The 72,089-nt window shown below is 44.9% G+C and overlaps 1 protein-coding gene across 3 annotated transcripts; it reads left to right on the forward strand.

The window, feature by feature from the left end:
• Nucleotides 1-22,349: 22,349 nt before the first annotated feature.
• Nucleotides 22,350-41,802, forward strand: LOC123435549 (non-lysosomal glucosylceramidase-like). Of its 3 annotated transcripts, XM_045115578.1 has the most exons (19): nt 22,350-22,490; nt 22,589-22,775; nt 23,313-23,423; nt 23,529-23,585; nt 23,916-23,992; nt 24,089-24,188; nt 24,808-24,881; nt 34,045-34,145; nt 35,661-35,764; nt 36,063-36,116; nt 36,211-36,266; nt 36,351-36,389; nt 36,725-36,866; nt 37,044-37,228; nt 37,601-37,668; nt 37,864-37,936; nt 39,355-39,416; nt 39,972-41,091; nt 41,343-41,802. In XM_045115578.1, exons 2-19 carry the CDS (start codon nt 22,677-22,679, stop codon nt 41,569-41,571), a joined length of 2,751 nt encoding a protein of 916 aa, XP_044971513.1. In that variant the 5' UTR covers nt 22,350-22,490; nt 22,589-22,676; the 3' UTR covers nt 41,572-41,802. The 3 variants fall into 3 exon arrangements, with proteins under 3 accessions (XP_044971513.1, XP_044971514.1, XP_044971515.1); XM_045115579.1 differs by lacking the exons at nt 22,350-22,490; nt 22,589-22,775 and having other exon boundaries at nt 23,313-23,451; XM_045115580.1 differs by lacking the exons at nt 22,350-22,490; nt 22,589-22,775; nt 23,313-23,423; nt 23,529-23,585 and having other exon boundaries at nt 23,927-23,994.
• Nucleotides 41,803-72,089: the final 30,287 nt, after the last annotated feature.

The following is a 72,089-nucleotide window of genomic DNA, read 5'->3' on the forward strand; positions in this document are numbered from 1 at the left end:
AGTTCTTGACTGTGTTGTAAGGTGTCAATTTGAGTGAGACTCAAAGCCCGACCACGACAGAAGAAAGAGTAAGGACGAAGGTTGTCCCCTATGCCTTAGCCGTAGGCTCTATAGTATGCCATGATGTGTACCACACCTGATGTGTGCCTTGCCATGAGTTTGTCAAGGGGTACAAGAGTGATCTGGGAATGTATCACCGGACAGTGGTCAAAATTATCCTTTGTAACTAGAGGACTAAGTAAATGTTTCTCGATTGTGGAGGTGATAAGAGAGTTTGTCGTAAAGGGTTACGTTGATGCAAGCTTTGACACCAATCCGGATGACTATGAGCAGCAGACCAGATTCGTAGAATGGAGCAGTCCTTTGGAATAAGTTCAAGATGGAGCGTGGTAGCAGCGTCTACAATATGACATAGAGATTTGTAAAGCACACACGGATCTGAAAGGTTCAAACCCGTTGACTAAAAACTCTCTCACAAGCAAAACATGATAAACCCCATAACTCATTAGGTGTGAATCACATAGTGATGTGAACTAGATCATTGACTCTAGTACAAGTGGGAGACTGTTGGAAATATGCCCTAGAGGCAATAATAAATTAGTTATTATTATATTTCCTTGTTAGTGATACTCATCAATTATCCATGCTATAATTGTATTGATTGGAAACTCAAATGCATGTGTTGATACATAGACAACACACTATCCCTAGTGAGCCTCTAAGGACTAGCTCGTTGATCAAAGATGGTCAAGATTTCCACCATAGACATGAGTTGTCATTTGATAACAGGATCACATCATTAGGGGAATGATGTGATGGACAAGACCCAAACTATGAATGTAGCATGTGATCGTGTCAGTTTATTGCTACTGTTTTCTGCATGGCAAGTATCTGTTTCTATGACCATAAGATCATGCAACTCCCGGGCACTGGAGTAATGCCTTGTGTGTATCAAACGTCACAACATAACTGGGTAACTATAAAGGTGCTCTACAGGTATCTCTGAAGGCGTCTATTGGGTTAGCGTGAATCGAGACTGGGATTTGTCACTCCGTATGATAGAGAGGTATCTTTGGGCCCACTCGGTAATACAACATCACAATGAGCTTGCAAGCAATGTGACTAAGGAGTTAGTCACGGGATCCTGTATTACGGAACGAGTAAAGAGACTTGCCATTAACGGAACTGAGCTAGGTATGGAGATACCGATGATCGAATCTCGGGCAAGTAACATACTGATGGACAAAGGGAACAATATACGGGATTGATTGAATCCTTGACATTGTGGTTCGACCGATCTTCGTAGAATATGTAGGAACCAATATGGGCATCCATGTCCCGCTATTGGTTATTGATCGTAGAGGTGTCCCGGTCATGTCTGCATAGTTCTCGAACCCGCAGGGTCTGCACACTTAACGTTCGGTGACGCTAGAGTAGTATTGGGATATGTAAGTTGGTGACCGAATGTTGTTCAGAGTCCCGGATGAGATCCCGTACGTCACGAGGAGCTATGGAATGGTCCAGAGGTAAATATTTATATATGGGAAGTCATATTTTGGCTACCGAAAAAGTTTCGGGTTTTATCGGTATTATACCGGGAAGCTTCTGGAATGTTCCGGAAGGTTCCAAAGGGTTCCAGAGGAGTGTGGAAGGGTACCTTCAGCCCCTAGTACGTGCATGGGCTGTAAGGGGACGTCCAAGCCTTGTTGGGTCAGCCCCCAAGGGCCCATGCGGTTGGGAGGGAAGAGTCCCTAAAGGGGAAGGCACCTTGGGGAGGGAGGAAACATCCCTAGGACCACCTCCCCTCCCTGGAGGAGGGGCTAGGGATACGACCCAACCTTCCCCCTTGTCTCCTATATATAGTGGGGAGAGGGAAGGGCTGAACACACCAATTCCCATGCCCCGGAGGCAGCCCTACCTCTCCCATAACTCTGTTTCCTCCTCAGATCGGTTCCGGCAACGCTTGACGAAGCCCTACTGGCACTGCTCCACCATCATCTCCACCATGCCGTCGTGTTGGTTAAGATCCAATCTACTTATCCTTCCTATCTCGCTGGATCAAGAAGGAGGAGACGTCATCGAGTCGTACGTGTGTTGAACGCGGAGGTGTCGTCCGTTCGGCACTAGATCGGGATGGGTCGTGATTGGATCGCGAGACAGATCGTGATGAGAACGCGGGACAGATCGTGATTGGACTGCAAAGACGTTTGACTACATCAACCGTGTTATATACGCTTCTGCTTAGCAATCTACAAGGGTATGTAGATGCACTCCCCCTCTCGTAAATGTTAGTCTCCATAGATTGATCTTGGTGAGCGTAGGAAACTTTTTTGTTTCCCATGCGACGTTCCCCAACATGAGTCCCTAATCTTGGTCATATGCATTGCGTGTATGTTTAGCGTACGGTCAAAATCGGGGGCGTCGCAGTGCTGCGAAAATGCAGGGAAAAACATAAAACAAATAAAAAGGGGTAATATAGGCACTTTGCCGTTTGCCAGCCGACGACAAAGGCCTTTGTCGTTTGCCGGTTGATGGCAAAGGTGCCACGTGGCGGCTACCTATGCACGAGGGCTCACCCATCTGGTCACTTTGTCGTCAGCTAGCCACAAGCAGACGACAAAGGGCAGGGGTAGGCAGACGACAAAGGCTTGGCACGTAGACGACAAAGGCTTGGCAGGAGTGACGTGTAGCCGCGGGGCTGCTGACGTCAAAGGGTAGACAACAAAGGCTAACTCTAGTTTGTCGTCTCTGTGCGGATGATAAAAGTCCGCCGTTAGCCACCCAATGGGGCTAACCACCATACGTCGTCGTCTATATCCTTTGTCGTCAACTTAGCTACTAAGGCTGATGGCTGATACGTCTCCGTCGTATCTACTTTTCCGAACTCTTTTGCCCTTGTTTTGGACTCTAATTTGCATGATTTGAATGGAACTAACCCGGACTAACGCTGTTTTCAGCAGAATTGCCATGGTCTTGCTTTTGCGCAGAAATAGAAGTTCTCGGAATGACCTGAAAATTTACGGAGAATTTTTCTGGAATTTATGAAAAATACTGGCGCAAGAATCAGCGGAGGAAGTGGACTCGTGAGCCCGCAAGCCCACTGCTACTGCAACAAAAGACCTTCCAACGGCGCCAGAAACGTGCTACAACACCAGGAATCCTTCTGCTACGGCTACGCCTTAAGGGACTTCCTAGGCAAATATGCAAAGGATTTCCCCCATGGCCTTGGAGCCTTGCGTTGGTGTTCCCTCGAAGCGGAAAGGGTGATGTAGCGCAGCGGTGGTAAGTATTTGCCTCAGTTTGAGAACCAAGGTATCGATCCAGTGAAGGAGTATCTCAAGTGCCCGCACAAACACAAAAAGCTTGCTCCCAACACTATGAAGGGGTTGTCAATCCCTTATAGATTGTTCGCCAAGTGAGAACTGAAAGCAACAAAGTAACAAAGTAAAGTAAAAGCGAAAGTGGAAACGATAGATGTGAATAGACCCGGGGGCCGTAGTGTTTACTAGTGGCTTCTCTCATGAAAGCAAGTAGACGATGGGTGAACAAATTACTGTCGAGCAATTGATAGAACCGTGCAAAGTCATGACGTCATCTATGGCAATGATTATATCTATAGGCATCACGTTCAAAACAAGTAGACCAATACTTTCTGCATCTACTACTATTACTCCACACGTCGACCGCTATCCAGCATGCATCTAGTGTATTAAGTCCAAAAGAACAGAGTAACGCCTTAAGCAAGATGACATGATGTAGATGGACAATCTCATATCAACGACAAAGCCCATCTTGTTACCCTTGATGGCAACTACACGATGTGTGCCTTGCTGTCCCTACTGTCACTGGGAAAGGTCACCACATGGTAAGAACCCAAAACCAAGCACTTCTCCCATTGCAAGAATCATAGATCTAGTTGGCCAAACAAAACCCAAGACTCGGAGAGACTTACAAGGATATCAAATCATGCATATAAGAAATCAGCAAAGACTCAAATATATATCATAGATAATCTGACACAAATCCACAATTCATCGGATCTCGACAAACACACCGCCAAAGAGGATTACATCGGATAGATCTCCATGAAGATCATGGAGAACTTTGTATTGAAGATCCAAGAGAGAGAAGAAGCCATCTAGCTACTAACTACGGACCCGTAGGTATGAAGTGAACTACTCACGAGTCATTGGAGGGGCAATGATGTTGATGTAGAAGCCCTCCAACTCCAAAGTCCTCTCCGACAGGGCACCGGGAAGGATCTCCAGATGAGATCTCGCGGAAACGGAAGCTTGCGGCGGCGGAAAAGTATTTTTGTGGATCCCTTTATTTTTTCCTGTATTTTAGGGAATATATAGGCGAAGGAGCTAGGTCAGGGGGGCGCCAGGGAGGCCACAAGCTTGTTGGCCGCCGCCCCTTGGTGGTGGATAGGGGTAGCCCTCCTGGCTTGGCCCTCAAGCCCCCTGATCTTCTTCCGTTCGGGAAAAAAAATTATTTCGGGGATTTTATTCCGTTTGGACTCCGTTCCAAAATCAGATCTGGAAAGAGCCAAAAACATAGAAAAAACAGGAACCGGCACTTGGCACTGAACTAATAAGTTAGTCCCAAAAAAGATATAAAAGGTACATAAAACATCCAAAGATGACAAGATAACAACATGAAACCATAAAAAATTATAGATACGTTTGAGACGTATCAAGCATCCCCAAGCTTAACTCCTGCTCGTCCTCGAGTAGGGAAGTGATAAAGAATGAATTTTTGATGCTTTCATGCTACCTAGCATAGATGTCCTTTGTAACTCCTCTTATGTGACGTGAATGTTCACATCCATTAGATTCAAAACAATAGTTTGCTATTGACGTGGAAACAATAATAATTCAAGCAAACTAGCAAGGTAATCATGAACTTTCAAAATAACAAGGCCAAAAGAAAGTTATCCCTACAAAAGCATATAGTCTGGCTATGCTCTATCATCATTGCACAACGAATTTAAATCATGCACAACCACGGTATTGGCCAAGTAATTGTTTCACACCTTTACTTTCTCAAACCTTTTCAACTGTCACGCAATACATGAGCGTGAGCCATGGTTTTAGCACTATAAGTGGTGTGGAGTGTGGTGGAGGTTGCAAGACAAAATAAGGAGAAGATGATCACATTAACTAGGCATATCAATGAGCCGTGGAGATGCTCATCAATAGATATCAATGTGAATGAGTAGGGATTGCCATACAAATGATGCACTAGAGCTAAGAGTGTGTGAAAGCTCTTAAAGAAAACTAGTGGGTGTGCATCCAACTTGCTTGCTCACGAAGACCTAAGGCAATTTTGAGGAAGCCTATCATTAGAATATACAAGCCAAGTTATACAATGAAAATTTCCCGCTAGCTATATGGTGGTGACAAAACGAGAGACTCTCAATCATGAAGATCATGGTGCTTAATATGCACAAGTGTGGAAATGTGGTAGCATTGTCCCTTCTCTCTTTTTCTCTTTTTTTTGGGTGGGCTCTTTGGCCTCTTTTTTTATTTTTATTTTTATTTTGGTGGGCATATTTGGCCTCTTTTATTTCCTCACATGGGACAATGCTCCATCAATGATGATCATCACAATTTCAACTCAAAACTTAGAGCAACGATGACTCTATATGGAATGCCTCCGGTAGTGTACCGTGACAATGATCTAACATGGCATAGACATTAATGGAAACATCATGCTAGCTATCTTACGATCATGCAATGGCAATGTAGACGTGGTAGCACATGTCATGGTGGTAGTTGCATGGCAATATATCTCGGAATGACAAAAGCCATAGTAGGTAGGTACGGTGGCTGTTTTGAGGGAGGCTAATGGTGGGTTTTGTGCACCGGCGAAAGTTGCACGGCACTAAGAAGATAGTGATGGTGGAAGGTGAAAGTGCATCTAAACCATGGACTCATCCTTAGTCATGAAGAACTCATATACTTGTAGCAAATGTTTTATTAGTAATCGAAACAAAGCATTCAACGCATACTCCTAGGGGAAGGGTTGGTAGGTATAAACCATCGCGTGATCGCGACCGCCACGCAAAGGATGACAATCAAAAGACTAATCATGCTCAGACTTCATCACATAGCGGTTCACCATACGTGCACGCTATGGGAATCACTAACTTCAACACAAGTATTTCTAGATCCACAACACGTTACTAGCATAACTTCAATATTACCAAAACCACAACTCAAAACTAATTGAGATGAATCAAACTTCTCTAACTATTCAATGCACATGAAGGTGGAAGTTTTCGTATCCCTTTGGATAACTACCCCTTTTGAGACTACTTTCAAAGCATAGATCAACTACCAAGCCACGGACCGCTGCGCTCTAAAATATATAAGTGAAGCACATAGAGCAGAAGTATCTAGCTCAAAAGATATAAGTGAAGCACATGTGAGCTGAATTGTCTACCAAAGGATATAAGTGAAGCTCGACAAAATCACGGTGAGTGCATGTCCCTCTATCTAGGTGTGAATCAAGGATGATTGTGACACAACAAAAATAAAAGACTCCTACGATATAAGACGCTCCAAGCAAAAACACATAACATGTGGTGAATAAAAATATAGCCCCAAGTAACGTTACCGGTGGATTGAAGACGAAAGAGGGGATGCATTCCCGGGGCATCCCCAAGCTTAGGCTTTTACGGCATCCTTGAATCAACTTGGGGTGCCTTGGGAATCCCCAAGCTTGAGCTCTTGCCACTATTTATCTTTTTGTGCATAAGAACTTCACCCAAAACTTGAAAACTTCACAACACGAAACTTAAACAGAAACTCGTGATAACATTAGTATAAGAAAGCAAACCACCACTTCCTTAGGTACTGTAGCAAACTTAAATTCTACTTATGTTAATGTTGGGTTACTGTATTTTCAATCTCCCATGGCTAATACCCCCCGATACTATCCATAATTTCATCAAAATAAGCAACCAACACAACAAAAACAGAATCTGTTAACAGCAGACCAGTCTGTAGCAATCTGTATACTTTGTATACTTCTGGTACTTACAAAATTCTTAAAATTTACGATAGTCTGAAGAATTTGCGTAGAAATCAGCAGCAAAAATAATCAACTCAAAAGCTCGTACAGAAAAAAAATGAAAATTCTTTCGTGAGCAGAAAGTTTCTGTCTTTTCTAGCATGACCAAACGATCATCCCCAAGACTAATCATAACGGTTTCACTTGGCACAAACGCAAAAGAAACACAAAAACACAATCATAACAGAATTATGAAAGTGTGGAAAACACAAAACAGAAAGAAAAAGGATAGATTCATTGGGTTGCCTCCCAACAAGCGCTATTGTTTAACGCCCTTAGCTAGGCATTGATAAATCAACGATGCTCACACAAAAGACAAGAATTGAAGCACAACGAGAGCATCATAAAGCATGTGAAAATCACATCTAAGTCTAACATACTTCCTATGCATAGGCATTTTATAGGAGAACAAATTGGCAAGACAACCAATAGTTACCAAATGCAATGAAGAAGAAAGAGATAATAGCAATCTCAACATAACGAGAGGTAATTTGGTAACATGAAAGTTTCTACCACAATATTTTCCTCTCTCATAGCAATTACATGTCGGATCATATTCAAATTCAACAATATAGCTATCCCATAGGATATTCTTTTCATGATCCACGTGCATCCAAAGTTGACGCTCTTCAGAAATAGTGGGATTATCATCAACTAAAGTCATGACTTCTCCAAACCCACTTTCAATATTATTGCAAATATCATATTCATCATGAGGTTTGAACAAATTTTCAAGATCATAAGAAAGATCATCACCCCAATCATGATTATTGCAACAAGTAGTGGACATAACAAAACTAGCATCCCCAAGCTTAGGGTTTTGCATATTTTTAGAATGATTGTCACTAATAGAATTTATATTGAAACCATTGCAACCATGCTTTTCATCCAAGGAGCCCTCATGAATCACTTTATAAATTTCTTCATCACGATTTTCAGATTCACGCATCTCAAGCAAAACTCCATAGAGAAAGTCAAGTGCACTCAACTCACTAGCAATTGGTTCCACATAAGTGGATCTCTTAAAGAGATTAGCAAGTGGGTGAGGATCCATATCACTAGATTTTCAGCAAGCGAAGATGCAAGCATATTGAAGGCACATGGCACACAAGCGAACAGAAAGCAAGTGAAAGGAAAGGGCGAAAAAGAACGGCAAAAAGGCAAAAGGCAAAAGAAAACGGCAAAGGAAAAAGGCAAATGAAAACGGCAAATGTTAAGTGGGGGAGAGGAAAACGAGAGGCAACTGGCAAAAAAGGTAAATGCAAGAGATGAGTTTGTGACACCTACTTGGATAGGTCTTGATCTCTCCTTCCCCGGCAACGGCGCCAGAAATACTTCTGCTACTGCAACAAAAGACCTTCCAACGGCGCCAGAAACGTGCTATGGCACCAAGAATCCTTCTGCTACGGCTACGCCTTAAGGGACTTCCTAGGCAAATATGCAAAGGATTTCCCCCGTGGCCTTGGAGCCTTGCGTTGGTGTTCCCTCGAAGCGGAAAGGGTGATGTAGCGCAGCGGTGGTAAGTATTTCCCTCAGTTTGAGAACCAAGGTATCGATCCAGTGAAGGAGTATCTCAAGTGCCTGCACAAACACAAAAAAGCTTGCTCCCAACGCTATGAAGGGGTTGTCAATCCCTTATAGATTGTTTGCCAAGTGAGAACTGAAAGCAACAAAGTAACAAAGCAAAGTAAACGCGAAAGTGGAAAGATAGGTGTGAATAGACCCGGGGGCCGTAGTGTTCATCTTGTTACCCTTGATGGCAACTACACGATGTGTGCCTTGCTGCCCCTACTGTCACTGGAAAAGGTCACCACACGGTAAGAACCCAAAACCAAGCACTTCTCCCATTGCAAGAATCATAGATCTAGTTGGCCAAACAAAACCCAAGACTCGGAGAGACTTACAAGGATATCAAATCATGCATATAAGAAATCAGCAAAGACTCAAATATATATCATAGATAATCTGATCACAAATCCACAATTCATCGGATCTCGACAAACACACCGCCAAAGAGGATTACATCGGATAGATCTCCATGAAGATCATGGAGAACTTTGTATTGAAGATCCAAGAGAGAAAGAAGCCATCTAGCTACTAACTACGGACCCCGTAGGTATGAAGTGAACTACTCACGAGTCATTGGAGGGGCGATGATGTTGATGTGGAAGCCCTCCAACTCCAAAGTCCCCTCTGGCAGGGCACCGAGAAGGGTCTCCAGATGAGATCTCGCGGAAACGGAAGCTTGCGGCGGCGGAAAAGTATTTTTGTGGATCCCTTTATTTTTTTCTGTATTTTAGGGAATATATAGGCGAAGGAGCTAGGTCAGGGGCGCCAGGGAGGGCACAAGCCTGCTGGCCGCCGCCCCTGGTGGCGGATAGGGGGCTTGTGGGCCCCCTGTAGCCCTCCTGGCTTGGCCCTCAAGCCCCCTCATCTTCTTCCGTTCGGGAAAAATTTATTTCAGGGATTTTATTCCGTTTGGACTCCGTTCCAAAATCAGATCTGAAAAGAGCCAAAAACACACAAAAAACAGGAACTAGCACTTGGCATTGAATTAATAAGTTAGTCCCAAAAAAGATATAAAAGGTACATAAAACATCCAAAGATGACAAGATAACAACATGAAACCATCAAAAAATATAGATACGTTTGAGACGTATCATCCACCAGGCGCGGGCCCCCCTGGCCGCGCCTGGCACGCTTATGGAGCCCACAACGCTCCACCGCCTCCAAATCCAGCTCTATTTAGTCTGTATCGCCCGGAAAAAAATCAAGGAGAAGAGTTCATCACGTTTTACAATACGGAGGCACCGCCACCTCCTGTTCTTCATCTGGAGGGCAGATCTGGAGTCCGTTCTGGGCTCCGGAGAGGGAAATCGTCGTCATCGTCATCATCAACCTTCCTTCATCGCCAATTCCATGATGCTCTTCACCGTTCGTGAGTAATCTCATCGTAGGCTTGCTAGACGGTGATGGGTTGGATGAGATCTATCATGTAATCGAGTTAGTTTTGACGGGGATTGATCCCTAGTATCCACTATGTTCTGAGATTGATGTTGCTACTACTTTGCCAAGCTTAATGCTTGTCACTAGGGCCCGAGTGCCATGATTTCAGATCTGAACCTATTATGTTCTCGCCAATATATGTGTGTTTTAGATCCTATCTTGCAAGTTGTAGTCACCTACTATGTGTTATGACTTGGCAACCCAGAAGTGACAATAGCCGGAACCACTCCCGGAGATGATCATAGTATGAGGAGTTCATGTATTCACCAAGTGTTAATGCGTTGGTTCGGTTCTTTATTAAAAGGAGAACCTTAATATCTCGTAGTTTCCATTAGGACCCCGCTGCCACGGGAGGGATGGACAATAGATGTCATGCAAGTTCTTTTCCCTAAGCACGTATGACTACATACGGAATACATGCCTACATTAGATTGACGAACTGGAGCTAGTTACTTATCTCTTTGTGTTATAACTGTTGCATGCTGAATCACATCCAGCATAATCATCCATCACCGATCCAATGCCTACGAGTCTTTTACTACTAGTCCTTGCTATGTTACTTTGTTGCTACTGCTGTCACTGCTGCTACTGTTACTGTGTTGCTACTTTTGCTATCACCCTACCATGCTACTGATACTTTGCAGCAGATACTAAATCTTTCAGGTGTGGTTGAATTGACAACTCAACTGCTAATACTTGAGAATATTCTTTGGCTTCCCCTTGAGTCGAATCAATAAATTTAGGTTGAATACTCTACCCTCAAAAACTGTTGCGATCCCCTATACTTGTGGGTTATCAAGACTATTTTCTGACGCCGTTGCCGGGGAGGCACAACTGTGAGTCACTTGGGATTTACGTCTGCTGGTCACTATGAAGAATCCGAGAGATCCAAGAACTAAAGTCTTGCCCTCAACTACGAGGACAGGTAAGGAACTGCCATCTAGCTCTGCGCTTGATTCACCTTCAGTTATGAGTAAGTTTGCGACACCACCTCCTGCTAGAAATCTTGATATGTCGCATGTGCTTGATGATGCTACTTCTGCTGCCCATGATGCTTATGATGATGCTATGCTTGATACTGCTTTGCCTGATGATGCTATGCCTGATACTGCTTTGCCTGATGATGTTATGCCTGATACTGCTTTGCCACTTGGTGCATTCCTTGATGCACAAATTGCTAGAGTTGCTGCTAGATGTGATGATACTTCTGAAACTACTGATACTATTGAAGTAGAACCTGCTACTATGCCTGAATTGCCTGTTATGCCTGATACACGCTATGTTATGGAGGGAGAGATAGCTGAGGATTTTCTTGCGTGTAAGGATAGCTATGATGTTGAGAAACGTCTGCTATTGAAACTGGTGATACTATTGAAGTAGAACCTGCTATTATGCCTGAATTGCCTGATATGCGTGAGCGTTATGTTATGGAGGGAGAGATAGTTGAGGATTTTCTTGCGTGTAAGAATAGCTATGATGTTGAGAAATTATTGCGCAAGTGGAAAGAAAAATCTCTGAACGCTAGGATGAAATACAACCCGAAGTTTGCTACTTCGCCTATCTTTGTGACCGATAAGGATTATGAATTCTCTGTCGGCCCTGAGTTAATCACTCTGGTCGAATCTGATCCTTTTCACGGTCATGAGTCCGAAACGGTTGTAGCCCATCTTACCAAACTGCACGATATAGCCACCCTATTCACGAGTGAGGAAAAGATTCGCCACTACTATATCCTCAAGCTGTTTCCTTTCTCGCTAAAGGATGATGCTAAGACCTGGTTCACTTCTCTTGCTCCTAGTTGTGTGCGTAGCCCCCAGGATATGGTCTACTACTTCTCTGAAAAATATTTCCCTGCCCATAAGAAGCAAGTTGCCTTGCAGGAAATATACAACTTTGCTCAAGCTGAAGAAGAGAGTCTCCCACAAGCTTGGGGGAGGCTTATCCAGCTACTGAATGCTTTGCCTGATCACCCTCTTGAGAAGAATGAAATACTTGATATCTTCTATAATGGACTTACCGATGCTTCTAAAGACCACCTAGATAGTTGTGCTGGTTGTGTTTTTAGGGAACGAACCGTAGAACAAGCTGAATTTCTATTGAATAACATCTTGTGCAATGAGAATGCTTGGACTATTCCCGAACCACCTCCTAAGCCAACTCCGAAGAAAAGAGGTATTCTATTCCTCAGTCTTGAAGAAATGCAAGAAGCTAAGAAATATATGCGTGAGAAAGGCATTAAATTTGAAGATGTCAAAAACCTACGACCTATCGAAGAGATCCATGGTCTCGATAACCCGATACAGGTAGTAGAAGTAAATTCTCTGCGTAGATTCGATGAGAGTGATATTCCTTTTGATAAACCTGCTAGCTTATGCCTGGATGAATTTGATAACTCTGTGGCCAAACAATAAAGTTTCAATGATTATGTTAGCAGACAATTGGAACAGAATGCTCGTATGCTTAGTCATTTAAGTGCTTGTGTGGACAGAAATGTCAATGATCTTAAACTTCTGAGTAAACATGCCTCTATGGTTACCACTTAGGTAGAACAAGTACTTAAAGCTCAGAATGACTTTCTCAATGAGTTGAATGACAATTCCGTCAGAGTTGTCACTAGAGGCGGTAGAATGACCCAGGAACCTTTGTATCGTGAGGGTCATCCAAAGAGAATTGAACAAGATTCTCAAGAAGCTAGCACTGATGCACCTAGTCATCCTACAAAGAAGAAGAAAGATGATAGGAACTTGCACGCTAGCAACCCTGATGCTGCTACACCTGAGAGTCCAAACAATATCTCTGTCTCTGATGCTGAAACACAATCTGGTGATGAACATGAGCCTAATGATAATATCATAGTGATGTTCATGATGATGCTCAACCTAGCAATCATAAGGATGCGGAGATTGAACCAGTTGATCTTGATAACCCACGGCCAAAGAATAGAAGATACGATAAGAACGACTTCACTGCTAGGAAGCATGGTAAAGAAAGGGAACCATGGGTTCAGAAACCCATGCCCTTTCCTCCCATACCATCCAATAAAAAGGATGATGAGGATTTTGAGCGATTAGTTGAAATGATCAGACCTGTCTTTTTGCAAATGCGTTCGACAGATATGATCAAAATGTCTTCGTATGCTAAGTACATGAAAGATATTGTGAATAATAAGAGGAAGATACCTGAGGTTGAGATTTCCACCATGCTCGCTAATTATACCTTCAAGGGAGGAACTCCTAAGAAACTAGGTGATCCCGGTGTACCCACTATACCTTGCTCCATTAAAGGCAACTACGTTAGAACTGCTTTATGCGATCTTGGAGCCGGTGTTAGTGTTATGCCTCTCTCTCTTTATCGTAGACTTGAACTCGATAAGTTGACACCCACTGAAATCTCTCTGCAAACGGCAGACAAATCAACTGCTTTCCCTATCGGCATTTGCAAGGATGTGCCTGTTGTGGTTGCTAACGTCACTATCTTAACAGACTTCGTTATTCTGGATATTCCCGAGGACGATGCCATGGCGGTCATCCTTGGAAGACCCTTTTTAAACACTACAGGGGCTGTTATAGATTGCAACAAAGGCAATGTCACTTTCCATGTCAACGGTAATGAGCATACGGTGCACTTTCCGAAGAAACAATATCGAGTACACTGCATCAATGCTACCGAAAAAACTTCATCGATTCTTATTGGGAGCTTTGAATGCCCTATTCCTCCTGTTAAGATGAAGTATGATTTACTTATTGGGGAGATACGCATCCCCATTGAGGTGACCTAGTGACTATTCGAAAATGCTCCGTTCTCTTTTGTGATTCGAAAACGTTTGTCAAGGAGACTTGATCAACCTCATTGACGGATTCCTTTCGATAACCATGAGATGGATGAATTGAGGAGTCACAAACCTCTATTCCAAGCTTTCACCTTCGGTTGCTTAGAAGAAAAATGATAGGTTTAGTTTAGTTTTCCCTGTTTTCTGTTTTAGCGTCCCGTGGAAAAGTACCCTGAAAATAAAAGTTCTTCGAACGTCCTGAAAATCAAGTAGCATTTTTTCTAGAATTTTTGAAAAATACAGAGATGAAGAGCTAGTCAGGGGGCTGCACCAGTGGGCCACAAGCCCTGGAGGCGCGGGCACCCCCTGGCCGCGCCTACCTGGCTTGTGGGGCCCACGTGCACCCCCCTACACTCATTCTAGCTCCCATCTGCTTCTCCTACCTCTAGAAAAAATCGTTTCGCAGCTCAAACCCGTGTTCTTGCCCTTCTTGCTGGGATTTTTGATCTCCTTGCTCAAAGCACCATTCTCCGAACTGTTTTGGGGAAATTTCTCCTTGGTAAGTGACTCCTCCATTGGTCCAATTAGTTTTTGCTCTAGTGCCTTATACTTCGCGTATTTTTGCTACCTTGGTGACCCTGTTCTTGAGCTTTGCATGCTAATTTTAGCTGGTCCCAAGTAGTTTTGATGCGTAATATGGCCTCTAGGCACTTGTGGGAGTAGTTGCTATGGGTTTTGTTGAGCCTTGTTCACTTTTCCTTAGAGTCACTAAAAATTTCAGAAATTTTCAGAGATAGAAAAGGGAAAAGATGAGGAGGTTCTTAAGAGGCTCTTCAAGCCGTGGCCCCAAGGATGATGGAAGTGAGAAGAAGCCCAAGTATCCGGTCCCTCGAGTCGCAGAAGTTCGAGCGTGCGACTGGCCAAGCGATGTGTTCTTACGCGCCGCCGGACTTTATGAGGACTTTTATCACTTGGTGGATGATATGTCTCCAACGTATCTATAATTTTTTATGGTTTCATGCTATTATCTTGTCAAACTTTGGATGTTTTGTATACCTTTTATATATTTTTGGGACTAACTTATTAACTCAGTGCCAAGTGCCAGTTCCTGTTTTTTCCATGTTTTTGACCCCTTTCAGAGGAGGATTTTGAACGGAGTCCAAATGGAATGAAACTGCCAAAAAGATTTTTTTTGGAACACAAAAAGATCGGGAAGCCGGAGAATCAGGGTAGGGGCCACCAGGGACCCCACAAGCCCTCATGGCGCGGCCAGGGGGAGCCCGCGCCCCCTGGCTTGTGGGCTCCCTGAATCTCCTTTGCCCTAGGTTTTGCGCCTATATATTCCCAAAAATTCCATAAAAAATCAGGAGATCATCGAAAGTACTTTTCCGCCACCGCAAGCTTGTGTCTCCGCAAGATCCCATCTGGGGCACGTTCTGGTGCCCTGCCGAAGGGGGGATTCGGATACGGAGGGCTTCTCCATCAACACCATGCATAACCTCTCCGATGATGCGTGAGTAGTTCACCATAGACCTACGGGTCCATAGCTAGCAGCTAGATGGCTTGCTCTCTCTCTTGGATCTTCAATACAAAATTCTCCATGATCTTCATGGAGATCTATCCGATGTAATCTTCTTTTGCGGTGTGTTTGTCGAGATCCGATGAATTGTGGATTTATGATCAGATTATCTATGAATCTTATTTGAGTTTCTTCTGATCTCTCTTATGCATGACTTCATATCCTTGTAATTCTCTTCGAGTTCTGGGTTTTGTTTGGCCAACTAGATCTATGATTCTTGCAATGGGAGAAGTGCTTGGTTTTGGGTTCATACCGTGCGGTGACCTCACCCACTGACAAAAGGGGTAGCGAGGCACGCATCGTGTTGTTGTCATCAAGGGTAAAAAGATGGGGTTTTCATCATTGGTTTGAGATTATCACTCTACATCATGTCATCTTGCTTAAGGCGTTGCTCTGTTCGTCATGAACTCAATACACTAGATGCATGCTAGATAGCGGTCGATGTGTGGAGTAATAGTAGTAGATGCAGAAAGTATCGGTCTACTTGTCTCGGACGTGATGCCTATATGTATGATCATTTCCTTAGATATCGTCATGACTTTGCGCGGTTCTATCAATTGCTCGACAGTAATTTGTTCACCCACCGTAATACTTGCTATTTTGAGAGAAGCCTCTAGTGAACACTATGGCCCCCGGGTCTACTCCACACCATATTTCCAGCCTTACACTTTTTACTTCGTTGCACTTCCCGCCTTCAGATCTCACTTTGCAAACAATCTTGAAGGGATTGACAACCCCTTTATAGCGTTGGGTGCAAGATTTTTTGTGTTTGTGCAGGTACTCTGGACTTGACGAGATTCTCCTACTGGATTGATACCTTGGTTCTCAAACTGAGGAAAATACTTACTGCTCCTGTGCTGCATCACCCTTTCCTCTTCAAGGGAAAAACCAACGCAAGAAGTCTCCGTCAACGTGTCAAATTTTGGCGCTGTTGTTTGAGAAGTAGCAGAAGGATTTCTGGCGCCGTTGCCGGGGAGGATCAAGTCAAGAACTCATCCAAGTAAGTGTCGCGAACTCATCTCTTGCATTTACTTTGTTTGCCAGTTGCCTCTCGTTTTCCTCTCCCCCACTTCACCAATTTGCCTTTTTCGTTTGCCTTTTCGTTCGCCCTTTTTCTCGCTTTCTCTTTGTTCGCTTGTGCTTGCTTGCTTGCCGAAGTCACCATGAATGAAAACACCAAACTTTGTGACTTTTTGAATACTAATAATAATGATTTTATTAGTACTCCGATTGCTCCGCCACTAGTGCGGAGTCATACGAAATCAATGCCGCTTTGCTGAATCTTGTTATGAAAGAGCAATTCTCTGGCCTTCCTAGTGAAGATGCCGCATCCCATCTCAATACCTTCATTGAGCTTTGCGATATGCAAAAGAAGAAAGATGTGGATAATGATGTGATTAAATTGAAGCTTTTTTCCTTTCCCGTTGCGAGATCGCGCAAAAACTTGGTTTTCTTCTTTGCCCAAAGATAGTATCGATTCTTGGGATAAGTGCAAAGATGCTTATATTTCCAAGTATTTTCCGCCGGCTAAGATCATCTCTCTCCGTAATGATATCATGAATTTCAAGCAACTTGATCATGAACATGTTGCACAATCTTGGGAGAGAATGAAATTGATGATTAGAAATTGTCCCGCTCATGGCTTGAGTCTTTAGATGATCATACAAATCTTTTATGCTGGCTTGAATTTCGTTTCTAGAAATATCTTGGACTCCGCCTCAGGTGGAACGTTCATGGAAATCACATTAGGGGAGGACACAAAGCTCCTAGACAATATCATGACGAACTACTCTCAGTGGCACACTGAAAGGTCACCTACTAGTAAGAAGGTACACGCTATAGGATGGTATCCTCCTTTGAATGATTCAAGTGGCTTGACTTGGCGCATGTTCACGCATGTAGTTGAAACAAAATCAACATAGCCTCTATGATATTCATGTTCATGGTGATTTATGTCCTACTCATGCTTGCACTCAATGTTAGTTAATCTCAATGCATTTTGATGACTGTTGTCGCTCTCTAGTTGGTCTCTTCTCAGTCTTTTCCTAGCCTTCACTTGTACTAAGCGGGAATACCGCTTGCGCATCCACTTCCATAAACCCAAAGTTGTTCCATATGAGTCCACCATACCTACCTATATGCGGTATCTACCTGCCATTCCAAGTAAATTTGCATGTGCCACTCTCTAAACCTTCAAGAAATAACTGTTTTGCATGCCCGAACCGCTCATGTGGTGACAGGGGGCTATCGGTATCTTCCATGCTAGGCGTGTTATCCTCGATATGTGTTTATTCACTATTCACGAGAAAGGGCCGGTAATTGGAATTCCCAGATCCATGCTCAAATCGAAAAGATAATTGCAAACAAAACTCCCCTTCGATTGATGTTGGTATGGACGGTACCCGAGGATTCGGCTAGCCATGGAGTGTGATTGATTGGTGGTGGGGGAGTCAAAACTTTACTTTTCTGTTTGGGAACCGCCTATAGCATGTGTAGCTGGAAGATGTTGAGAACTCTTAGTCATTGTGTTGACAATGAAAGCATGCCACCCAAAATTATTATCTCTGTTTTCAAAGCTTGAGCTCTGGCACCTCTTTAAATCAATGCTTCCCTCTACAAATGGCCTGTCTATTTATATTCCTGTTGAGTCATCCTCTCCTTATAAAAGCACCAATTAGAGAGCACCTCTGTCATTTTTATGCTTTGCTTTTAACCGTGTTGAGTATGACTGTGACTGGATCTTCTTTGCCATGAATTACAATGTTTAGTCAGCCCTTGGTCTTTGAAGGTGCTCTGCATTTATGTTTTGCGGTCTCAGAAAGAGCTAGCGAGATACCATCTATTCATACTGCTTCATGATTGTTTTGATTGAAGTGTTGACGTTTGAGACTTATTATTATTTGCTCGCTAGTTGATTATGCCATTGATATGAGTTTACCGTGAGACCTAGATGTCATTTGCTTATGTGGTTTGCTTGTGATCTTGCTGAAATTCTGGTTATGAGTTAGACATAATTGCAACAACAAGATCAAACAGAGTTCGTCAAAGTTTTTTTTGTCTCTTTCAGTTTGTCAACTGAATTGCTTGAGGACAAGCAAGGCTTTAAGCTTGGGGGAGTTGATACGTCTCCGTCGTATCTACTTTTCCGAACTCTTTTGCCCTTGTTTTGGACTCTAGTTTGCATGATTTGAATGGAACTAACCCGGACTAACGTTGTTTTCAGCAGAATTGCCATGGTGTTGTTTTTGCGCAGAAATAAAAGTTCTCGGAATGACCTGAAAATTTACGGAGAATTTTTCTGTAATTTATGAAAAATACTGGCGCAAGAATCAGCAGAGGAAGTCGAGCCATGAGCCCACAAGCCCACCAGGGCGGGCCCCCCTGGTCGTGCCTGGCAGGCTTGTGGAGCCCACGACGCTCCACCGCCTCCAAATCCAGCTCTATTTAGTCCGTCTCGCCCGGAAAAAAATCAAGGGGAAGAGTTCATCGCGTTTTACGATACGGAGGCGCCGCCACCTCCTGTTCTTCATCTGGAGGGCAGATCTGGAGTCCGTTCTGGGCTCCGGAGAGGGGAAATCGCCGCCATCGTCATCATCAACCTTCCTTCATCACCAATTCCATGATGCTCTTCACCGTTCGTGAGTAATCTCATCGTAGGCTTGCTGGACGGTGATGGGTTGGATGAGATATATCATGTAATCGAGTTAGTTTTGACGGGGATTGATCCCTAGTATCCACTATGTTCTGAGATTGATGTTGCTACTACTTTTCCATGCTTAATGCTTGTCACTAGGGCCCGAGTGCCATGATTTCAGATCTGAACCTATTATGTTCTCGCCAATATATGTGTGTTTTAGATCCTATCTTGCAAGTTGTAGTCACCTACTATGTGTTATGACCCGGCAACCCCGGAGTGACAATAGCCGGAACCACTCCCGGAGATGACCATAGTATGAGGAGTTCATGTATTCACCAAGTGTTAATGCGTTGGTCTGGTTCTTTATTAAAAGGAGAACCTTAATATCCGGTAGTTTCCATTAGGACTCCGCTGCCACGGGAGGGATGGACAATAGATGTCATGCAAGTTCTTTTCCCTAAGCACGTATGACTACATACGGAATACATGCCTACATTAGATTGGCGAACTGGAGCTAGTTACTTATCTCTCCGTGTTATAACTGTTGCATGATGAATCACATCCGGCATAATCATCCATCACCGATCCAATGCCTACGAGTCTTTTACTACTGGTCCTTGCTAGGTTACTTTGCTGCTACTTCTGTCACTGCTGCTACTGTTACTCTGTTGGTACTGCTGCTATCACCCTACCTTGCTACTGATACTTTGCTGCAGATACTAAATCTTTCAGGTGTGGTTCAATTGACAACTCAACTGCTAATACTTGAGAATATTCTTTGGCCTCCCCTTGAGTCGAATCAATAAATTTGGGTTGAATAGTCTACCCTCGAAAACTGTTGCGATCCCCTATACTTGTGGGTTATCAATGGCAAACTTCTTTGCCATCCGTTGCTGGTTTGCAGACGGCAAAAAAGCTAATTACCGTGACCTTCAGTGCCAAAAGTTGGGCCGTCAGCCAGCAGAGGACAAAGGTGTTTGCCATCCGTGACCTAGTGCTTTGCCGCCTGCTATGGCAGACGACAAAGAACTTCTTTCCTATAGTGAAAGGGGGAGAAACATCAATGATCCTGCAAGATAGGGGGAGAAACATCTAGGATCCCTACCACAAGGGGATAAAAGGTCAAGGACCCTTGTCCATACTCAAGGGGGGGAACTTTCAAGGAACCCATATCCATACCGAAAGGGGGAGAAAAATCAAAGAACCCTTATCAAAGAAAGAAGAATCCAGGATCCCCTACTCTCAATGAACCCTTACCCTATGACCTTTTTGGAAATTAATGCCAAAGGGGGAGGTATATCAAAGCTTCTAAATGCTTATACAAAAGTAGAGGTCTACCACAAGGGAGATCTGCTAAAGGGGAGGTGTACCAAAGCCTACACATTCAAAGGGAGAGATACCATTAAGGGGGAGAGATATAGAAAGTTTTATTGCCTACTTTGGATTGAAATTGTCTCACCCTACCTACTCCCAATATCTACATGCTATGATTCAGCGGGAGAGGAAATCGTATATATTCTTGCTTAGGGGAGAAAGTTCTAAATATTCTTGGAGACATATCTATCATCAAGTCCTATTTTCAATATGTTTTCCATATCTTGGTACTTTTGAAGCTCTTTGCATATTTTCAATAGAATACTCTTGTGTTATCTAACATTTGTTTTCCCAAGTGTACTCCGACTGCTAAGATGCTCAAGAACCTCGAGGTAAGTATATGCATCATATACTTGTTCAAGATGATCTCTTGTCTCTTGCGTATATTGTTTGCAAGAGCGAGTCTTGAACATGGAAATCTTTCATTCACATTTGTTTGGTGCATATAGCCAAGATTCACATGACTTGTCTTGTCCTTTCTACTATGTGTGTGCCCATGCAGTCCAACGCAACTATCCTTTAAAAGGGATTGCACTTTAGGGGGAGTTGTATTAGTCATGTATCTTTCAAAGCTGTCATATTATACCGCTTATCTTTATTCGAAGCTTTGATTGTATGTTGTCACCAATTACCAAAAGGGGGAGATGGAAAGCACATATGCTCCCTTGGTGGTTTTGATAATTCATGACAACATACATTGCCTCTTGGACTAACACTTATATCCAAGTATATTTCAGAATAGTTCACATAGATGATGGGCTAAGCATTGTGTGGAGAAGCCCCAAGGAAGGAAAGGAATATGATTGGACAAGCTTCAAGCTACAAGACTCTACATTTTATATTTGTGAGAAATCACCTTTAGTCCATAGAAAAGCCTGTACCATTAAAAAGGGGTGAGGTATCTATGGTGAATTGGTTGCTCAAGTGCTTAGGGATAGCCACCAAAAATACTCAATCATTCTCCCACAAATTCTTTGTCCAAAGCCTAAACACCAAAATCGGTGCCACCCATAATTTCCACTCGGCCCTATCGATTTTTCCAGAGACATAACCTATGCCAGACCCTAGAATCTCGGTACCACCAACTTCCACTTTGGTGCCACTGAAAATCACTGACCAACATTAGTGCCACCGAAAATCAGCGACGCTTGTGGGAGTCGTCTCTTTCCTGGGGGCGTTGCCACTGACATGTCCATCCCCTGTTCAATCACTGGGGAAACCCTAGGCTCGGTTCATTGGGCCAGACAACGATGACGAGTCGGCGTCGTCCCCTTCTTGAAGGCGATGCGTAGGTGTTCGAGGTGCGTCCGGAGGAGCAACTGGTCGGTTGCCTCACTTGCTTCGGCGATGAGGCATGCAATGCCAAGTTGTCATGTATGGGCTGTTGCTGTGGGTATGAGCATCCGGGGCGCTATGTACTCCATCATCGACACCTCTTCGACTACGTCTTCTTCGAGTCAGGTTAGCTCCCGCTGTCCACTTGCCGATCCTCTAGGCATCAAAGGTGGAGAGTGCGTTGTTCTAGTCTGGTTAGGTGTTTTTGTCGTGTTTTGAGGTGTTTGGTTCAGGGGCGCGGTCTGTGTACTCTGTGTCCGTCTTCTTCGCCATTGTCTGGCTTGAATTTGGGTAAGGCGAGTTGTCGTTGGTGTTGTCACGATGGATGTTGGTGCTAACCTCTAGAGGTAGCATGTTGCCGTACGATGTTGTATCAGCCGTCTTGGTTCTTTTTATTATTTAATATATACTTCATCAGTTCTTAAGTAATTATAATTGAAAAGATCTAGTCTATTTTTTTTAACTACAATTATTTAAATAAAAAAAGTAGTAGTCGTACGCTGGTGGGTATTGAAAAAAGAAATACTCTACGAAACAAAGGGAATAAAATAGGTATGTTGAATGTGGGCGGGGCGGCACGCGGCAGTCTTCCCCAATAAAGTCCTCTCTCCTCCTCCGCCGGAATCCTTCGCCTCTTTTCCTCGTCGGCCTCCTTCTCCCATCTTCTGGTGCCCGTCCCATGCGGACGTGGTTCCCTCTGTTGGAAAGCAAGGGTTGTTCGCTAGTTTGCTTGTATTCTTTTGTTCGTCTTTGCTCTCGTCTTTTTCTTTGTTTTCAAGAATCGAATCCAACGAAGTTTTTCCCTCTTAAGACCAATCTCAGCTGACCCTATCCAAGCCGCCCTCAGCTAATACCACCAGCACCAGTTCATTTTTTCGAAATAAGCCGGGGATTCCACCATGCCCCGCGGCAAGTCCGCCTCCGGCGGCAGCTTGTTCTACCGGAGGAAGCACTCATGGCGCCGCGATGAGTTAGTGAGCAGGAGCACCCTGCACCTGGTGAGCATGCCTACTTCATCATCCCCCGTCAATTTCTGTCAGTTGCCACTTGCCACTTGCCCGTCGGAATCGGCCTGCAGAGATTGTTTCTTTGTGCGTATTGGGGAGGTGGCAAAATTGGAATATTTGGGTCATTCGACATTCTCTAAGTCAACAGCATTTTGTTGGTATATTTTAGTCTGCTATGTTGCTGATTATTATGGTCGCATTGAATATTCAGAGTCCTTCTATTTTTTGTGTATTTTGATGACATGTTTTCTGTATTGCTGTGAATATTCATAAGTTGTGATTGTACTAAAATGATTTATCAGGCTTTATGTAGTCAAGATATCAGATTTCATGACTAAGGCATCACAGACTCATGAGAGAGTTCTTTTTATTCGGAAAGGAGTTGTTGTTAGTTTTTGGCAAAACATGTGGCATCATTCCCAGAATATGATAGGGATTTGTAAGATCATATAGTTGCAACAGGCTGCTGTTGTTACTGGTCTCATTATTCTGATGTTTCTTTTTTTACTTTTATGGCAACACCTGCAGCTGGACTTCGATGACGGTACACCACCAGAACATGCTTGGAGAAGAAAATTAAGTAGCCACGCTAATAGACTGAAGGAGTTCAATGTTACGTTCAGAGAAGCATTTAAAATGGTACGAAAAATGCAATTGTCAAACAGAGGTACTAACTGTCCGTGTTGTCACTCTTCTGAGGTCTTGAGGAAGATGTCTAAATTATGTTTTCTCCTTGACCATCAGATGAAGCTTGGTCTCCGGCTTTGGTCATATGTTCGAGAAGAAGCTTCTCATGGAAGGGTAATGCATCTAAATTCACGTAATTTTGTATTATAAGAAAGACACCGAGAAGGCTCAGAATAAAACCCCCAAAACAAGACCAATCCAAACAAATGAAAGAAAACTATACAAAAGAAAAGAACATTGAAACAAAGAATATAAATTTCTGATCACGGCAAAACTGTAGAGCAGCTGCTGACACGGGTCCCTGGTCTTGGGGGCTGATGTATCAAGAGCCTGCTTATTGTGCATTTCATATTACTAAATGTTCTATGTAAGGAAAACCTTGTTACATTCAAGTGTACCTTTATTTATTGACTCCTTTTAACACGAATATTTATCAATTTTCAGAAAGCACCGATTGATCCATTCACGAGAGAGAGCAGCAAACCATCAGCCTCACAAGGAGTACCCCTTGGTGGGATGGGGTGTGTGTACCTCATGATGATAAACTTCACAAACATGCCTCCATTATTTCTGTTGCCAACATTCACTCCCTATTTATAATGTATTCCCCTTTTCAGGACTGGTAGCATATCAAGAGGTTTTAGAGGGGAGTTCAAGCATTGGCAAATAACTCCTGGTTCATGTGATATGTCACCAGTGATGGAAAACCAATTTTCGGTGACTGGCCTTTTACCCTGCTAAAACATGCTATATCCTCAAATATTTACCTTTTTCTCTGTTTCATGTACATGTTTGGTCATGAAGAAAGGTTGACTTAGGACAAAGCTAGAACTTCTAATAATTTGGAACAGAGGGGGTAGTTTATATTATTTTTCTTCCCCTCATATTATCCTTTGGAATGGTTGTTTGGAATATGATACTTCATGGTGTTCTCAGCCAACAAACAGTAGATCATTATTGAGAACCCTCTGTTATGTTAGCCACTAGGTAGATAGATCATTGATGCACTGCTAGATAAGCAAAAATATACTAATGTCCTAATTGTTTGTTACATATTGAAAATGGCATCATGATTTTGGATTGGTGAGGTTTGATGAAAGCTCACTTGTTGCATATTAAAAACAAATGCCCTTGAAGATTATTCTGCCTCATGTGTTAAGTAAGTTTTTTTTCGTGATCATGCGTGTTACAGAAGCTTTGTGATGTATCTTTATCTACACTCTTAAGTTCTCTACAAGTGTAAACCAAGCAGTGCATGATTTTGCTAGAAGTACAATTTATTACCTAAAACACACCTCTCATTTTATTTATTCATTCTGTTCCTAATTTACCGCAGATCTTTATAACTAGAGAAGGAGGAAGCAAAAAGTACTCCTCAGTTTTAGCTCCTGGTCAGCATGATGGTTTAAAGTATGATTCTTTTTATCCTGTCAGACAACACATTCTTGATTTCGTGATTTTTCTCTCTATTGATGTTCTGCCTAATGGATGCAAATATGGAATGTTCTCTTTGGTTTTCGTATGTAAGAATATATATAGCAGTCATGACACAGTACAAGAACAACAACGCCTTTCAGTTCCAAACAAGTTGAGTAGGCTAGAGTTGAAACCCATAAGATCTGGAAACCTAGTCATGATTCTGGCACATGGATAGCTAACTCCATGCACCCCTGTCCATGGCTAGTTCAATGGTGATACTCAATTCCTTCAGGTCTCTCCTTAGGGACTCCTCCCATGTCATGTTTGGTCCACCCTGATCTCTCTTGGTATTATCAACACACTTTATTCCCCACTATGCACCGACGCTTCTGGAGGCCTGCATTGTATATGCCCAAACATCCCAGTCGATATCGGACAAGCTTGTATTAAATTGGTGCTATCCCAACTCTATCACGGATATCACCATTCCATACCTGATCCTTTCTTGTGTGGCCACATATCCATCTCAGCATTGCGCATCTCCGCCAGACCTAACTGTTGGACATGTCTTCTTTTAGTTGACCAACATTCTGCATGATACAACATCGCAGGTTGAACCGTCGTCCTATAGATACTGCCTTTTAGCTTTCATGGCACTCTCTTGTCAGAGACGACACTAGAAGATTGGCGGCACTTCATCCATCCGACTTTGATTCGATGGCTTACATCTTCATCGATATCACCATCCTTCTACAATATTGACCCCAAATATCTAAAGGTGTCCTGCTGAGGTACCATCTGCCCATCAAGGCTAACCTCCTCCTTGTGCGTAGTAACCAGTTTTAGTTCTACTAAGCCTGAAAGCTTTAGGTTCCAACGCCTGTTTTCACAACTCTAAATTTATATTAACCCCGGTCCAACCATTGTCAACTAGCACCACATCATCTGGAAAGAGCATTGGTAGAGGCTACGGTTCTACCAGGTCCCGGACGTAGGTTGTAGGGGTGGAAGTGCGGGCTGCGAGATTGGGGACGCCGGCGCCGGCGGTTGGGCGCCGTCGCGGCGTGAGAGAGAGAGAGAGAGAGGCGGCTAGGGTTTGGGGCTCCCGTCTCCTGAGGGAGACGACAACATAATACTGTTTATTGTCTGCTTAATATCGAAGGGGTACATGTGTTTATATAGGAGGACAGCCTTCACTAAACCCTAGATAACTTGGACTCTAATATAACTTGGACTCTAAGATAGGTAAGATAACTTGGGCTAAGCCCGTAATTAACCCTGCCCATTGGGCCTCCTCCGTTGGTACGTTGTACCGGTCATAACATCTCTCCCCGCCTTCTCAAACAGCTCGTCCTCGAGCTGAACATATGGAAACTGCTGGCGGAAATCGTCGAGCTTCTCCCAAGTCGCTTCCTCCTTTGGCAGGCCGGTCCACTATACCAAGACATGCCAGACGCCGTGATGCTGCTGCGCCTGCAGCACCTTCGCCACCTGTGCGGAAGCTGGAAGGAGGCGGCCATCCGAAGTAGGAGGAAGGGCCGGCGTCGCTGCAGGAGGGTCCCCGCGGTAGGCCTTCAGTAAGCCGACATGGAAGACGTCGTGGAGGCGAGAACCAGCTGGCAGCTCCAAGCGGTATGCGAGTGTGCCGACACGCTCCAGCACACGAAAGGGACAGGCGTAGCGAGGTCCCAATTTGCGCTTGGAGCGCGGGTCCAGAGACTGCGTGGTCCTGTGGAGGAGGCGCAGCCACACCCAATCGCCCACCGCGAACTCCGCCTCCGATGATGAGCATCGTAGTACTTTCGAGACAGTTGCTGTGCTTGGAGAAGACGCTGGCGCGCCTCAGCCAGAATGTCGTTGCGGGTGCGGAGTAAGTCGCCCACCGTCTTGGACCGAGTCGTCCCAGGCTCGTAAGGGAGCATCGCCGGAGGTGGGCGCCCGTAGACCACCTCGAAAGGCGTGGTGCGCAGGGCGGAGTGATAGGAGGTGTTGTAGCAGTACTCCACCCACGCCAACCAGTCCACCCAAGCTCGTGGACGATCACCAGTAACACAGCGCAGGTACATGGCGATCACCTTGTTGACCACCTCGGATTGGCCGTCTGTCTGAGGGTGGAACGCCGTGCTCATGCGGAGCTTCACGCCCGCCAGTCGAAAGAGATCCCGCCAGACATGTCCCGTGAACACGGGATCACGATCGCTGACGATGGACGACGAAAAACCGTGGAGGCGGACGATGCCGTCGAAGAAGGCCCGCGCCACGGAGGCGGCTGTATATGGATGACCCAGGGCGATGAAGTGCGCGTACTTGGAGAAGCGGTCAACCACCGTGAGGATGACGGACTTGCCGCCCATCTTGGGAAGGCCCTCGATGAAGTCCATGGAAATATCCGCCCACGCCTGGGAGGGTACGTCCAGCGGCTGCAGTAGACCCGCGGGTCGTAGTGTCTCCGTCTTGTTCCGCTGGCACGTCACGCACGACCGCACCCAGTCGCGGACCACCGCGCCATCACCGGGGATGTAAAAATCAGCACGAAGACGATGGAGAGTCTTTTGCACGCCCTCGTGCCCTGCAGAGTGCGCCAAGGTCAGGACCTGGTGGCGCAGGTCGCCATGGTCGGGCACGAAGATGCGGCGGCCATGTAGGAGCAGCCCCTCATCCAAGCGCCAGGGCGCGTCCAGCTCGCCGGCGTCAAGGCGCTGGCGCAGGCCCTGCGCGCCCGCGGCCGTCGAAGTTGCCCGGCGAATGTCGTCGATGAAGGCGAAAGATGGCCCGGAGCGGATGCACATGATAGTGCCAGCCATGGCGACGTCGTCTGCGACATTCTCAGTGTCGCGGCGGGACAAGGCGTCGGCGACCGTGTTGAGACGGCCGGGGCGGTACTCGACGATGAAGTTGAAGCCGAAGAGCTTGCTGATCCACTGGTGCTGCGGAACTGCGGAGAGGCGCTGGTCCAACAAGAACTTGAGGCTGTAGTGGTCCGTGCGCACATGGAATGACCGGCCCCAAAGATAAGGCCGCCAGTGGCGCACCGCCTGAACCAGCCCAATAAACTCGCGCTGGTAGGCCGCGAGCTTGTGATGGCGAGCGGCGAAGGGGCGGCTGAAGAAGGCGAGCGGTCCCTCGCCCTGGTGGAGGACGGCGCCGAAGCCGATGCCAGAGGCGTCGCAGTCCACCATGAACGGCATATCAAAGTCCGGCATCTGGAGGACGGGTCCCGTCGTAAGCGCCCGCTGGAGAGCCTGGAATGCCGTAGTCGCCTCCTCGTCCCAGGAGAAGGCGTCGCGTCGAAGGAGACGCGTCAGTGGCGCGGCGATGAGGCCGAAGTCCCGGATGCACTTCCGGTAGTAGCCGGCGAGGCCCAAGAAGCCGCGGAGCGCCCGCGGTGACCGCGGGGTCAGCCACGCGGCGACGGCGACGACCTTGTCCGCGTCCATCGCTACCCCGTCCGCCGAGATGACGTGCCCCAGGTACGCGACGGAGGTCGTGCCGAATGAGCACTTCGAGCGCTTGACGTGAAGACGATGCGCTCGAAGCTCGTTGAAGATGATGGCCACGTGTTGTAGGTGCTCCGCCCAAGATGCACTGTAGATAAGAATGTCATCAAAGAAAACAAGCACAAAGCAGCGCAAGTATGGGCTGAGCACGTGGTTCATCAGGGCCTGGAAGGTCGCCGGCGCGTTGGAGAGACCGAACGGCATCACCAGGAACTTGAAGTGGCCATGGTGAGTGCGGAATGCCGTCTTCTCGATGTCGTCAGGGTGCATGCGCACCTGATGGTAGCCCGAGCGAAGGTCGAGCTTGGTGAAGAAGCGCGCTCCGTGTAGCTCGTCCAAGAGCTCATCCACGACGGGGATGGGGAACTTGTCCTTGGACGTCAGTGCGTTGAGGGCGCGGTAGTCGATGCAGAAGCGCCATGTGCCGTCGGGCTTGCGCACAAGGAGCACCGGGGCGGAGAACGGCGATGTCGAAATCCGGATGATGCCCTGCGCGAGCATGACCGCCACCTGACGCTCGAGCTCGTCTTTCTGCAGCTGAGGGTACCGGTACGGACTCACGGCGACAGGTGCCGTGTCCGGCAGTAGGTGGATGCGGTGGTCACAGGGCCGCGTGGGAGGGAGGCCCTGTGGCTCGTCGAAGATGTCGTTGTGCTGCTGCAGGAGGTCGGCCAGGAGGGGATGCGCCTCGTCCAGTGCGGCCGCCATCAATTGGAGCTGCGGAGTCGCGGCGTCAGAGCCGCCGATGCCTGTCCACTGAATTCGACGGCCGCCCTCGCGTCAGAAGATGAGGGACAACACATCGAGGTCCCAAAGGATGGGGCCGAGAGTGGACAGGAAGTCGATGCCGAGGATGAAGTCGTAGCAGCCCAGGTCGATGCGGACGCAGTCGATGGAGAACGGCTCGTCGCCGATGAGGACGGGAACCTGCCGCGCCACCCCCTGGCAAGCAAGGCGGCCCCCGTTGGCGACTGTGACGCTGAACTTCTCCGAGCCCGCCGGTTGGAGTGCGAGGCGGCGCATGGCGTCTCCGGACAGGAAGTTGTGCGTCGAACCCGTGTCCACGAGCGCCGTGAGACGCTCCCCGTTGATCGTCACCGGAAGCAGCACCGTCTTTGCCGTCTTGATGCCAGCCATGGCATGAAGGGAGACGACGAAGGCGGTCGCGTCGACCGGCCCGTAGGTCGTGACGCCGGCCTCGGAGAGTGTGGTGGCGTCGAGCTCTGCGGTGAGGGCCTCCACCTCCGCGTCATCGACGGTCTCCAAGTAGAACAGGCGGGCGCACGTATGACCCGGCGCATACGGCTCGTCGCAGTTGAAGCACAGGCCCTTGCGGCGCCGCTCGAGCTGCTCGACCGACGTCAAGCGCCGGAAGGTGCGTGTTGACGCGGGGGCAGCCGCAGTAGCGGCTGGCAGGGCGGGGCGTGTCGAGGTGGCGGCCGCCGGGGCAGGGCGGGTCGGGGGACGCGTGCCGCGGCCCGGGAATGCCTGCTGCAGGGCGTTGGTGCGCTGCTCGTACGCGCGTGCGTAATACATGGCCGTCTGCAGGTCCTGGGGGTCGCGCATCTCAACGTCGATGCGGATGTGGTCGGGAGGGCCGCCGACGAAAAGCTCGGCGCGTTGGCGAGCCGTGACGTCAGGCGCATGTCAGGCCAACGTCTGGAAGCGGTCGGCGAAGACCTGCACCGAGGTGGTGAAGGGAAGGCGACCGAGCTCGGCCAAGCGGCTCCCACGTAGGGGGGGGGGGGCGAACCGGAGGAGACACAGGTCGCGAAAGCGCTCCCACGGAGGCATCCCGCCCTCGTCCTGCTCGAGGGCGTAGTACCACGTTTGGGCGGCGCCACGGAGGTGGTAGGAGGCGATCCACGTGCGGTCGGACGCCATGGTCTGCTGCTCCCTGAAAAACTGGTCGCACTGATTGAGCCAGTTCAGGGGGTCGACGGTGCCGTCGTAGGTGGCGAACTCCAGCTTGGTTAAGCGGGGCGGCTGCTGCACGTGTGGCGAGGCCGCGTAGGTGCCCTCGTGACGACCCAACGCGGCGGAAGGAGAGTGCTGCGGCACCACAGAGCTCCCGGCGTACGGGTCTGTGTACCCGCCGAACCCCTCGAAGGTGGGGGCGGGTGGCTGCAACACCGTCGGCTGTAGCGGCGCCGTCGTGTAGGTCGGCGTGTCGATCCACGTCGGTAGCGGGGACGGCGACGGCGGCCACCGGACCTGGGTGATCGGCAGGCCCTGGGGCGCGACAGTGGCCGGGGGCGGTGGCGCGAAGGGCGCCGCCGGCGGAGGCGGTGGTGGCGGGGTTGCGTACGGAGCCTGGAGGAAAGTCCGGAGGTTCGAGACCGCCAGGTTGAGGTCGCGGATCGTCGAGGACATCTCCGCCGGGGAGAGGACGTGGGCGGGTTCGGCCGCTAGGGCCGCGGTACCGGAGGTGGCCGGCGGCGGCGAGTGGTGCGGCGGCGGCGGCTGCTGCGAGGTGGCGGGGAAGGCGGTGGTGGCGGCGGCGGCGGTGGTGGGAAGGTCCGACAAACTCATCGAACCCAAGCTACCTGATACCAAATTGGTAGAGGCTAGGGTTCTACCAGGTCTCGGACGTAGGTTGTAGGGGTGGAAGTGCGGGCTGCGAGATTGGGGACGCCGGCGCCGGCGGTTGGGCGCCGTCGCGGCGTGAGAGAGAGAGAGAGAGAGGCGGCTAGGGTTTGGGGCTCCCGTCTCCTGAGGGAGACGACAACATAATACTGTTTATTGTCTGCTTAATATCGAAGGGGTACATGTGTTTATATAGGAGGACAGCCTCCACTAAACCCTAGATAACTTGGACTCTAAGATAGGTAAGATAACTTGGGCTAAGCCCGTAATTAACCCTGCCCATTGGGCCTCCTCCGTTGGTACGTTGTACCGGTCATAACAAGCATACACCATGTGATATTTCTTTATATATCCCTTGTGACCTCATCCACCACCGAATCAAAAAGATAAGGGCTCAACGTTAACCCTTGGTGCAGTCCTATTTTAATAGGGAAGTCATCAATGCCGCCATCACTTGTTCGAATACTTGTCACAACATTGTTTTACATGTCCTTGATGAGGGTAATGTACTTTGTTGGGACTTCCCGTTTCTCCGAGGCCCACCACATGACATTTTGTGGTATCTTATCGTAGGCCTTCCAAGTCAATGAACACAATATGTTGGTCCTTCTTTTGCTCCCTGTATCTCCATAAGTTGTTGTACGAAGAAAATAGCTTTCGTGGTCGACCTCCTAGGCATGAAGCCAAACTATTTTTTCGTCATGCTTGTCATTCTTCTAAAGTGGTGCTCAATGATTCTCCCATAGCTTCATTGTATGGCTCATCAATTTAATTCCACAATAATTAGTACAATTTTGAACATCCTCCTAATTCTTGAAGATTGGTACTAATATACTCCGCCTCCATTCTTGGGGCATCTTGTTTGATCAAAAAATGAGGTTGAAAAGCTTAGTTAGGCATACTATCGCTATGTCTCCAAGGCATCTCCACACCTCAATGGGGATATAATCAGGGCCCATGGCTTTGCTTCCTTTCATCATTTTTGAAGCCTCCGTGATCTCACGACTCCTAGATTGGTCACACAAAGAATCGATTAGTATCATCGAAGGAGTCATCCAGCTCAATGGCAAAGCTCTCATTCTTTCCGTTCAACAATTTGTCGAGGTACTCTCGCAATCTATTCTTGATCTACTTGTCCTTCACCAAAAGTCGATCGGCTCCATTTTTGATGCATTTGACTTGGTTGACATAACTCGTCTTTCTCTCTCGGATTTTGGCCATCTTATAGATGTCCCGTTCGCCTTACCTTGTGTTTAAACACTGGTAGAGTCCTCATACGTCTGATCCCTTTCTTCACTCACCGCTTGCTTTGCGTTCTTTGTCACCTTGTACTTCTCTATGTTGTCTGCACTCCTATCGAGGTGTAGGCGTCTGAAACAATCGTTCTTTAACTTAATAGCCTTTTGGACCATCTTGGTTCCACCACCAGGTATCTTTAGCTTCGCTTCTACTTCCCCTGGTCACCCCAAATTCCTCTGAAGCCACCTTCCGAACGCAAGTCGTAATCTTCATCCACATATTGTCTGCATCACCCCCTTCCTCCCATGAACCCTCCTTAATAGCCCTCTCCTTAAAACCTTGAGTTGCCTCCTCCACCCTTGAGCTTCCACCACTTGGTTGTAGCGACTTTGGCACTTATCCCTCTAGATGCGTATCCGGAAGCGGAAGTCAGTCACACCAAACTTATGTTGAGGGACAACACTCTCTCCAGGTACCACCTTACAATCTAGGCAAGCACACATGTCTTCTCTTCTCTCGAGGAAGAAATAAATTTGGCTAGAATGTTGGCCCCTATTAAAAGTCACTTGATGGGATTCCCTCTTTTTAAAAGGGTGTTAGCTACGATCATGTCGTAGGCTAAAGTAAAGCTTAAGATATCCTCTCCTTGATTCCTGTTGCCATAACCAAAGCCCCTATGCACCCCTTCAAAACCCCCTCCCCTCTTGACATCTACCACTTCATACTTGAGGCTCTTGTAGATCAAAACGCCTATCCCATTTTTGTTTGTAGTTGTCCCTGTGTACCACAACTTGAAGCCAATATCCTCCACCTCCATTCTTTTGTCTCTTCCATTTGGTTTCTTGTACACATAGGATGTCAACACCTCTCCTCGCTGCTGTATCAACTAAGGGCCAGTTCTTTTGGTGGCTTTTTTGAGCTTCTAGAATAAGCTGCCCCCTACCTAGCTTATTCTAGAAGCCCAACCAAAAATATTTTTTTAGAAACCTATTAGTCAAGTCTTAATTAGTAGACTTCTAAATAAATAAATTTGATTGGGCTTCTAGAATAAGCTGGGAAGGGGTAGCTTATTCCAGCTTATTCTAGAAGCCAGCAAAAGAACTGGCCCTAACTCCTGTAACTTACCCGCCAGGGACCCTACAATCTACATTCCAACTATCTAAGCGGATCCTACTTGGCTCGGCTAGCTTCCTTACCCTTCGCACTGGTTGAGTCAAACGCGAAGGTCCTTGCTCACTTTTCACTACACTCGGGTGTCGATGTAGCACGCGCCACTAAGGATGCGACTACCCGATGCTTGGTCACTTGTCACCGTATCCAGATCAAGATACGACGCACCACCAAGGGGTGACGGCCTGGCCCTTACCCATTTAACACCACATCCAGGTTCAGATATGGCGCGCCGCAAAGAGGGTTACGCCCTTACGAAGTCCTTTTGGGTTTCATCTCCATAAGAGTGGCTTTGTTTTGACGTTGGCTCACCAAGCCTATCACAACCCTCCTCCTTTACTGGGGCTTGGGACTGGTTATGTTGAGACAGCATAGGTGGAGTTAGTCATGAAACAGTCTATTATAAAAAATAATTTTGTAATTATTGAATGAATCTGCGCCAGTCTTTAGACTATTTTTGTCAATTATATGGACCATACAGACAAGCATAATCCGCCTTTTTTGTGGGTTCTACTTTCTACTCCCTCCGTACCATAATATATGACGTTTTAGCAGTTCATTTGAGCTGCTAAAACGTCATATATTATGATACGGAGGTAGTAGCTTCTAATATCAGTTGTATCGTAAATACTTGACTGATCATTTTATGTTTGTTGATTCAGAAAATCTAGCGATGATGGCATATCATCCTGGGATTGGAAATTAAGGGGTGATCGTTCAACATACCATGCTTTGTTTCCTCGAGCATGGACTGTTTATGATGGTAATGCTACTCATTTATTTTAGTAAGAAATCACTCCAAGCAGTAAGACGGACATCATGATAAAAAAATTGCTCCAGTTTCCTTATCTTATGACTCATAGGTCATAGTTTTTAGTTGGACATGCACAATACCTTACATCTGTCTATTATATATTATATATACTAAAAGCACAATATGGTAGAAAATAGAGAGTTATACTAGAAATTTCTGCAAAAAAAGCAAAACATCTGATCTTTGATCTGGTGAACCGTCTCTTTATTAGTAGATCACAACCGTTCGATCTATATATGTACCTAAACAGATCACACCCATTAGATCAACACAAATGTACCTAAATGATCGTACCCATTAGATCTAGTACATAAGCATGCCTAAACAGATCCCATCTGTTAGATCTGTATAAACATACGTACGATTCTTCGTAATTGTGCCTAAATATATCACACCTATAGATCTTCATAACTGTACCTATGCAAGATCATAACTGGTAGATTGTGTAATTATATAACTACATTGTACCTAGAGTCCTACACAGATCATAGCAGGTATATTTTGTAACTATAGCTACATAAATCACAAACGATACATCATCATAGTTGCATTTTGGAAAATCTCACATGCAAAAATAGTTTTAAGCGCACATGTTAATTATTATTAGTTGAACTATAAACAATAGTACATGCATGCTGCATGTTATTTAAATAACTTAGACCCCACCACATACACTAATGATGTTCAATGGATACATGACTCCCATAAAAATATAGTAAAAAGTTCCTTTTACCATCTTATGCTCTGTAAATAATTAGACTACCGACAACATACAAATTCTTTAGGACGATACACTAAAAAGGTGTTTGGAAAGTTATTAGGCCCTAGCATGAGCATTGGCGAAGGAGTGTGTAAACGTTGATTACTAGAACCTAAGGACTGAAGGTTGAGGGTGCTGGTCGTTGATTTGTTAAAAACATTGTTTTAGTTATAAGAGAAGGATCCAATTGTATAAGCAAAATCTCAGTGCAAGCATAATTCGAGGAGGATATGAACAGAAGCAGATAAAATGACATAGGGCAAATAACATGTCGTTTTAGACATGCATACAGGCCTGCGCTAGCGACCATATGATGATTGATCTATCAGGTCTGCAGATTGCGGGTTAGTTTGGTTGGTGTCATCCACACCTACGGTATAAACAGGTTATTGAGAAAAAACAATATCATTAGCTTTTTCTAAATATTTTACGATTATTTTGTTATTTCTTAGCAACATAATCATATCTTCATATACAAAATGAAGGTTGAAGTTACCGCTTAGGACTGTATCCATGTCTAAAACGACGTGTTATTTGCAATGAAGGGGGTAAATGCAGGATTTTTTTTGTATAAGAAAACAAAATACTAAACACTTTCGCCACTAAAATATAAACCATTAAGTGCTTTTAGTATGAATTAGAGGCATGTCATTAAAGGTACGTGCTAATGAGACTTACAAGTTCTTATCCGTTTGATTTAAAAGGTGAACCTGATCCTGAATTGAAATTATCTTGCCGTCAAATATCTCCATTTATTCCCCACAACTACGAAGAGAGTAGTCTCCCAGTCTCCGTTTTTGTCTACACTGTAAGTTCTTCATTACTTGTAGGGGCAATATTTATTATCGCACAATATCGACTTAATGTTTCACATGTCTGAAATTTGAACTCCTCGTTTTTAAGCTTGTATGCAGAGCTCGTGTATGTTTATGGAGAGTGTATACACTGTTAACACACTGAGAGTATCACTGTACATCTGACTACTGTAGCACGACCACCAATTTTACGAGAGAATTTTGATTTCGCATCATGCTTTTTCTTATTAATAACTGCTGCCTTATGTAGTATCTGTAATCTTATGTTTTATGGGTATGAAAATTGTGCAGCTAGTGAATACCGGAAAGGAAAGGGCAAAAGTCAGCCTAGTAATGACCTGGGCGGTAGTAATTGCTACTCTTTTACTCCAATGTTCTTATACAAAATTTCCTTCTGTTTCTTTGATTTAATCATGTTCTGTTCTTGATGCAAACCCAGAACTCTATTGGTGGACTTTCACATCATTCTGGCGGTCATGTAAATGAACCATTCATGTCAGTTGGGCTTCGCTTAATGTTTACAGTTTATGGTATAACTAAAAATATAGTGAAATGATTTGCAATCTGTTTCGTATGCAGTGGAGAAAATGGAATTTCTGGTGTTCTCTTACATCACAAGTAAGTCATCAACTGTCCATAATTGTCTTTTCTATGATCATTTGGCAGATTTCCTTAAGCATTTCTGTGAAGTGCCAACTGCAAACTAAGAGCTTCTAGCTGGTCATTGTTTGCAACAGTATCTCCACACTGGCTTGTTCTGATCGATTTGGAGACAGAGTTTTTTCAGTGACATAACGTATTCTCATCCCTATATTTGTATTAGAAGCACCCACAATCTCTGTCTAAAGAAGCAATAAGTTTTTGCCAGATACATGACGTTCTCTGCATGTTTCTTCTAATCTAATCTAGTTTTTTGCTTATCTAGCAATAATTATCAATTAAAAACGTTGCAGGACTGCCAACAATAATCCTCCAGTAACATTTGCTGTTGCGGCACGTGAAAACCAAAATGTTGATGTCACAGTGTTACCAATTTTTGGGCTTTCTGGAGAAAGTTCAGTCACTGCTAAGGAGATGTGGGGCACAATGGTCCAGGTGATTTTTACTTTTGTCCAACAGTCATTTAGTAGAATGTACCTCTTTTTTGTAGGCTTGGTATTTGGATACTCGTACAAAGAAGTGAAATCATACATTGAACTGATTTGTCTATTTGAAATAACAAAAACTGGCAAAAATATTTGACTGTACTCTGTCTTACCATATGATTGAAAGGGTGGTTGCTTTGACCGAGATAATTTCAATGCTGGCCCCAGCATGCCTTCTATAGTGGGTGATACAGTTTGTGCAGCAGTTTCTGCTTCAACCTGGGTTGAACCACATGGAAGATGTACGGTCGTATTTGCGTTGGCTTGGTCTTCTCCCAAGGTTAAATTTAAGAAGGGAAGTACGTACCAAAGGTAAATTATATTTTGCAAACTTCTTATGTTTGGTGATAATAATGCTAACTTGCTAAGTTTAAATGAGTATGTTGATTCATCTATTCTGAACTTCAAAGCTGTTGTGGACAATGTAGGTGAAAACTTGTATGTTCTGCACATCTCATTAGTTTATCCTCCATCCTTACTGTAGCATTATACTTCATAGAACATAGTGATCGTGATTGTAGAAACTTAAATCCAATTCCGTAGTGTCTACCGTAATTGCTTAATTTATAATTCTGCTACCTTTTCTTAAATTTTCCGTGTTTATTTATCTGAATATATACTAAGATCAATAAGACCAGCTGTTCCATTTGTTTAATAAGGCTTGATTTCGTGCTCTGTTGGCAGGAGATATACGAAATTCTACGGAACGTCTCCAAGATCTGCTATAAACCTGGTGCAAGATGCCTTGATGAGTATGTTTTTGTTTTTAAAAACTGGGGCATAAATTTGGTATATGTTGACTATAGCAGTTAATTTTCTCCTCATACATGAAGATTATGGTTTGGTACTTTGGTTACTCTATTCTGGCGGTGCTCTCTCGGTTGAGATATTTTTCTGGTTAATTTATTACTTCTGAATTTGTCTATTGATTCCCATCCGATTGACAGAGTACAAGCATTGGGAAGAGGAAATCGATAAGTGGCAGACCCCAATTCTCCGTGATGAGAGGCTTCCAGAATGGTACAGTATAATACTTGTGCATGACTTACACTCATAACTATTTCTAAGATTATTAAGGAAATAGTCTACTTTTTACCCCCAATAAGCTATGTTTTTCATAACAAATGCCCTCTTAACCCCCTAATAAACTATGTTTTTCATTGTTGCATCTCGGAGTTCTAATACCGGATCACTTCTCTAGGAGGGCGATTTTAGGAGTCGTCCTCTGTTCTTGTCTACTGGGGCATTATAGGCTACTCTCCCATTTCTTATGTTTGGGTGTATGTCAATCAATTATCTATGTATAAGCCTCCCGGCTGCGTGTCCTGCTTGGCGACCAAGGTGCCATCTTCTCTCCTGGATCTTCCTCATCATGCATGCTAGTTGTTGCAATATTGTGTCCGTTCATCCCACTCGGATGCTTTGAGGTATCTGATTCCAAAAGCTCCACCGAAATCCTAAGACAGCTGATAGTCATATCAGCTATGCATGCCTCATGGGCTGTGATGCAAAGCCGAGTCGGACTGGGTCATATGCCCATCATTGATGGCCCTCGAGATTGGGATGAGAACCGCAGAGGGCCGGGCCGTCTGCCCGCCATCCACAGCCCTAAGATTCGAACTGCTTACCTTTACCACTGACTGAGAGCCCATCGATGATAAAGCCGAAGAAGCCACCACTCTCCGCACCGTTGATGAGGACAGCCGAGACCCTGCCGATGATGCAACATCTTCCATCCTGCCATGGAGATCGCGTCACCGAGGACGACAGGCTCCCGTGGTACCACCTGGAGAGTCCCCTTCCAAAGCCTCAGCTCCGGCAACAATTGCTGCTTCACCATGCACGCTACAGTCGGCGATCTTGCGAACACGCCGTCAGACGCCAACAGCACAACGGTTGGATCGGTGCTGGGCACCATGGGGTCAACGACGAAGCCGCCTCTGAGACAGAGTAGGCAACGGCGAGCGCAGTAAAAATATTTACAGATGGGATCGTCCCTCCACCCCTTCCCCTGATCGTCCCTCCGTTTTTTGCGTTCATAGTCGTTCAAAGTTCAAGGCGGTTAATTATTCAGAAAATTAGTTTCATGGTCAACCTGAGGTGCATCACCAAAGAACTAGCCATGGATAGGGGTGTGTGGAAGCTTGCTATCCATGTGCCAGAACCATGAGTTGGTCGCGAGATCTTATGGGTTTCACCTCTACCCTACCCCCAACTTGTTTGGGACTAAAGGCTTTGTTGTTATTGTTGTTGGTCAAGCTGAGGTGCAATACTCTTTGGCCTTTGGGGGAGTGAGGTGGACAGTTTCCAATTATTAATCACATGGAGTTTGAGCCATCATTTCATATGTCTTTTAGAGAATCTACCTTTTTGTCTATAGCTTTAGCCATGTAAAATAAATATATATTTACGCGCTACATTGTACTTTACTCTTGCAGGTACAAAATTACTCTCTTCAACGAGTTATACTTCCTAGTAGCTGGAGGAACTGTTTGGATTGGTAATCATCTCTCCAGATTCTTGTTCCCGATTTTCCTTTTCTCTCTGTTGATAGGATTTGACTTGGTTGTCTCATCTTGGAATGTCCTTGTCCAGACCTCACCTTCAAGTTAACAACGTCTTTGTAGCACAGTATTTATTTTACATGAACGGAGACATTGCAATACAAATTTGTATTTTCTCCATTCATGAATATTCACGTGAAGTATTCCACATGAACTATCATTCGGTTATTTCTATGTAGAAATAGTTCACTGCAATATTAAGCTGTTTAGAACAAGAAAAAACAAATTCCTCAGGAAATAGTTTTTTTTTTGGAATGAACAAGTTCTTATTGATCTATATAGTACATTTATTTCAAGGCTAAGTTCTTTTGGAACAAAGAAAACTTATTTGATGTGATTGCTTCCACAGTATATTAACACAATACTAAATTAATCTTGTCACTTTAATTGCATCTACTCTCATGAATGGTGACAATGCCAAAAGATATAATTATGCGTATGCTTCTATGATGTAGTTTTGTAATTACTGATCTAGTGGTGTGTACTCCCAGACAGTGATTTGAGTTCAAGTCTACCTGAGGACAGTGATTTGCCACTTCATAACAGAACTTGCAACTCTACAGTTCCACTTATTGGTTCTAGCCAACCTGATTTTGATGACAGAGAAAATGTTGGGAAGTTTTTGTACCTTGAAGGAGTGGAGTACTTCATGTGGTGCACTTACGATGTACACTTCTATGCTTCGTTTGCTCTGTTGGATCTCTTTCCTAAGATTGAGCTGAGTATTCAACGGGACTTTGCTAGAGCTGTTTTGCGTGAAGATAGAACCAGAGTCAAATTTCTTGCTGATGGTACATGGGGCACACGCAAAGTAATTGGTGCTGTTCCCCATGATCTCGGAGCACATGATCCTTGGCATGAATTGAATGCATACAATATACATGATACAAGTAGATGGAAAGATCTGAATCCCAAGTTTGTGCTCCAGGTTTACAGGGATTTTACTGCAACAGACGACATGTCATTTGGCAAGGATGTCTGGCCTGCAGTTTGTACTGCTATGGAATACATTGAACAGTTTGATCGTGATGGTGATAGTATGATTGAGAATGATGGTTTTCCTGATCAAACTTATGATACTTGGACTGTTCTTGGAGTAAGTGCCTATTGTGGTTGTCTTTGGCTTGCTGCCCTTCAAGCTGCAGCCGCAATGGCCCGCAGCCTTGGACATGATGACTACGCTGACAGGTGCATGGTGAAATTTGCAAAGGCTAAGCACGTGTTTGAAGCCAAGTTATGGAATGGGTCATATTTCAATTATGATAGTGGAACAAGTTACAGTAGCCGCTCCATCCAGGCAGATCAGTTGGCTGGACAATGGTACACTGCATCATCTGGCTTGCCACCCCTGTTTGATGAGGACAGAATAAAATGCACGCTTCAGAAAATATTTGACTACAATGTGATGAGGGTGAAAGGAGGACGCATTGGAGCAGTCAATGGTATGCATCCAAATGGGAAGGTAGACGAGACATGTATGCAGTCAAGAGAAATCTGGACTGGAGTAACGTACGGTTTAGCTGCAACGATGCTGCTCCACGGAATGGAGGATCAGGCTTTCACTACAGCACAAGGCATTTTTCTTGCAGGATGGTCTGAAGAGGGCTATGGGTATACCTCTTGTTTCATCACTATATTTTAAAGTTTTACTGTTTCACATATATTTTCTTTTGGTCAGGATCATGCTTTTTAGTGCTGATGGTTACCCTATCTTAAATTGTTAATTCATCTAGTAATGCCTATGGTTTCATTAAATACCACTCGTTCACTGTTTGTTGGATATAATCATATATAGGGTCTCGATTTATTTGAGATGGTTGTTGGATATAAGCTATAAATAGTTAACATATCACTTCAATCAGGTATTGGTTTCAAACTCCGGAAGGATGGACTATTGATGGCCACTATAGATCGCTGATATACATGCGCCCGCTTGCGATATGGGCAATGCAGCATGCGCTGTCTCCTCCAAGGGCGATCCTCGAGGCCCCAAAGGTAAATACAATGGAGAGGGCCTACGTTTCTCCCGGTGCGCTCCAGTTTCTCCAGGATAGCGTCAGGAAGATCACTCCCAAGAGCGGCTGTTTTTGAGCCAATGTGTGTGTGGTTTGTGATTGCTGGTGTGATTAGAGATTTAGCTCAATTGTTCATGTACATGCATATGTAAAAAAAGAAACTCAGAGTTGCAATTTACTTTCCGCAGAGGGAAGGTAATGTGCAACCAATCTTGTCTTGTATATTGTGATTACTGCCAGCGAGCCTAACTCTGTACAGTACTGTACATACATATAGAGTGGAAAAAATACTTCATCTTGTCGACAATGTTGTGTGGTAACATGCCATATCTTACAGATTCACTTAAGAAAGGGATCTGGGCACCTGGCACCACTGGAAATCCAAGTTTAGCCGGGTGTGTGTTTTAATGACCAATTTGATTATATTTGGATCCTATGTCTAACCTAATACTTGTAGGGTTTCTTTTAAGTCATGGAAGTTCATGAACTAATGTTCTTGTTTTCGTTGGAATAAGCAATGTCGACGTCAACATCAGTTTCCTTTCTCTTTCGGGAGCAGAGCTGAAAAAGAGAAATTCCAATGATCATTCCTTCATTAGAATGTCGATTCCTGACAATCACTCTTTGTGATGTTGCGGAACCATGGCACTTAGGATCTCAAGGCAAAGCAACACCTGCGATGCAAGGAATGCTTACATCACAATATCTTATTTTGGTTTCATATCACGGATGTTGGTTTGGGATTTATGGCATTTTAACGAGCAAAATAATTGAATCCCACAAAGGTTTAATCAAATATTGTATGATTTTTTTCCCGGGGTGAAATGTGCGGGGTAATTTGTTGTATGTCAAGATAAATAAGGTAGTGAGTTTCTGGGAAAAATAATATATAGAGCAAGAATTTTTTTGGTCGAAACGGAGGCAAAAAAATTGCCTCAACGATTAAACTAGACAATGCCTTGCGCGTTACCGCGGGAACCTTGTTAAAAAAATATGTAGATAAGTGATAGAAAACCAAAATTAATGCAAAACTAAATATAAAACTTTCTTACATGACGTAATTCCCTGGAAAATAATAATGCATGAGGTGGTATGTTTTGCATGAAAAGATTAACGGAAAAAGTAACTTATGACTCCATTCATGACTTGATGATGTGGTATTGTTGGATGGAGAGGAAAATTAGCTAGTGGGTTGTAGCTATTTAAAAATAGAGGATGAGAGAGGAGAATAGAGTTACATAGTGTTACAAAAACTCCGTGAAAACGGCATGACAATTACTCGCGTAATACAATTTTTCCTAGTTTCTTTGCCCTCGCCGTAACCCAAAGGTTGGCCTCATCCACAATATGCTTTAGGAGGATTGGCGGCGGTTCATTTTTATGGCGGAATACCTCAGTGTTCCTCTCATTTCATATTGTCCAGGACACCAGCATGGTTAGAGAAGCCATGGCGTGTTGATGAGGGTTGCTCGAATTGGTTCGCCTATCCCACCACTCCAAAAGGGACTCCGCAAGGTGCCAGTCATTTGTGTCCATGTGTATTAGACCATATTTAACAATGATCAAACGTTAAAGCCTAATAATGAAGCGGCATTTGACGAAGAGGTGGATGCCCGTCTCCTCTTCCCGATTGCAGAGGGGGCATAGGCCATAGTTAGCCCACCCATGTCGCGCAAGCCGGTCAGTGGTACAAATCTGATCTTGCAAGACAAGCCAGGCGAAGAACTTGACTTTTGTGGGCGCCCACAACTTCCAAACCATGAAGTCCATAGGGGAGAGCGTCAATCTAAGGAACTGCGCCTTGTACGCGGTCGATGCCGAATATGAACCATCCGTAGAGTGTTTCCATATAATGTCATCCTCGGAGTGCTCGTCGAGTTGGAAGTCATGAATGAGCATCTAGAGGGTAAAAAATTCATGGATGTGGTGACCTATGATGACGGTGTCTCTTCTGATTCTGAGCATCCAAGCATTCTCCTTGAGCGCCTCGCACACCTTCCAGTTCTTTCTCCTTGAGGCCTAAAAATGTGGGGAGCAATTTCCTTGGGTTTGCGACCAAGCAGCCAAGGCGAGTCCCAGAAAAGCGTTTTGGCCCCATTGCCCATGACGATAGTAGTGGAGGCATAGAAGAAATCGTGGTCCTCCTCAGTGCATGGGTTTCCCAGCCCCACCCGTAGTTTGCTCGGCTCCTTCCATTCATACCAGAGCCATCCCAGTCTCAAGGCACGAGCGAACTTGTCGGTGTTGAGAACACCTAGGCCTCCATAGCTTGGGGGTCGACATACAATGTCCGAGTTGACTTTGCATTTTGCACCAGTAGTTTTATCCAAGCCGGACCATAGAAAAGCCCACTCAATCTTGTTGAGGTTGTTGAGGGAGCCCTGTGGTATAATGAGGGGTGTCATGGAGTACACAGCCTGGAAGGTGATGATAGAACGAACGAGTGTCATTCGTATTGGGGAACGTTGCATGGGAAATGAAAAATTTCCTACACGCAAACACGATCTATCCATGGTGATGACCATCTACGAGAGGAGAGATTGAATCTACATACACTTGTAGATCGCTAAGCGGAAGCGTTCAAGAACGCGGTTGATGTAGTGGTACGTCTTCGCGATCCAATCACGAACCGTCCCGCGATCTCCCGACCAAGTGCCGAATGGACGACACCTCTGCGTTCAACACACGTATAGCTTGGTGACGCCTTCACCTCCTCGATCCAACGAGCGATGGTGAAGTAGCAGCCCGAGTCCTCCGACAGCACGACGGCGTGGTGAGGTGTTGGTGGTGACACCTCAGCAGAGCTTCGCCATGGGGTATTTGGAGGAGAGAAACTACGAGGGAGAGGAGGTGCAACGCCGTAGCAAGTTGTCATGTTGCTGCCCTCTCTCTACATCTCTATATATATAGGGGAAAGGGAGAGGGGAGGGCGCCCTAGGGTTTCCCCTAGGGGCCAGCGGCCAAGGCGAGCGACGGCTAGGGTTGGTGGCCCCTCCTCTTGGGTGCCTTGCCACCCAAGTTTGGGTTGGTGGCACCCTAGGAGGAGGCCTCCTCCCTTCGGCCGAAGTGGGGTCGGGCGAGGGGCTGCGCCCAACCCCCTGGTGGGCTGTGGTGCCCCCTCTCCTTGGCCTATGAGCCCCCCAACAATTACCAGGGCCTCCCGAAACCCCTTTCGACGCTCCATCATACCCTCGATATGTTGGAAATATGCCCTAGAGGCAATAATAAAATGGTATTATCATATTTCCTTGTTCATGATAATCGTCTATTGTTCATGCTATAATTGTCTTAACACGAAACAATAATACATGTGTGAATAAATAGATCACAATGTGTCCCTAACAAGCCTCTAGTTGGCTAGCTCGTTGATCAATAGATGATCATGGTTTCCTGATCATGGACATTAGATGTCATTGATAACGGGATCACATCATTGGGAGAATGATGTGATGGACAAGACCCGATCCTAAGCATAACACTAGATCGTGTTGTTCGTATGCTAAAGCTTTTCTAATGTCAAGTGTCTTTTCCTTCGACCGTGAGATTGTGCAACTCCCGGATACCGTAGGAGTGCTTTGGGTGTATCAAACGTCACAACGTAACTGGGTGACTATAAAGGTGCACTGCGGGTATCTCTGAAAGTGTCTGTTGGGTTGGTACGAATCGAGATCGGGATTTGCCACTCCGTGTGACGGAGAGGTATCTCTGGGCCCACTCGATAGAACATCATCATAATGAGCTCAGTGTGACTAAGTAGTTAGTCACATGATGATGTGCTACGGAACGAGTAAAGAGACTTACCGGTAACGAGATTGAACAAGGTATGGGATACCGACGATCGAATCTTGGGCAAGTTCTATACCAACAGACAAAGGGAATTGTATACGAGATTGATTGAATCCTTGACATCGTGGTTCATCCGATGAGATCATCGTGGAACATGTGGGAGCCACCATGGGTATCCAGACCACGCTGATGGTTATTGGCCGGAGAGGTGTCTCGGTCATGTGTGCATGCCTCCCGAACCCGTAGGGTCTACACACTTAAGGTTCGATGACGCTAGGGTCATAGGGAATTGTTATACGAGGTTACCGAAGGTTGTTCGGAGTCCCGGATGAGATCCCGGACGTCACGAGGAGCTCTGGAATGGTCCGGAGGTAAAGATTGATATATAGGATGGATGGGTTTGGACGCCGGAAATGTTTCGGGCACCGCCGACAAAGTGCCGGGACCACCGGAAGGGTTCCGGAGGCCCACCGGGAGAGGCAACCAGCCCCAGGAGACTACATGGGCCAAGTGTGAGAGGGAACCAGCCTGTGGGTGGGCTGGTGCGCCCCCCACACCCAGCCCATGGCGCCTAAGAGGGGGAAGGGTGGGGAACCCTAGCGCAGGTGGGCCTAAGGCCCACCAGGGGGTGCGCCACCCCCTCCTCCCCTCCTGGCCGCCACCCCTCCCCCCATCTAGGGCTGCCCCCCTTCAAGGGGAAACCCTAAAGGGGGCGCCACCCTCCCTTCCCCCTATATATAGCGGGGTTTTTGGCCATTGGAGACCCGGTTTTCCATCTCTCTCTCTCTCGGCGCAGTCCTGCTCTTCTTCTTCCTCCTCTCCCACAGTGCTTGGCCAAGCCCTGCCGGGATACCTCGTCTCTCCATCGACACCACGCCGTCGTGCTGCCGGAGATCTTCCCCAACCTCTCCCTCCTCCTTGCTGGATCAAGGTGCGGGAGACGTCACCGGGCTGCACGTGTGTTGAACGCGGAGGTGCCGTGGTTCGACACTAGATCGGAATCACACCGCGATCTGAATCGCCGCGAGTACGACTCCATCAACCGCGTTCTAGTAACGCTTCCGCTTAGCGATCTTCAAAGGTATGAAGATGCACTATCCCCTCTCTCATTGCTGTTCTCTCCATAGGAAGATCTGAATATGGCGTAGGAAAATTTTGAATTTATGCTACGTTTCCCAACAGTGGCATCCGAGCCAGGTTTTCTATGCGTAGATTCTATGCACGAGTAGAACACAAAAAGGTTGTGGGCGATGATTTTGTCAATTGCTTGCCGCTACTAGTCTCATTCTTTTCCGGTGGTATTGTGGGATGAAGCAGCCCGGACCGACCTTACACGTACGCTTACGTGAGACAGGTTCCACCGACCAACATGCACTAGGTGCATAAGGTGGCTAGCGTGTATCTGTCTCTCCCACTCTAGTCGGATTGGATTTGATGTAAAGGGTCCTTATGAAGGGTAAATAGCTTTGGAATATCATCGTTGTGGCTGTCACGTAGGTAAGAAGGCGTTCTTGCTAGAAACCCAAATCATCCACGTAAAACTTGCAACAACAATTACATGACGTCTAGCTTGTTCTTGCAGGGTTTGACATGTGATGTGATATGGCCAAAGGTTGTGATGTTACATGTGTGATGTATGAGATGATCACGTTCTTGTAATAGGATTCACGACTTGCATGTTGATGAGTATGACAACCGACAGGAGCCATAGGAGTTGTCTTAATTTATTGTGTGAGATGCAACGCCATGTATTTACTACTTTTACTTCATTGCTAACGGTTAGCTATAGTAGTAGTAGTAGTAGTAGTAGTAGTAGTAGTAGTAGTAGTAGTAGTAGTAGTAGTAGTTGGCGTGATGACTTCACGGAGACACGATGATGGAGATCATGGTGTCACGCCGGTGACAATGATGATCATGCGATGCCCGAAGATGGAGATCGAAGGAGCAAAGATGATAATGGCCATATCATGGCACTATATGATTGCATGTGATGTTTATCATGTTTTTCATCTTATTGCTTAGAACGACTGTAGCATAATGAGATGATCCCTCATAAAATTTCGAGAACGTATTCCCCTAAGTGTGCACCGTTGCGAAGGATTGTTGTCTCGAAGCACCACGTGATGATCGGGTGTGATAGATTCTAACGTTCGCATACAACGGGTGTAAGCCAGATTTACACACGCGAAACACTTAGGTTGACTCGACGATCTTAGCATGTACAGACATGACCTCGAATACAAGAGATCGAAAGGTCGAACATGAGTCGTATGGTTGAATATGATCAGCATGAAGTTGCTCACCATGATGACTAGTCTGTATCACGTGATGATCGGACACGGGTTAGTCGACATGGATCATGTATCACTTAGATGACTAGAGGGATGTCGATTTAAGTGGGAGTTCATACTTAATTTGATTAAATGAACTTAATTATCATGAACTTAGTCTAAAAGTTGTCTTTACAAATATTGTAGATCCAATGGCCAACGCACTTGTCAACCTCAATTTCAACGCGTTCCTAGAGAAAAACAAGTTGAAAGATGATGGTAGCAACTATGCGGACTGGGTCCGCAACTTGAAGCTCATCCTCATTGCATCCAAGAAGGCTTATGTCCTTGATGTGCCGCTAGGTGACCCCCCTGTTCCTGCGGCAGCCCAAGATGTTCATAACGTATGGCAAGCGCGGAGTGATGACTACTCTCTGGTTAGGTGTGGCATGTTATACAGTTTAGAACCGGGGCTCCAAAGGCGTTTTGAGCAACACGGAGCATATGAGATGTTCCAAGAGCTGAAGCTAGTTTTTCAAGCTCATGCCCAGGTCGAGAGATATGAAGTCTCCGACAAGTTCTTTAGCTGCAAGATGGAGGAGAACAGTTATGTTAGTGAGCATATTCTCAGAATGTCTGGGTTGCACGGACGTCTGACTCATCTTGGAGTCGAACTTCCAGATGACGTTGTAATTGATAGAATCCTCCAGTCTCTCCCACCAAGCTACAAGGGTTTTGTGCTGAACTACAACATGCAAGGGATGGAGAAGACCATTCCCGAGTTGTACTCGATGCTCAAGTCTGCACAAGTAGAAGTCAAGAAAGAGCATCAAGTGTTGATGGTCAACAAGACCACCAGTTTCAAGAAGGGCAAGGGTAAGAAGAACTTCAAGAAAGACGGCAAAGCCGTTTCCGCGCCCGGTAAGAAAAATGCCGGGAAGAAGAAAAAGAATGGACCCAAGCCTGAGACTGAGTGCTTCTATTGCAAGGGAAAATGTCACTGGAAGCGAAACTGCCCCAAGTACTTAGCGGACAAGAAGGCCGGCAACGTTAAAGGTATATATGATATACATGTTATTGATGTGTACCTTACCAGCACTGGGTATTTGATACCAGTGTTGTTGCTCACATTTGCAATTCAAAGCAGGAACTGCGGAATAAGCGGAGACTGGCCAAGGACGAGGTGATGATGCGCGTCGGGAATGGCTCCAAGGTCGATGTGATTGCCGTCGGCACATTGCCTCTACATCTACCTTCGGGATTAGTTTTAAACCTTAATAATTGTTATTTAGTTCCAGCTTTAAGCATGAACATTGTATCAGGGTCTTGTTTAATGCGAGACGGCTACTCATTTAAGTCAGAGAAAAATGGTTGCTCTATTTATATGAGTGATATGTTTTATGGTCATGCTCCGCTGGTGAATGGTTTATTCTTGATGAATCTCGATCGTGATGTTACACATATTCATAGTGTGAGTACCAAAAGATGCAAAGTTTATAATGATAGTCCTACATACTCGTGGCACTGCCGCCTTGGTCATATCGGTATTAAGCGCATGAAGAAACTCCATACTGATGGATTGTTAGAGTCTCTTGACTTTGAATCATTTGACACATGCGAGTCGTGCCTCATGGGCAAGATGACTAAGACTCCATTCTCAGGAATAATGGAGAGAGCAACTGACTTATTGGAAATAATACATACTGATGTGTGTGGTCCTATGAACGTTGGAGCTCGCGGTGGCTATCGTTATGTTCTCACTCTCACCAATGATTTGAGTAGGTATGGGTATATCTACTTGATGAAGCACAAATCTGAAACATTTGAAAATTTCAAGGAATTTCAGAATGAGGTTGAGAATCAACGTGACAGAAAAATAAAGTGTCTATGATCTGATCGTGGAGGAGAATATTTGAGTCACGAGTTTGGCACACACCTAAGGAAATGTGGAATTGTTTCACAACTGACGCCGCCTGGCACACCTCAACGTAATGGAGTGTCTGAACGTCGTAATCGCACTTTATTAGATATGGTACGATCTATGATGTCTCTTACCGACTTACCGCTATCATTTTGGGGATACGCATTGGAAACTGCAGCATTCACTTTAAATAGGGCACCGTCTAAATCCATTGAGACGACACCGTATGAACTATGGTTCGGCAAGAAACCTAAGCTGTCGTTTCTTAAAGTTTGGGTTTGCGATGCTTATGTGAAGAAACTTCAACCAGAGAAGCTCGAACCCAAATCGGAGAAATGCGTATTCATAGGATACCCTAAGGAAACTATTGGGTATACCTTCTATCTTAGATCCGAAGGTAAAACCTTTGTTGCCAAGAACGGATCCTTTCTAGAGAAAGAGTTTATCTCAAAAGAAGTAAGTGGGAGGAAAATAGAACTTGATGAGGTAATTACACCCCCCTCGAACCAGAGAGTAGCGCAACGCGGGAAATTGTTCCTGTGGCGCCTACGCCAACTGAAGAGGAAGTTAATGATGATGATCATGATGTTGGGAAACGTCGCATGGGAAACAAAAATTTTCCTACGCGCACGAAGACCTATCATGGTGATGTCCATCTACGAGAGGGGATGAGTGATCTACGTACCCTTGTAGATCGTACAGCAGAAGCGTTAGAGAACGCGGTTGATGTAGTGGAACGTCCTCACGTCCCTCGATCCGCCCCGCGAACAATCCCGCGATCAGTCCCACGATCTAGTACCGAACGGACGGCACCTCCGCGTTCAGCACACGTACAGCTCGACGATGATCTCGGCCTTCTTGATCCAGCAAGAGAGACGGAGAGGTAGAAGAGTTCTCCGGCAGCGTGACGGCGCTCCGGAGGTTGGTGATGATCTTGTCTCAGCAGGGCTCCGCCCGAGCTCCGCAGAAACACGATCTAGAGGAAAAACTATGGAGGTATGTGGTCGGGCAGCCGTGAGAAAGTCGTCTCAAATCTGCCCTAAAAGCCCCATATATATAGGAGGAGGGAGGGGGACCTTGCCTTGGGGTCCAAGGGATCCCCAAGGGGTCGGCCGAGCCAGGGGGGAGGACTCTCCCCCCCCAAACCGAGTCCTACTTGGTTTGGTGGGAGGGAGTCCTTCCCCCTTCCCACTTCTTCCTTTTTTTTTTCTTTCCTTTGATTTTTTCTCTCTTGGCGCATAGGGGATTTTTGGGCTGTCCCACCAGCCCACTAAGGGCTGGTGTGACCCCCCCAAATGCCTATGGGCTTCCCCGGAGTGGGTTGCCCCCCTCCGGTGAACTCCCGGAACCCATTCGTCATTCCCGGTACATTCCCGGTAACTCCGAAAACCTTCCGGTAATCAAATGAGGTCATCCTATATATCAATCTTCGTTTCCGGACTATTCCGGAAACCCTCGTGACGTCCGTGATCTCATCCGGGACTCCGAACAACATTCGGTAACCAACCATATAACTCAAATACGCATAAAACAACGTCGAACCTTAAGTGTGCAGACCCTGCGGGTTCGAGAACTATGTAGACATGACCCGAGAGACTCCTCGGTCAATATCCAACAGCGGGACCTGGATGCCCATATTGGATCCTACATATTCTACGAAGATCTTATCGTTTGAACCTCAGTGCCAAGGATTCGTATAATCCCGTATGTCATTCCCTTTGTCCTTCGGTATGTTACTTGCCCGAGATTCGATCGTCAGTATCCGTATACCTATTTCAACCTCGTTTACCGGCAAGTCTCTTTACTCGTTCCGTAATACAAGATCCCGCAACTTACACTAAGTTACATTGCTTGCAAGGCTTGTGTGTGATGTTGCATTACCGAGTGGGCCCCGAGATACCTCTCCGTCACACGGAGTGACAAATCCCAGTCTTGATCCATACTAACTCAACTGACACCTTCGGAGATACCTGTAGAGCATCTTTATAGTCACCCAGTTACATTGCGACGTTTGATACACACAAAGCATTCCTCCGGTGTCAGTGAGTTTATATGATCTCATGGTCATAGGAATAAATACTTGACACGCAGAAAACAGTAGCAACAAAATGACACGATCAACATGCTACGTCTATTAGTTTGGGTCTAGTCCATCACGTGATTCTCCCAATGACGTGATCCAGTTATCAAGCAACAACACCTTGTTCATAATCAGAAGACACTGACTATCATCGATCAACTGGCTAGCCAACTAGAGGCATGCTAGGGACGGTGTTTTGTCTATGTATCCACACATGTAAATGAGTCTTCATTCAATACAATTATAGCATGAATAATAAACTATTATCTTGATACAGGAATTATAATAATAACTATACATTTATTATTGCCTCTAGGGCATAATTCCAACAGTCTCCCACTTGCACTAGAGTCAATAATCTAGCCCTCACATCACCATGTGAATTACATTGTAATAAATCTATCACCCATACAGTTCTGGTGTCGATCATGTTTTGGCCGTGGAAGAGGCTTAGTCAGCGGGTCTGCTACATTCAGATCCGTGTGCACTTTGCATATATTTACGTCCTCCTCCTCGACGTAGTCGCGGATGAGGTTGAAGCGTCGTTTGATGTGTCTGGTCTTCTTGTGAAACCTTGGTTCCTTTGCTAAGGCAATGGCACCAGTGTTGTCACAGAACAAGGTTATTGGATCCAGTGCACTTGGCACCACTCCAAGATCCGTCATGAACTGCTTCATCCAGACACCCTCCTTAGCCGCCTCCGAGGCAGCCATGTACTCCGCTTCACATGTAGAATCTGCTACGACGCTTTGCTTGGAACTGCACCAGCTTACTGCACCCCCATTAAGAATAAATACGTATCCGGTTTGCGACTTAGAGTCGTCCGGATCTGTGTCAAAGCTTGCATCGACGTAACCTCTTACGGCGAGCTCTTCGTCACCTCCATACACGAGAAACATCTCCTTAGTCCTTTTCAGGTACTTCAGGATATTCTTGACCGCCGTCCAGTGATCCACTCCTGGATTACTCTGGAACCTACCTGCCATACTTATGGCCAGGCTAACATCCGGTCTAGTGCACAGCATTGCATACATGATAGAGCCTATGGCTGAAGCATAGGGGACGGAGCGCATATGCTCTCTATCTTCATCAGTTGCTGGGCACTGAGTCTTACTCAATCTCGTACCTTGTAACACTGGCAAGAACCCTTTCTTGGACTGTTCCATTTTGAACCTCTTCAAAACTTTATCAAGGTAAGTGCTTTGTGAAAGTCCTATCAGGCGTTTTGATCTATCCCTATAGATCTTAATGCCTAGAATGTAAGCAGCTTCTCCTAGGTCCTTCATAGAGAAACTTTTATTCAAGTAACCTTTTATGCTCTCCAAAAGCTCTACGTTGTTTCCAATCAGTAATATGTCATCCACATATAATATTAGAAACGCCACAGAGCTCCCACTCACTTTCTTGTAAATACAAGATTCTCCAACCACTTGTATAAACCCAAATGCTTTGATCACCTCATCAAAGCGTTTGTTCCAACTCCGAGATGCTTGCACCTGTCCATAAATGGATCGCTGGAGCTTGCACACCTTGTCAGCATTTTCAGGATCGACAAAACCTTCGGGTTGCATCATATACAACTCTTCCTTAAGGAAACCGTTAAGGAACACCGTTTTGACATCCATCTGCCAGATTTCATAATCGAAAAATGCAGCTATTGCTAACATGATTCTGACGGACTTAAGCATCGCTACGGGAGAGAAAGTCTCATCGTAGTCAATTCCTGGAACTTGTGAAAAACCCTTTGCCACAAGTCGAGCTTTATAAACGGTCACATTACCGTCAGCGTCCGTCTTCTTCTTAAAGATCCATTTGTTCTGAATAGCCTTGCGGTCCTCAGGCAGCATCTCCAAAGTCCACACTTTGTTCTCCTACATGGATCCTATCTCGGATTTCATGGCTTCTAGCCATTTGTTGGAATCTGGGCCCACCATTGCTTCTTCATAATTTGCAGGTTCATTGTTGTCTAACAACATGATTGATAAGACGGGATTACCGTACCACTCTAGAGCAGCGCGTGATCTCGTCGACCTGCGTGGTTCAACAGAAACTTGAACTGGAGTTTCATGATCATCATCATTAACTTCCTCCTCAACCGGCGTCGCAATGACAGAGGTTTCCCCTTGCCCTGCGCCACCATCCAGAGGAATGATAGGTTCGACAACCTCGTCAAGTTCTATCTTCCTCCCACTCAATTCTCTCGAGAGAAACTCCTTCTCGAGAAAAGTTCCGTTCTTAGCAACAAGCACTTTGCCCTCGGATTTGAGATAGAAGGTGTACCCAACCGTCTCTTTTGGGTAACCTATGAAGACGCACTTTTCTGCTTTGGGTTCCAGCTTTTCAGGCTGAAGCTTTTTGACATAAGCATCACATCCCCAAACTTTAAGAAACGACAACTTTGGCCTTTTGCCATACCACAGTTCGTATGGTGTCGTCTCAACGGATTTTGATGGTGCCCTATTTAAAGTGAATGCAGCTGTTTCTAATGTATAACCCCAAAACGATAACGGCAAATCAGTAAGAGACATCATAGATCGCACCATTTCTAATAAAGTACGATTACGACGTTCGGACACACCATTACGCTGTGGTGTTCCAGGCGGTGTTAACTGCGAAACAATTCCACATTGTCTTAAGTGAGTACCAAACTCGAAACTCAGATATTCACCCCCACGATCAGACCGTAGGAACTTGATCTTCTTGTTACGATGATTTTCCACTTCACTCTGAAATTGCTTGAACTTTTCAAATGTTTCAGACTTGTGCTTCATCAAGTAGACATAACCATATCTACTTAGATCGTCAGTGAAGGTGAGAAAATAACGATATCCGCCGCGTGCCTCCACGCTCATTGGACCACACACATCGGTATGTATGATTTCCAACAAGTCACTTGCACGCTCCATTGTTCCGGAGAACGGAGTCTTAGTCATCTTGCCCATGAGGCATGGTTCGCACGTGTCAAGTGAATCAAAGTCAAGTGACTCCAAAAGTCCATCAGCATGGAGTTTCTTCATGCGCTTTACACCAATATGACCCAAGCGGCAGTGCCACAAAAATATGGCGCTATCATTGTTTACTCTAACTCTTTTGGTCTCAATGTTATGTATATGCGTATCTCTATCAAGATTCAATATGAACAATCCTCTCACATTCGGTGCATGACCATAAATGATGTTACTCATAGAAATAGAACAACCATTATTCTCAGACTTAAAAGAGTAACCGTCTCGCAATAAACAAGATCCAGATATAATGTTCATGCTCAACGCAGGCACTAAATAACAATGATTTAAGTTCATCACTAATCCCGATGGTAGTTGAAGTGACACTGTGCCGACGGCGATTGCATCAACCTTGGAACCGTTTCCTACGCGCATCGTCACTTCGTCTTTCGCCAGCCTTCGTCTATTCCGCAGTTCCTGCTTCGAGTTGCAAATGTGAGCAACAGAACCGGTATCGAATACCCAGGCACTACTACGAGAGCCGGTTAAGTACACATCAATAACATGTATATCAAATATACCTGATTTTTCTTTGCCCGCCTTCTGATCTGCCAGATACTTGGGGCAATTGCGCTTCCAGTGACCCATACCCTTGCAATAGAAGCACTCTGTTTCAGGCTTAGGTCCAGCCTTGGGTTTCCTCGGCGGATTGGCAACAGGCTTGCCGCTCTTCTTCGAATTGCCCTTCTTGCCTTTGCCGTTTCTCTTGAAACTAGTGGTCTTGCTCACCATCAACACTTGATGCTCTTTACGGAGTTCAGACTCTGCGACTTTCAGCATCGCAAACAACTCGCCGGTAGACTTGTTCATCCCTTGCATGTTGTAGTTCAACACAAAGCCTTTATAGCTTGGCGGCAGTGATTGAAGGATTCTGTCAGTGATAGCTTCTTGCGGGAGTTCAATCCCCAGTTCAGCTAGACGGTTTGAGTACCCAGACATTTTGAGCACATGTTCACTGACAGACGAGTTTTCCTCCATCTTGCAAGCATAGAATTTATCGGAGGTCTCATACCTCTCGATCCGGGCGTTCTTCTGAAAGATAAACTTCAACTCCTGGAACATCTCAAATGCTCCATGACGCTCAAAGCAACGTTGAAGTCCCGGTTCTAAGCCATACAAGACTGCACATTGAACTATTGAGTAGTCCTCCTTACGTGCTAACCAAGCGTTCTTAACATCCTGATCAGCCGTAGCGGGTGGTTCATCTCCTAGCGCAGCATTAAGGACATAATCCTTCTTTCCAGCTTGTAAGATTAGCTTAAGATTACGAGCCCAGTCTACAAAGTTGCTTCCATCATCTTTCAACTTAGCTTTCTCTAGGAATGTATTAAAATTCAGGATGACACTTGCGTGAGCCATGATCTACAACACAAATACATTCAAAGTGGACTTAGACTATGTTCAAGATAATTAGAGTTCAACTTAATCAAATTATATGCCAAACTCCCACTCAAAAAGTACATCTCTCTAGTCATTTGAGTGGTTCATGATCCACTTACACTATCCCAAGTCCGATCATCACGTGAGTCGAGAGTAGTTTCAGTGGTAAGCATCCCTATGCTAATCATATCAGCTATATGATTCATGATCGACCTTTGGGTCTCATGTGTTCCGAGGCATGTCTGCACATGCTAGGCTCGTCAAGCTTAACCCGAGTGTTCCGCGTGCGCAACTGTTTTGCACCCGTTGTATGTGAACATTGAGTCTATCACACCCGATCATCACGTGGTGTCTCGAAACGACGAACTGTAGCAACGGTGCACAGTCGGGGAGAACACAATTTCGTCTTGAAATTTTAGTGAGAGATCACCTTATAATGCTACCGTCGTTCTAAGCAAAATAAGGTGCATAAAAGGATTAACATCACATGCAATTCATAAGTGACATGATATGGCCATCATCACGTGCTTCTTGATCTCCATCACCAAAGCACCGGCACGATCTTCTTGTCACCGGCGCCACACCATGATCATCCATCAACGTGTTGCCATCGGGGTTGTCGTGCTACTTATGCTATTACTACTAAAGCTACATCCTAGCAAAATAGTAAACGCATCTGCAAGCACATATGTTAGTATAAAGACAACCCTATGGCTCCTGCCGGTTGCCGTACCATCGACGTGCAAGTCGATATTTCTATTACAACATGATCATCTCATACATCCAATATATCACATCACATCATTGGCCATATCACATCACAATCATACCCTGCAAAAACAAGTTAGACGTCCTCTAATTTTGTTGTTGCATGTTTTACGTGGTGACCAAGGGTATTTAGTAGGATCGCATCTTACTTACCCAAACACCACAACGGAGATATATGAGTTGCTATTTAACCTCATCCAAGGACCTCCTCGGTCAAATCCGATTCAACTAAAGTTGGAGAAACCGTCACTTGCCAGTCATCTTTGAGCAAAGGGGGTTACTCGTAACGATGAAACCAGTCTCTCGTAAGCGTACGAGTAATGTCGGTCCAAGCCGCTTCAATCCAACAATACCGCGGAATCAAGAAAAGACTAAGGAGGGCAGCAAAACGCACATCACCGCCCACAAAACCTTTTGTGTTCTACTCGAGAAGACATCTACGCATGAACCTAGCTCATGATGCCACTGTTGGGAAACGTCGCATGGGAAACAAAAATTTTCCTACGCGCACGAAGACCTATCATGGTGATGTCCATCTACGAGAGGGGATGAGTGATCTACGTACCCTTGTAGATCGTACAGCAGAAGCGTTAGAGAACGCGGTTGATGTAGTGGAACGTCCTCACGTCCCTCGATCCGCCCCGCGAACAATCCCGCGATCAGTCCCACGATCTAGTACCGAACGGACGGCACCTCCGCGTTCAGCACACGTACAGCTCGACGATGATCTCGGCCTTGATCCAGCAAGAGAGACGGAGAGGTAGAAGAGTTCTCCGGCAGCGTGACGGCGCTCCGGAGGTTGGTGATGATCTTGTCTCAGCAGGGCTCCGCCCGAGCTCCGCAGAAACACGATCTAGAGGAAAAACTATGGAGGTATGTGGTCGGGCAGCCGTGAGAAAGTCGTCTCAAATCTGCCCTATAAGCCCCATATATATAGGAGGAGGGAGGGGGACCTTGCCTTGGGGTCCAAGGGATCCCCAAGGGGTCGGCCGAGCCAGGGGGGAGGACTCTCCCCCCCCAAACCGAGTCCTACTTGGTTTGGTGGGAGGGAGTCCTTCCCCCTTCCCACTTCTTCCTTTTTTTTTTTTTCTTTCCTTTGATTTTTTCTCTCTTGGCGCATAGGGGATTTTTGGGCTGTCCCACCAGCCCACTAAGGGCTGGTGTGACCCCCCCAAATGCCTATGGGCTTCCCCGGAGTGGGTTGCCCCCCTCCGGTGAACTCCCGGAACCCATTCGTCATTCCCGGTACATTCCCGGTAACTCCGAAAACCTTCCGGTAATCAAATGAGGTCATCCTATATATCAATCTTCGTTTCCGGACTATTCCGGAAACCCTCGTGACATCCGTGATCTCATCCGGGACTCCGAACAACATTCGGTAACCAACCATATAACTCAAATACGCATAAAACAACGTCGAACCTTAAGTGTGCAGACCCTGCGGGTTCGAGAACTATGTAGACATGACCCGAGAGACTCCTCGGTCAATATCCAACAGCGGGACCTGGATGCCCATATTGGATCCTACATATTCTACGAAGATCTTATCGTTTGAACCTCAGTGCCAAGGATTCGTATAATCCCGTATGTCATTCCCTTTGTCCTTCGGTATGTTACTTGCCCGAGATTCGATCGTCAGTATCCGTATACCTATTTCAACCTCGTTTACCGGCACTCTTTACTCGTTCCGTAATACAAGATCCCGCAACTTACACTAAGTTACATTGCTTGCAAGGCTTGTGTGTGATGTTGCATTACCGAGTGGGCCCCGAGATACCTCTCCGTCACACGGAGTGACAAATCCCAGTCTTGATCCATACTAACTCAACTGACACCTTCGGAGATACCTGTAGAGCATCTTTATAGTCACCCAGTTACGTTGCGACGTTTGATACACACAAAGCATTCCTCCGGTGTCAGTGAGTTTATATGATCTCATGGTCATAGGAATAAATACTTGACACGCAGAAAACAGTAGCAACAAAATGACACGATCAACATGCTACGTCTATTAGTTTGGGTCTAGTCCATCACGTGATTCTCCCAATGACGTGATCCAGTTATCAAGCAACAACACCTTGTTCATAATCAGAAGACACTGACTATCATCGATCAACTGGCTAGCCAACTAGAGGCATGCTAGGGACGGTGTTTTGTCTATGTATCCACACATGTAAATGAGTCTTCATTCAATACAATTATAGCATGGATAATAAACTATTATCTTGATACAGGAATTATAATAATAACTATACATTTATTATTGCCTCTAGGGCATAATTCCAACACATGAAGCTTCGGATCAAGTTGCTAGTGAACCGCGAAGGTCCACAAGGGTACGTTCCGCACCAGAGTGGTACGACAACCCTGTGATGGAACTCATGTTGTTAGACAACGGTGAACCTTCGAACTATGAAGAAGCAATGGCGGGCCCGGATTCCAACAAATGGCTTGAGGCTATGAAATCCGAGATAGGATCCATGTATGAGAACAAAGTATGGACTTTGGTGGACTTTCCCGATGATCGGTGAGCCATAGAAAATAAATGGATCTTTAAGAAGAAGACTGAGACAAACGGTAATGTGATCGTTTACAAAGCTCAACTTGTCGCAAAGGGTTTTCGACAAATTCAAGGAGTTGACTATGATGAGACTTTCTCTCCCGTAGCGAAGCTGAAGTTAGTCTGAATCATGTTAGCAATTGCCGCTTTTCATGATTATGAAATTTGGCAAATGGAGTTCAAAACAACGTTCCTTAACGGGTATCTTAAGGAAGAGTTGTATATGATGCAACCAGAAGGTTTTGTCAATCCTAAGAGTGCTAACAAGGTATGCAAGCTCCAGCGCTCCATCTATGGGCTGGTGCAAGCATCTCGGAGTTGGAACATTCGCTTTAATGAGGTGATTAAAGCGATTGGGTTCATACAGGTTTATGGAGAAGCTTGTCTGTACTAGAAAGTGAGTGGGAGCTCTGTAGCTTTCCTCATAATGTATGTGGATGACATACTATTGATGGGGAATAGTGTAGAGTTATTGGAGAGCATAAAGGCTTACTTGAACAAGAGTTTTTCAATGAAGGACCTTGGAGAAGCTGCATACATATTAGGCATCAAGATCTATAGAGATAGATCGAGACGCCTCATAGGTCTTTCACAAAGTACATACCTTGAAAAGATATTGAAGAAGTTCAATATGGAAAACACAAAGAAGGGGTTGTTACCAGTTTTGCAAGGTATGAGATTGAGTAAGACTCAGTCACCGACCACGGCAGCAGATAGAGAGAAGATGAGTACTGTCCCCTATGCTTCAGTCCTGGGCTCTCTAATGTATGCCATGTTGGGGAATGTCACATGGGAAACAAAATTTTTCCTACGCGCACGAAGACCTATCATGGTGATTGCTACTGCAAAAAAAGACATTCCAACGACGGCAGAAACAAGCGTGCTGACGGGAGACTATTCTTGTCTTGATACTCCTCAGCAACGGCACCAGGAATCCTTCTGCTACGGCTACGCCTTTAGGGACTTCCTTGGCAAATATGCAAAGGATTCCCCCGTGGCCTTGGAGCCTTGCGTTGGTGTTCCCTCGAAGCGGAAAGGGTGATGTAGCACAACGGCGGTAAGTATTTCCCTCAGTTTTGAGAACCAAGGTATCGATGCAGTGAAGGATTATCACAAGTACCTGCACAAACACAAAGAGCTTGCACCCAACGCTATGAAGGGGTTGTCATTCCCTTATAGATTGTTTGCCAAGTGAGAACTGAAAGCAACAAAGTAACAAAGAAAAGTAAAAAACGAAAGTGGAAACGATAGGTGTGAATAGACTCGGGGGCCGTAGTGTTCACTAGTGGCTTCTCTCATGAAAGCAAGTAGACGGTGGGTGAACGAATTACTGTCGAGCAATTGATAGAACCGCGCAAAGTCGTGACGTTATCTATGGCAATGATTATATCTATAGGCATCACGTCCAAAACAAGTAGACCGATACTTTCTGCATCTACTACTATTACTCCACACATCGACCGCTATCCAGCATGCATCTAGTGTATTAAGTTCATGAGAACAGAGTAACGCCTTAGGCAAGATGACATGATGTAGATGGACAATCTCATATCTATGATAAAAGCCCATCTTGTTACCCTTGATGGCAACAACACGATGCGTACCTTGCTGCCCCTTCTGTCACTGGGAAAGGTCACCACACGGTATGAACCCAAAACCAAGCACTTCTCCCATTGCAAGAATCATAGATCTAGTTGGCCAAACAAAACCCAAGACTCGGAGAGACTTACAAGGATATCAAATCATGCATATAAGAAATCAACAAAGACTCAAATATATATCATAGATAATCTGATCACAAATCCACAATTCATCGGATCTCGACAAACACACCGCCAAAGAGGATTACATCGGATAGATCTCCATGAAGATCATGGAGAACTTTGCATTGAAGTTCCAAGAGAGAGAAGAAGCCATCTAGCTACTAACTACGGACCCGTACGTCTGAAGTGAACTACTCACGAGTCATTGAAGGGGCGATGACGTTGATGAAGAAGCCCTCCAACTCCAAAGTCCCCTCCGGCAGGGCACCGGGAAGGGTCTCTTGATGAGATCTTGCGGAAACGGAAGCTTGCGGCGGCGGAAAAGTGTTTTCGTGGATGCCCTGATTTTTTGTGGATTTTTAGGGAATTTATAGGCCAAAGACCTAGGGCAGGAGAGCGCCAGGGGGGCCACAAGCTTGGTTGTCGCGGCCTCCCCCCTCGCCGCGGCAACATGGCTTGTGGGCCCCCTATGGGCCCACTTGCTTGGCCCTCAAGCCTCCCGATCTTCTTCCGTTCTGGAAAAAAATATTTCGGGGATTTTATTCCGTTTGGACTCCGTTCCAAAATCAGATCTGAAAAGAGTCAAAAACACATAAAAAACAGGAACTGGCGCTTGGCACTGAATAAATAAGTTAGTCCCAAAAAAGATATAAAAGGTAAACAAAACATCCAAAGTTGACAAGATAACAGCGTGAAACCATCGAAAGTTATAGATACGTTTGAGACGTGTCAAGCATCCCCAAGCTTAACTCCTGCTCGTCCTCGAGTAGGGAAGTGATAAAGAATGAATTTTTGATGCTTTCATGCTACCTAGCATAGATGTCCTTTGTAACTCCTCTTATGTGACGTGAATGTTCAGATCCATTAGATTCAAAACAATAGTTTGATATTGACGTGGAAACAATAATACTTCAAGCAAACTAGCAAGGTAATCATGAACTTTCAAAATAACAAGGCCAAAAGAAAGTTATCCCTACAAAATCATATAGTCTGGCTATGCTCTATCATCATTGCACAACGAATTTAAATCATGCACAACCCCGGTATTGGCCAAGTAATTGTTTTCACACCTTTACTTTCTCAAACTTTTTCAACTCTCACGCAATACATGAGCGTGAGCCATGGTTTTAGCACTAGAAGTGGTGTGGAGTGTGGTGGAGGTTGCAAGACAAACAAGGAGAAGATGGTCACATTAACTAGGCATATCAATGAGTTGTGGAGATGCTCATCAATAGATATCAATGTGAATGAGTAGGGATTGCCATACAAATGATGCACTAGAGCTAAGAGTATGTGAAAGCTCTTAAATAAAACTAGGGGTGTGCATCCAACTTGCTTGCTCACGAAGACCTAAGGCAAATTTGAGGAAGCCTATCATTGGAATATACAACCAAGTTATATAATGAAAATTTCGCACTAGCTATATGATGGTGACAAAACGAGAGACTCTCAATCATGAAGATCATGGTGCTTAATATGCACAAGTGTGGAAAGGTGGTAGCATTGTCCCTTCTCTCTTTTTCTCTCTTTTTTTTGGTGGGCTCTTTGGCCTCTTTTTTTTGGTGGGCATCGTTGGCCTCTTTTATTTCCTCACATGGGACAATGCTCCATCAATGATGATCATCACACTTAGAACTCAAAACTTAGAGCAACAATGACTCTATATGAAATGCCTTCGGTGGTGTACCGTGACAATGATCTAGCATGGCATAGACATTAATGGAAACATCATGCTAGCTATCTTACGATCACGCAATGGCAATGTAGACATGGTGGCACATGTCATGGTGGTAGTTGCATGGCAATATATCTCGGAATGACTTTGAAAAAGCCATATTAGGTAGGTATGGTGGCTATTTTGAGGGAGGCTAATGGTGGGTTTTGTGCACAGGCAAAAGTTGCACGACACTAAAGAAGATAGTGATGGTGGAAGGTGAAAGTGCATCTAAACCATGGACTCAACATTAGTCATGAAGAACTCATATACTTGTTGCAAAAGTTTTATTAGTAATCGAAACAAAGCATTCAACGCATACTCCTAGGGGAAGGGTTGGTAGGTATAAACCATCGCACGATCCCGACCCCCACACAAAGGATGACAATCAATAGACTAATCATGCTCAGACTTCATCACATAGCGGTTCACCATACGTGCATGCTACGGGAATCACTAACTTCAACACAAGTATTTCTAGATCCACAACACCTTACTAATATAACTTTAATATTACCATAACCACAACTCAAAATAGTTGAGATGAATCAAACTTCTCTAACTATTCAATGCACATGAAGGTGAAAGTTTTCGTATCCCTTTGGATAACTACTCCTTTTGAGACTACTTTCATAGCATAGATCAACTGCCAAGCCACGCACCGCCGTGATCTAAAAGATATAAGTGAAGCACATAGAGCAAAATCAACTAGCTCAAAAGATATAAGTGAAGCACATGTGAGCTGAATTGTCTACCAAAGGATATAAGTGAAGCTCGACAAAATAACGGTGAGTGCATGTCTCTCTATCTAGGTGTGCAACAAGGATGATTGTGACACAACAAAAATAAAAGACTCCTACGATACAAGACACTCCAAGCAAAACACGTAACATGTGGTGAATAAAAATATAGCCCCAAGTAACGTTACCGATGGATTAAAGACGAAAGAGGGGATGCCTTCCCGGGCATCCCCAAGCTTAGGCTTTTACGGCATCCTTGAATCAACTTGGGGTGCCTTGGGCATCCCCAAGCTTGAGAATTGGGGATGCACAAGGCACCCCTAGTTGATTCAAGGATGCCGTAAAAGCCTAAGCTTGGGGATGCCCCGGGAAGGCATCCCCTCTTTCGTCTTCAATCCATCGGTAATGTTACTTGGAGCTATATTTTTATTCACCACATGATATGTGTTTTTCTTGGAGCGTCTTGTATCGTAGGAGTCTTCTATTTTTGTTGTGTCACAATCATCCTTGCTGCACACCTAGAGAGAGAGACATGCACTCACCGTGATTTTGTCGAGCTTCACTTATATCCTTTGGTAGACAATTCAGCTCACATGTGCTTCACTTATATCTTTTGAGCTAGATACTTTTGCTCTATGTGCTTCACTTATATCTTTTAGAGCACAGAGGTGCGTGGCTTGGTAGTTGATCTATGCTTTGAAAGTAGTCTCAAAAGGGGTAGTTATCCAAAGGGATACGAAAACTTCTACCTTCATGTGCATTGAATAGTTAGAGAAGTTTGATTCCTCTCAATTAGTTTTGAGATATGGTTGTGGTAATATTGAAGTTATGCTACTAAGGTGTTGTGGATCTAGAAATACTTGTGTTGAAGTTAGTGATTCCCGTAGCATGCACGTATGGTGAACCGTTATGTGATGAAGTCTGAGCATGATTAATCTTTTGATTGTCATCCTTTGTGTGGCGGTCGGGATCGCGCGATGGTTTATACCTACCAACCCTTCCCCTAGGAGTATGCGTTGAATGCTTTATTTCGATTACTAATAAAACTTTTGCAACAAGTATATTAGTTCTTCATGACTAATGTGGAGTCCATGGTTTATATGCACTTTCACCTTCCACCATCACTATCTTCTTAGTGTCGTGCAACTTTCGCCGGTGCACAAAACCCACCATTAGCCTCCCTCAAAACAGCCACCATACCTACCTACTATGGCTTTTTCAAAGTCATTCCGAGATATATTGCCATGCAACTACCACCGTGACATGTGCCACCACGTCTACATTGCCATTGCATGATCGTAAGATAGCTAGCATGATGTTTCCATTAATGTCTATGCCATGCTAGATCATTGTCACGGTACACTACCGAAGGCATTTCAGATAGAGTCATCATTGCTCTAAGTTTTGAGTTGAAAGTGTGATGATCATCATTGATGGATCATTGTCCCATGTGAGGAAATAAAAGAGGCCAAAGATGCCCACTAAAAAAATAAATAAGAAGAGGCCAAAGAGCCCACCAAAAAAAATGAGAGAAAAAGAGAGAAGGGACAATGCTACCACTTTTCCACACTTGTGCATATTAAGCACCATGATCTTCATGATTGAGAGTCTCTCGTTTCGTCACCACCATATAGCTAGTGGGAAATTTTCATTAAATAACTTGGCTTGTATATTCCAATGATAGGCTTCCTCAAAATTGCCTTAGGTCTTCGTGAGCAAGCAAGTTGGATGCACACCCACTAGTTTTCTTTAATAGCTTTCACATACTCCTAGCTCTAGTGCATGATTTGTATGGCAATCCCTACTCATTCACATTGACATCTATTGATGAACATCTCCACAGCTTATTGATATGCCTAGTTAATGTGATCATCTTCTCCTTTTTTTGTCTTGCAACCTCCACCACACTCCACGCCACTTATAGTGCTAAAACCATGGCTCACGCTCATGTATTGCGTGAGAGTTGAAAAGGTTTGAGAAAGTAAAGGTGTGAAACAATTACTTGGCCAATATCGGGGTTGTGCATGATTTAAATTCGTTGTGCAATGATGATAGAGCATAGCCAGACTATATGCTTTTGTAGGGATAACTTTCTTTTGGCCTTGTTATTTTGAAAGTTCATGATTACCTTGCTAGTTTGCTTGAATTATTATTGTTTCCACGTCAATAGCAAACTATTGTTTTGAATCTAACGGATTTGAACATTCATGTCACATGATAGAAGTTACAAAGGACAACTATGCTAGGTAGCATGCAACATCAAAAATTCATTCTTTATCACTTCCCTACTCGAGGTTGAGCAGGAGTTAAGCTTGGGGATGTTTTATATCTTGTCAACTTTGGTTCCATGCTATTAGTGAAAGTATCTATAATTTTTGAAACTTTGGTTCCAAAATATCTATAATTTTTGATGGTTCCATGCTATTATCTTGTCAACTTTGGATGTTTTATATGCATGAATATGCTATTTTATATCTTTTTTGGGACTAACCTATTAACTCAGTGCCAAGTGCGAGTTTATGTTTTTTCCGTGTTTTTGGCCCATTTTCAGACGGAGTCCAAATGGAATGAAACTTTACGATGATTTTTTTGGACCAAAAGAGACCCCCGAAGCTTTGGAAGAAGGCCAGAAGAGCCACGAGGGAGTCAAAAGCCCTCACGCCCCCCCGGTGGTGGCGAGCAGGCTTGTGACCTCCTCGTGGGCCCAACTGACGCAATTCCACTGCCATAAATTCCTATAAATTCAGAAACCCCCAGAAAGAAACCTAGATCGGGAGTTCCACTGCCGCAAGCCTCTGTAGCCACCAAAAACCAATCTGGAGCCTGTTCCGGCACCCTGCCGGAGGGGGAATCCATCTCCGGTGGCCATCTTCATCATCCCGGCGATCTCCATGACGAGGAGGGAGTAGTTCTCCCTCCGGGCTGAGGGTATGTACCAGTAGCTATGTGTTTGATCTCTCTCTCTCGTGTTCTTGAGATGTCTTGATCTCGATGTACCATGGGCTTTGCTACTATAGTTGGATCTTACGATGTTCTTCCCCCTCTCCCTCTTGTAATGAATTGAGTTTCCCCTTTGGAGTTATCTTATCGGATTGAGTCTTTGAGAACACTTGATGTATGTCTTGCACGTGTCTATCTGCTATGATCAACTTGCGGGTTTGTGACAATTGGGAACCTATGCATATGGGTTGGCACACGTGGATTCATGTGAGTACTCGATGTATGTTTTGGTGATCAACTTGCGGGTTCGTGACATTGGGAACCTATGCACAGGGGTTGGCACATGTTTTGACTCTCTGGTAGAAACTTTGGGGCACTCTTTGAAGTTCTATGTGTTGGTTGAATAGATGATTCTGAGATTGTGTGATGCATATCGTATAATCATGCCCACGGATACTTGAGGTGACAATGGAGTATCTAGGTGACATTAGGGTCTTGGTTGATATGTATCTTAAGGTGTTATTCTAGTACGAACTCTATGATAGATCGATCAGAAAGAATAACTTTGTGGTGGTTTCGTACCCGACAATAATCTCTTCGTTTGTTCCCCGCTATTAGTGACTTTGGAGTGACTCTTTGTTGCATGTTGAGGGCTAGTTATATGATCCAATTATGTTATCATTGTTGAGAGAACTTCATTAGTGAAAGTATGAACCATATGCCTTGTTTCCACGCATTGCAATACCATTCGTGCTCACTTTTGTTACTTGTTACCTTGCTTTTTTTGTAATTTCAGATTACAAAAACCTATATCTACCATCCATATTGCACCTGTATCACCATCTCTTCGCCGAACTAGTGCACCTATACAACTTACCATTGTATTGGGTGTGTTGGGGACACAAGAGACTCTTTGTTATTTGGTTGCAGGGTTGCTTGAGAGAGACCATATTCATCCTACGCCTCCCGCGGATTGATAAACCTTAGGTCACCCACTTGAGGGAAAATTGTTACTGTCCTACAAACCTCTGCACTTGGAGGCCCAACAACGTCTACAAGGAGAAGGTTGTGTAGTAGACATCAAGCTCTTTTCTGGCGCCTTTGCCGGAGAGGCTAGGTAAGAGGCACTCACCTCCCGTCAACGAAGCTCTTTTCTGGCGCCGTTGCTGGGGAGGTTAGCGCTTGAAGGTATATCTTTAGATCTTGCAATCGAATCTTTTTGTTTCTTGTTCTTTCGCTGAAAATTACAAAAAAAATGGAATTGAGGATGCCTCATATGCTCCATCTTTTCAATGTCTTTCATGAGCATGATGGGGAGGAAAATTGTGCTCAAGTGCTGAAAGAAGAATTACATAGAATGCTTGGCATAGGATACGTGAATGATGAGTATGATTGCAATGTTCTTAGCATGAATTCTTTGAATACCCATGATGCTAACGATATGCAAAGCCACAAGCTTGGGGATGCTATATTTGATGAAGATGATCTTTTTAGTTCTTCCACTTTGAATGATCAAAATTATTTTGATGAAAGCATGCCCCCTATCTATGATGATTATTGTGAGGATACTTATGCTTTAAAGAAGAGGGATGATAAAACTTGTCATACTCTCGAGAACCCTTTTGCTAAACCTTGTTTTTTCATTGTGGACACAATTTGTAGTGCTCAAGTCTTTTACGATACTCCCACTACTATTCTTGAGAATAGATTTCCTTATGTGGAGAGTAGTAAAATTTCTATGCTTGTAGATCATTAAAAGAATGCTTTAGGTGATGGTTATATTGTTGAATTCATTCATGATGCTACTGAAAATTACTATGAGAGAGGATCATATGCTTCTACTTATTGCAATAGTATCAAGCTTCCTCTCCATATGTTGAAATTTTTGAAGCTATGCTTGTTTTGCCTTCCTATGCTAGTTGATTCTTGCTCCAATAAATTGTTTGATCACAAAATACCTATGCATAGGAAGTGGGATAGACTTAAATGTGCTAGCAATTTGCTCCATGATGCTCTCGTTGTGTTTCAATCCTTACCTTTTATGCGAGCATCATTGAAATCAATGCCTAGCTAAGGGCGTTAAGCGATAGCGCTTGTTGGGAGGCAACCCAATGAATAAATTTTTATTTGCTTTTTTCTTCCTGTTTTTTTTCTCCACACCATAATAATTCTGTTATGATTGTGTTTTTTGTGTTTCTTTTTTGCATTTGTGCCAAGCAAAACCGTTATGATTAGTCTTGGGGATGATCGTTTGGTCATGCTGGAAAAGACAGAAACTTTCTTCTCACGAAAATAATTTTCACTTTTTTTCTGTAAGAGATTTTGAGTTGATTATTTTTGCTGCTGATTTCTACGCAAATTCTTCAGCCTGTCGTAATTTTTCAGAATTTTTGAAGTACCAGAGGTATACGAAATATACAGATTGCTACAGACTGGTCTGCTGTTAACAGATTCTGTTTTTTGTTGTGTTGGTTGCTTATTTTGATGAAACTATGGATAGTATCAGGGCGTATTAGCCATGGAAGATTGAAAGTACAGTAACCCAACATCAGCACAAGTAGAATTTAAGGTTGCTATAGTAACTAAGGAAGTGGTGGTTTGCTTTCTTGTACTAATGTTATCACGAGTTTCTGTTTAAGTTTCGTGTTGTGAAGTTTTCAAGTTTTGGGTGAAGTTCCTATGGACAAAGAGATAAAGAGTGGCAAGAGCTCAAGCTTGGGGATGCCCAAGGCACCCCTAGTTGATTCAAGGATGCCGTAAAAGCCTACGCTTGGGGATGCCCCGGGAAGGCATCCCCTCTTTCGTCTTCAATCCATCGGTAATGTTACTTGGAGCTATATTTTTATTCACCACATGATATGTGTTTTTCTTGGAGCGTCTTGTATCGTAGGAGTCTTCTATTTTTGTTGTGTCACAATCATCCTTGCTGCACACCTAGAGAGAGAGACATGCACTCACCGTGATTTTGTCGAGCTTCACTTATATCCTTTGGTAGACAATTCAGCTCACATGTGCTTCACTTATATCTTTTGAGCTAGATACTTTTGCTCTATGTTCTTCACTTATATCTTTTAAAGCACAGCGGTGAGTGGCTTGGTAGTTGATCTATGCTTTTAAATTAGTCTCAAAAGTGGTAGGTATCCAAAGGGATACGAAAACTTCCACCTTCATGTGCATTGAATAGTTAGAGAAGTTTGATTCCTCTCAATTAGTTTTGAGATATGGTTGTGGTAATATTGAAGTTATGCTAGTAAGGTGTTGTGGATCTATAAATACTTGTGTTGAAGTTAGTGATTCCCGTAGCATGCACGTATGGTGAACCGCTATGTGATGAAGTTTGAGCATGATTAGTCTTTTGATTGTCATCCTTTGTGTGGCGGTCGGGATCGCGTGATGGTTTATACCTACCAACCCTTCCCTTAGGATTATGCGTTGAATGCTTTGTTTCGATTACTAATAAATTTTTTGCAACAAGTATATGAGTTCTTCATGACTAATGTTGAGTCCATGGTGTAGATGCACTTTCACCTTCCACCATCACTATCTTCTTAGTGCCGTGCAACTTTCGCCAGTGCACAAAACCCACCATTAGCCTCCCTCAAAACAGCCACCATACCTACCTACTATGGCTTTTTCAAAGTCATTCCGAGATATATTGCCATGCAACTACCACCATGACATGTGCCACCATGTCTACATTGCCATTGCATGATCGTAAGATAGCTAGCATGATGTTTCCATTAATGTCTATTTCGATCATTGTCACGGTACACTACCGAAGGCATTTCAGATAGAGTCATCATTGCTCTAAGTTTTGAGTTGAAAGTGTGATGATCATCATTGATGGAGCATTGTCCCATGTGAGGAAATAAAAGAGGCCAAGGATGCCCACCAAAAAAAAGAAGAGGCCAAAGAGCCCACCAAGAAAAATGAGAGAAAAAGAGGGAAGGGACAATGCTACCACTTTTCCACACTTGTTCATATTAAGCACCATGATCTTCATGATTGAGAGTCTCTCGTTTTGTCACCACCATATAGCTAGTGGGAAATTTTTCATTATATAACTTGGCTTGTATATTCCACTGATAGGCTTCCTCAAAATTGTCTTAGGTCTTCGTGAGCAAGCAAGTTGGATGCAGACCCACTAGTTTTCTTTAAGAGCTTTCACATACTCCTAGCTCTAGTGCATCATTTGTATGGAAATCCCTACTCATTCACATTGACATCTATTGATGAGCATCTCCATAGCTTATTGATATGCCTAGTTAATGTGATCATCTTCTCCTTTTTTGTCTTGCAACCTCCACCACACTCCACACCACTTATAGTGCTAAAACCATGGCTCACGCTCATGTATTGCGTGAGAGTTGAAAAGGTTTGAGAAAGTAAAGGTGTGAAACAATTACTTGGCCAATACCGGGGTTGTGCATGATTTAAATTCGTTGTGAAATGATGATAGAGCATAGCCATACTATATGCTTTTGTAGGGATAACTTTCTTTTGGCCTTGTTATTTTGAAAGTTCATGATTACCTTGCTAGTTTGCTTGAATTATTATTGTTTCCACGTCAATAGCAAACTATTGTTTTGAATCTAACGGATCTGAACATTCATGTCACGTGATAGAAGTTACAAAGGAAAACTATGCTAGGTAGCATGCAACATCAAAAATTCATTCTTTATCACTTCCCTACTCGAGGGCCAGCAGGAGTTAAGCTTGGGGATGCTTGATACGTCTCCAACGTATCTATAATTTTTTATGGTTCCATGCTATTATCTTGTCAACTTTGGATGTTTTATATGCATGAATATGCTATTTTATATCTTTTTTGGGACTAACCTATTAACTCAGTGCCAAGTGCCAGTTTCTGTTTTTTCCGTGTTTTTGGCCCATTTTCAGACGGAGTCCAAATGCAATGAAACTTTACGATGATTTTTTTTGGACCAAAATAGACCCCCGAAGCTTTGGAAGAAGGCCAGTAGAGCCACAAGGGAGTCACAAGCCCTCACGCCGCCACCCCCCGGTGGTGGCGAGCAGGCTTGTGACCTCCTCGTGGGCCCAACTGACGCAATTCCACCGCCATAAGTTCCTATAAATTCAGAAACCCCCAGAAAGAAACCTAGATCGGGAGTTCCACCGCCACAAGCCTCTGTAGCCACCAAAAACCAATCTGGAGCCCGTTCCGGCACCCTACCGGAGGGGGAATCCATCTTCGATGGCCATCTTCATCATCCCGGCGATCTCCATGACAAGGAGGGAGTAATTCTCCCTCGGGGCTGAGGGTATGTACCAGTAGCCATGTGTTTGATCTCTCTCTCTCGTGTTCTTGAGATGTCTTGATCTCGATGTACCATGGGCTTTGCTACTATAGTTGGATCTTACGATGTTCTTCCCCCTCTCCCTCTTGTAATGAATTGAGTTCCCCTTTGGAATTATCTTATCGGATTGAGTCTTTGAGAACACTTGATGTATGTCTTGCACGTGTCTATCTGCTGTGATCAACTTGCGGGTTTGTGACAATTGGGAACCTATGCATATGGGTTGGCACACGTGGATTCATGTGAGTACTCGATGTATGTTTTGGTGATCAACTTGCGGGTTCGTGACATTGGGAACCTATGCACAGGGGTTGGCACACGTTTTGACTCTCTGGTAGAAACTTTGGGG

This window comes from Hordeum vulgare, chromosome 1H (genome assembly GCF_904849725.1).
Source record: "Hordeum vulgare subsp. vulgare chromosome 1H, MorexV3_pseudomolecules_assembly, whole genome shotgun sequence".
Taxonomy (NCBI): Eukaryota; Viridiplantae; Streptophyta; class Magnoliopsida; order Poales; family Poaceae; genus Hordeum; species Hordeum vulgare.

Bases quoted from the DNA above. Each gene is read 5' to 3' on its own strand.
- LOC123435549 (XM_045115578.1), top strand. From the start codon at position 22,677: ATGCCCCGCGGCAAGTCCGCCTCCGGCGGCAGCTTGTTCTACCGGAGG. The intron at 35,765-36,062 runs GTAAGTTCTTCA...AAAATTGTGCAG, and splicing joins TCTCCGTTTTTGTCTACACT to CTAGTGAATACCGGAAAGGA. The intron at 36,867-37,043 runs GTGATTTTTACT...TATGATTGAAAG, and splicing joins TGTGGGGCACAATGGTCCAG to GGTGGTTGCTTTGACCGAGA.